Source organism: Accipiter gentilis, chromosome 32, assembly GCF_929443795.1.
Source record: "Accipiter gentilis chromosome 32, bAccGen1.1, whole genome shotgun sequence".
Classification (NCBI taxonomy): Eukaryota; Metazoa; Chordata; class Aves; order Accipitriformes; family Accipitridae; genus Astur; species Astur gentilis.
Window position 1 is genome coordinate 10,969,759 of NC_064911.1, and position 72,089 is coordinate 11,041,847.

At 43.4% G+C, this 72,089-nt stretch overlaps 1 protein-coding gene across 1 annotated transcript; it reads right to left on the reverse strand.

Moving 5' to 3' along the window:
• Positions 1 to 855: 855 nt before the first annotated feature.
• Positions 856 to 40,616, reverse strand: LOC126053168 (amine oxidase [flavin-containing] A-like). Its single transcript, XM_049835002.1, has 15 exons — positions 40,507 to 40,616; positions 28,959 to 29,053; positions 26,262 to 26,399; positions 17,754 to 17,858; positions 16,394 to 16,485; positions 13,459 to 13,600; positions 11,550 to 11,699; positions 10,291 to 10,450; positions 8,896 to 8,992; positions 7,317 to 7,370; positions 6,326 to 6,383; positions 5,794 to 5,891; positions 4,246 to 4,357; positions 2,706 to 2,768; positions 856 to 2,218 (listed from the first exon to the last, which is right to left on the reverse strand). The coding sequence occupies exons 1-15, from the start codon at positions 40,583 to 40,585 to the stop codon at positions 2,063 to 2,065; spliced, it is 1,599 nt and encodes a 532-aa protein (XP_049690959.1). The 5' UTR covers positions 40,586 to 40,616; the 3' UTR covers positions 856 to 2,062.
• Between the last annotated feature and the right edge of the window lie 31,473 nt (positions 40,617 to 72,089).

Here is a 72,089-nt window from a genome sequence, read left to right on the forward strand (position 1 = left end):
TGTGCCAGGCTGCATGCACGGGGTAGTCCTAGCGCACAGGAATCCCTGCTCGGTAATGGCTGGAGCTGCGGAGAAGAGAGTCAGCAGCGAGCCCTCGAGCCAAACAGCAATTCACGTTAGTCACTTTTCCCCCCTGCGAAGGTTCCTAAGGTGGATGCTAAGCTGGCCTGTCAAATGACCTGTCAAAAATCCTTTAAACAAGCATTTAATACTATGGTTTATTGTGTTCAAAATCCAACATTGCTGCTTCCTACTGAGACTATTCTCTTGTTCCACTGATGGTAATTTGGAGTGCATGTGTAAGCTCAAGGTAGATGGGCAAGTTGAAGCTGAAAGCTGAAAATGTAGATAGTCGTCTTATAAATAATCTGTTCAGGCTTTTTTCCCCCAGAGAAACTGGTAGTGGCTGGCTGATCCTCACACAGAATGGCGGGGAACAATGAACAAAGTAACTCAGGAGACATGTACTGTCTGTACAGCCTTTTCTGTGCTGTGGTTAACACCGGCACCGTGAGCCCCTGCTCACATCTGATGACAAGGGACCGCCTGAAGCACCCCATCCCTCTGGAAATGGCTTCAGGTTTGGAGCCCACCAGCACCTAGGCTGAGATTGGCCTGCACTTACGGTGTCTGCAAGGCTTTTGTACAAAAATGCGAGAGGACATATGAATATGGTTGAAGCAGAGGCCAGAAGCGAAGTCATCTTGGGTAGGTAGGTATTTCTGTTGGCGTACACATAAGGATCATAGCGAGCAGAGTAAGGGTTTGGTGGTTGCTGCATGTGATGTGCCTTAGTGATTTAACACGCTAAAGAAACACCATCTTCCACAAACTCACAAAAAACGACACGAGAAAGAATCTGAAGAAAAGTTTATAGAAGAGCTCCTTTTATCAAGGTTCCAGGACTATTGGAAAGGCACATTTCACCCATGATGAATGACAGCTGAGTTCATGGACACATACAATGCTCACATTTCATGGCAAAAAGACCGCATAATGATGGTACGTTGTGAAACATATATTCCAGACTTCAGTTAAACACTAAAGTGATTATTTTAAGTGTATCATGTACATAATAAGAGTGGAACAGGCAGATGCATCCAATTACTGTAATTTACAAGGCAGTAATTCAAGCCCCAATTTATTTCTCCTTATTGGAGGAAGGCGGTACAGATTATGAGCAAAACGAGGGGCAGCGAGTTGACAGGGAGCCAGGAAGCTGCTGCCATTTGGAAAATAACAGCTAGCACCTGCTGCAAGTCAGAGGGGCTGTAACTTCGCTAATTCATTTCACCCTGCTTTAACAGCAAACGTCTGGGCTGGATGGGATGCTCTTGGGCCAGGAAGTAACCGAGAGCCGCGCCATGGCCGTGCCGCACCAACGCGGGCACCCTGCAGAACAGATAAGCGCAGATGTTTGCTCGGTAGCGGGCAGAATAAAGTCCACTCGCGCTTCCTCTCTCGCCGCTTAGTGAGCTGCTTCATGCTAATTACCTCTTTTCATCCAGCTCGTGGTTAAGTTTCATGTTGCGATGATTAATAATTAATCAAATGCATTTGAAAATTAATTTGGCAATTCTACATCTGATTGGCATGCTAATCTCTTCTGTGCAGTGGGGATGTTATGGGAATAACCTCAGATATTCTGAGCTGCTAACTGAGATGAATACATAAGGGCATTTATTATCTCCGGTGGTAAAAAATAAAGCAGCAAGTGGAAACGAATGCATTCTCCAAGGCCTCTTTGCCTTTTGGGAAAGGTGTGATCTGCATTTTGCCTCCCCTGTATTAGGAATATACCATCGATATTATCATGTCCAATCAAAACAAATGGACAAGGAAAAGGCAAATTTGAAAAACGACCCCCCAGTTGATTTATTTCTGTTTAGCTGGTAGCAGCTGCTATAGATTTGATGCGTGAATTATGGTACTAAAAAGAAAAATCACAAGAACAACTATTGACCTTTCCAGCTGTCCATGCCACTTCTCTCCAAAAGTAACACTCATCTGGTAAAAGGGAAGAAGAGGGAATATGCAGCTTCCACTGGACGTGTGGTCCCCACTACTTTCGAATTAGTAGTCCCTTTTTATAGGCAAACAGCCCCGCAGCAGCCACAGAGGTGAAACACACGGTAGAGCTAAGCAGGCACAGTAGTCCCGGCACGGACGGCAGGTTCCTCTCCCAGAAGCTGGTGGTGAATGGTTGGGCTGGGACATCCTGGGGGAGAGAGGAGATGGTACCACCACAAGGTAGTGGTACCGCGTGAGCGGGGAGGTGACAAACATCCCCCACTAGTCTGGGGAGATCACAGGTTTTTCCCGAGGACCAGACTGGGGAGGAAGGAGGGTCACGGCTGTGAAATGCATATTTGCTGTCATCCCAAACAGCCACAGGACAGTGAAGGTGGAGTTACTTGTGACTGGAAGGAGGTTATATTTGGCTTAAAATTATGGCCTTGGACTGGGCAGAACCAAGCTGATTTCCTGCATTTTGTAGTCCCCCACACTCTGAGGTCTTGGCCATTCACTCCTCAGACAGGGGTAACAGTATTCCTCGGACAGGTCAAAAAAATGAATACCATCAGCATGTCAGGTAACCAAAACCTTGCCCGGGGGCAGGTCCCACAGGAATTGCCAAAGCAGGGACCACAGCCTGACTGAGGGGTGCGCGCCTGACCAGGTGACAATGAGAAAGTCTGGCTTACCTTCGACTCTGGCTCTGGCATCCAAATTTCATTCTCTGAGATCTTCCCCATACTGTGCAATATCTGGAAGAAAAAATTGTTTGTACCATGTGAGAAAAATTAAAACCCACGCTACCTTCAGTTTTAGAAAAGCAGAGCAAGTCAGAGCAAGGTGACATTGATAAAAGGCTTTATGACTACCTGAAAGTGCTTTGAACCAGAAAACGTATAGTGATTTCTCTGCTTATGGCAGCAAAGAGAGAAGAAGGAGGCAGTTTTGGTAGTTTGTGTAAATATATGACAGCTGGTCATCAAATGGTCGTGTGCCTAACCAGTGTTTTAAGGATAAAAGAACAGTTTCACAGAGTCATTTGTAAAAAGTAGGACTTCACTCAGAAATCCACACAAACTACAGCTTCTCCAGATGTTTATTTTAATTTTTTTTCTGAGTACAAGTAAAAATGCTTTTTTACATGACAGTTTAAGAAACAGCAAGGTGAGGTTACCACCACACGCTCAGGACGCAAAGCCTCTTAGGAAAGATGCCGCTTGGATCACAAACTAGAAAGAGGAGAGATACAACTCTGGGGTTTTCAAAGCATAGAATTACAAAGTTATCTCTTGGCTAATCAGGCAGTACAAAGCTCATCAAGGATTTTTCTTGAGAATAAACTGATTATAACAATCAAGGTGGTTCTTGGGGCAAATGAATGTCTCCAGAAGAGACAACTAACCATCTTTGTAACTACTCCTCACAGGCATGGAGAAAGGAAAAGAGAACTTAGGTGACTTGAAACAAAACAAGTAATGAGGACTATAAGGCAAATATGATGTTCTGTCAAATGGAAGCAAAGGGCTGATCTTCCCTTAAATAACAGCTCCATGGCTCTGCCATACAGCTGTTGTAACTGTAATGTACACCCTTTAATGGTTTTTTTTCCCTCCCTCCAGACTGTTGTAAAGGGATTTCACTGTGACTGGGAATCCAGCCCAATGCGTGTCATTCTGAGGAGATTTAGACATTATCAGAGCTGCCCATTACAAATTCATAAAGCCAAGCTAACCGTACTTTCTCGTAAAAGGAGAAGCAGAAGGGATAGATCAAAAAAGAGAACAATGCTCAGATTTCCAGATTGCTGCATAGGAAATAGCTGTGAGCATTTGTAATGACTTAAATTACTTTTAAAACATACAGTGATTAATTTGTTAGAAATTGTGGTAGTATATCTAAGGGCAGCATCAGATTGGAGGTTATTTTCCTCTAGACATTAGGTATACAGCATGAGCTTCGTTTTAAGTCTCCAGTGCAGCAACACACCGCTTAATGTTCTGATTTGTGGGAGATTCTTGGCTTCACTTTATTCAATAATAAACTAAGCAAAGTTTGGGGTTTTTTTAAAAAAAGGCTTTGGTTGTCATCGTTTTCTGGGATTCTTCCCCACCAATTCTAGGAGCCTCTGTACGACTACAGGGTGTGATGCACGAAATCAGACCCTCCAAGCTGTACTTAATCCTTTTTAACCTTCTAATAGAGACATTGAAGCAAACCAACAGTCTGTACCTCTCTGGCTGCTCTCTCTCCTGCCTGTACAGCCCCCTCCATATATCCACTCCATTGGGTAGCTGTCTCTGTGCCAGCAAAGTAGATTCTGTCAATGGGCTGGCGAATGATCCTTCAAAACAAATGGAGAATGTCAGATGACAAGTAACAGGAAGGCGATGATCCTTCTAAAAGCAATTTATGGGCTTTGATGGAGCGCTCAACTTCAGTTCTCCAGAATTCCTGCAGACCTGGGCTGGGGAGCATGGTGCAATAAGCTGTCCCCGCAGGACCACCTACTTGCTTCTGTACACAAAAATGAAGATCCGAGAGAGAGAAAATGTAAGGCATAAATCAGCATGCCCAGCTTCTGTGCAAAATAATATGAACCTTATTTTAGTGCTGGAATAAGGGATAATCCTAACAGCCTCCAGCAGTACAGTGCAGCTGATAGATGTATGTTATCCTGCCATTACAATGGGATGTGAATGATGTTTTTGCAGTGGCGGGTCACTAATACCAGCTTCTGTTTGGAGGCTGGAGTTGCCAGCCTGCAAGTCCTGCCAAAAGGGGATGGCAGCTGAAGGCCTTAGCATTCAGGGAGTTGCATTCACCCCGCAGGGTCATATAAGCCAGCCCCTCCAGCTGTGCAAAGCTGCACAAGCATCCCGGTCAACCCAGCCATAGGTAATGAGCTCCCTACCCCATAGAGAGATGTGCTTGCTCTAAGGGCTCCCATCTAAACCCCATTTAAGTTTTCCCTGTCTGCCTGACACCATCTTCCCCAGGTCAGAGGCCTCACCCATCGCTACCCAAGAGTTCAGGTATATTACGACAGAAGAGTCTGTGCACAAGATGACTTCTTCTCACACGTATCTTGGCACAGAGGCAGGGTGTAACTCTGTGACGGACATGCTAAGGAGCTCATGCTGCGATGTACTATGTGGTTTGTCTGGTCTTTGAGTATGGATACAAGATTTGTCTGGCTGTTCCTATTACGTGCGGAACCATGCCTTCCACAAACTTTTCAGTGATATACCTAGTATTCATCAGTATTATCTAACGTGTTCCTGTAGGAATACAGCAGTTCTGCATGGGGAGGGCATGGGAGGTTTTGCTGGGTGGGAGAAGTGAATGAGTTTTCATGTAAGGGGTTTTTGTCTTCCCCTCATGATGTGACTTAATGGGCTTCACCAGAACCTGATGCTCCACCTACACAGTCAGTGGAGACTCTTCATCTGTCCAAGATGCGTGCCTTCAAGGTCTCAGAAAGCATTAAACGGATCTATTGCAAATACTGTGTAGCAGCAACTACTGTAAGTAACCTAGTGGGGGAAGGTTTCGTGGCTCTAGTGGGCCCCTTTATCACTGTGTTTGCAAAGTCACAAAAGAAACTCTGCTCTTACTGAAGTCAATAACGAGATCCTTCTTAGCTGGGGAGCAGGGGAATGGAAATAGGGTTGGAGTTCCCCTAATATGCTACATATGCCGTAAGTTTGTTCCATAAGGTATATCATTGTACACAAGCTAAGAAATGTAAATTAAATAGCAAAGCATTCTCTGGTTTACCTTCCATAAGAATACATTATGCCTGGTGGGAAGTAGGCTGTGTAACAACCCCCTGAATATTGCTCCATGCTCCAGTTCTTTTCTTCATAATGCACAGGCTGTAAGTATTAGCAAACATTAGAGAGTGAAACAGTGGCAGAGAAACTGGAAATAAAAAAAAACAAATTTCCTTTGAAGAAGGAAAAAACAGGCTAAGGATACCTGTCAAAGGAGTGCCATGTCATCTGGCTAACACTATCCATCTGCACAAAACAAATCTTTGCACTTTTACAGAAGCACTAGCCTCCCATGGGGAAATAACAGGACAAATAAAACCATGCGCTGCCTCCTCTTTTCTTCTAAAGAGTGAGACTGGCAGCTCTTCTCTTCCTGTACTAGATGCTGCTGCCCTCCCCCTGGGAGCACAGATTGCATGGCATGACATGCAATTTTAGGTACACATTTTAGGTACCAGGAATTTTGGCTTCATCCTCCAGAACAAAGGAGCAACATTACTGTACAAAAGGGGTGAAAACAGGCATTCATTTCTTACATGTAAAGCCTCTTCCATCCCCATTGCCTTGGCGTATGCCTCACAGATCTTCTTCTTCCTATATGAAAATAAAATCAGAGTCAGAAAAAAAAAAAAAGGTGGAAAAAAACCTCTCAGCTATTGCTCTTCTTATAAAACAATCACATTTATCGCAATACATTGGAAAGAAAGTTGGGTTTGGCTTTGTTTTTAAGTCTGATTTCAAGTTCTTATCTCAACATACATATTTCAAATGCTGAAGCCTAAATGTGACATCCAAAATGGACCCAGGGAACAGGAAATGAAGGTTGATTTTGGCAATGAGCTCTGAAAAAAATAAATCTTTGTACAGTTATTTTAGGATGCAGAGCCAATTCATTCTCATGTTCACTGGTGTAAGACCAGAAGAGAAGCAATATAAATCAATGAAATCCCTACAGATTTACTATAGCTGAGAACAAAATATGAGCTGGAGAATACTACTCACGTTCCTAAGCAGAACTCCTCTTTCACTTGCATGTGTACCAAAAATCACATTTAGAAAGTACTGTTTGTTCATTTCACAGACTAATGGAGAAACTATACTGTTGTAAACACAGGGGATTAAAAATTTTGTTACCCAGTCTAAATGTGAAGGACACCCAAAACTATGCATGTCAGCACTCCCGGTATCCCTGGGGTGAAGCATCATTCAGTGGGGATGCAGTCTGGCCATGTCTTTGGAAAAATCTTCTCAGTTCACATAGAGACACAGAGCTGATAAGTCATAACAAGGAAGAGTGGGCAAGACTTGGAAACTCAGAAATATCCATAACTGGATGGATATTATCATTAGTGTCTCGGCCTGTTTATGCTCAAAGCTCGATTTTTGTCCCAATTTCCAGTATTGGTAGTTGCACTGAGCATGTGTATCCGTGCATATGCACACACATAACCACACACATATTCTTGTGGGGAAGCATCCCAGAGAATCAATTTATTTCTGAAATAGTTGCAGTTCCTGAACTCTTACCTCTCTTCCTTACTGAGATGGGCCAGTTTAACAGCTTTTCTGGTAAGGATGAAACTGAAAAGAAAAATATAGCATGTAAGTATCACGCAGTGTCAGCACCCCAGCTGATTTGCAAGCTCTTGCCTGAAATTACTCTAAAAAAAGACAGGCAAAGCACTTTACCAGTATGTAATAGGCTTGGCATTTTTTCATCATACCTCATCACTTAATAATTACAGGTCACATGGGTGAAAAGGCCTGTGCCTGGTACCCTGGGGAGTGAAGTGAAAGGAAGAGCATGCATTCCCAGGGGAGGAGGTGCAGAGGACTGCCTGGCAGCTACCAGACGAGAAAGTTGTGGATTGCAAGCCTGTTTTCAAAGCTGCCAGCACTGGCCTCATTTTGCTCCGTGGGAACGAACTCTCTATCCCCACTGACTCAGGAGAGCAAAATTATACCCAAAGTGGGCAGAGAGATGACAGTGTCCACCAAACTAGTGTGCACTGCCTCCCCTCTTATACCTAGGTCTTACCCAAAAGGACTGAGACCCCAAGTTTTCTTGAGCTTTTGAAGTCTCACAGACAGCTGGCCATACCACTGCCCATGTCATTTGGTGTTAGTAAGTGAGGGGAGGCTGCTGCTCTGACAGGCACTGCCCAGTGTCACGGACCAGTCCTGTAAGAACTGGGACCAGTATTTATTCAGCTTGAAGGACATAGATTTGGTGATTAGTTCATCTGACCTTAGTGGAGATACTCGGGGGATGACATATGTTCCTGCACTCTTTTAGAAAGTTGCATAAACCCACATGGAGAAAGCAGAAAAATGTTTGCCACATGGGGTTTGGAGGAGGCTTATTGCTCTCAGGTCATGGAAGTTTTTAAGCCTTGAACATGACCATAAATATGTACAGTTCAGTAGAAGTGGCAAGCTTTCCTTGCCAGATACTTAAGGAGTAGCTGCCTGACATTTATATTGCCTTTTTTTTGGCAGTCTCACCTCAGATTACAGTGGAAACATTTGTAAAGATTGTTTGTTCATATTGGCTTAACCTATTTTAAAAGTCAGTCAATGCTGTTACATATTTTCCCATCTGTTTGTCCAAACTACAACTTTTCTACTTGGCAGTTTCCTCAGAATCCCGATTTCTTCACTGCACAGCTGCTGCCCCGCTGAACCACCAGCTGATGTTCATTGTTCTGCCTCAGCTCAACATGGAGAGGAGGCAAATAAGGATTTCTTGGACAACTACATTTTCATTTTGGCTGAGGCACTAAATGCAAGGCCCAACATAAGCCGAATACAGGCTCGCAAAGCTAGGTAAGAAAGTGATTTATTTCTAAATCTACTCTACAGCAAAAAAATATTAACTGAATGCTTAACATGAACTACAGCTAAATTCAGCAACTCCTTTCCAACCATCTCCTTTGTATTAGGCTATTTGTAGCAGGGGCTTGTCAGAAGTGCTTTCCTCTATCTGTGAAGACTGTAGGAGTGGGCACTACTGATGTAACCTGGCCATTTCCCCTCTTCCTCCTCCTTCCACTCCTTCATACAAAAAGAAATACACAGCTGTAAGTATGGGCTAGAAGCTCTTAACCCCATAATGGCAGGGAAAGATCCATCAGGTTTTGTGTCATCTATGGTTATTCCAATTGGAGACTCTTCATCCTCAATGATGAAGGAACCGCAATAACCTAAGGAGGGGGAAAGAAAACAAAACAGTTGTCAGAGAAACTTGTTCATGATCATTGGTTCTGATAGTAATGAGCAAGGAAAATTATCCATAAAAGGAATTGTACAGTAATTTCTTTGTCACCAATAATACCTACATGTCTGAAGTGTTTTTGTAATAGTCTCTCTCCTCTCTTCCCTCTGACTCCGGGAAATTTAGTACACAGACTTATAAAAGTCATATTTAAATTCCATTTTTACTTAGCAAGGAATTTCTGTGGATTGTTGCAAGTCCCTTTGGCTTTCTATATTGGGGGCAATAAAGATTAAAAATAAATGGATCTAGCAAGAACTATGATGGTTCATTCCATGAGTAACTTTGGCCAAAACAACAGCAGCAACAAAACCCAGTGTAATTGTATCTGGTCACTGCGGGCTCAACTTTACACTCTGTGTTGATTTTCCTGACGATAAGACTGTCAGGAATAGTGTCCCATAACAGTAATGCAGCAGAAACATGGGCCATCTAATCTAGTATCATATCAGTACATGTTTCAGATGAACACGCAAAAAAACCCATATAGATAACAATGTATAAACCTGCCAACATTTCTTTCTAAGCCCAATGGCCGGTTTATGCTCTGAAACATGCAAGATTATATTATTTTGATTAAGAAATATTCTTGGCCAGTGCAACTCTCAGCATCATTACATAGGAAGTGAAAACTAATCTGTTCATACAAATAGCTCTGGAAATTGTATCAATTAAAGCTGAGAAACACATGATGTTGCAGCACATGTTAAAAATATCTTGAGTTAAACAAAAGGCTAACCTACTTTTTCCAGTCCTCTGAGGTATCAGGTCTGTAGAACAGAGGATTAAAAACAGGGAAAGGTCTTGCTTACACCTTAAGCTCTCCTTGTCATCTGCTGTCAATTCTCTTTGGCTGCCCTAACGCTGTCCCTGGCAGGGAGAAGCCAGGACCTGCTGCTGCAGGGTCACTGTTTCTGTGCATTGCAGGTTTCAGCAATGCTTCCCAGGGAAACCTTCCTTGTTCTCTCAGTCATCCCTCCTCAGCTAGCAGCAATGAGATTCAGGATCCTATTTGGGTCTGGACTCATCTTTGGGACAAGGCATGCACTCAAGCTTGGAGGAAGAGCTCTCCTTTCTAAGGAGCTTTACCTTTCACTTTTCTGTGTGTTTGGTTTTGGAGTTTTGCATATTTACCACCCCCTGCCTTGGATTTATTCCCTGATAGACAGCAGAGCTTCAAAATTCACGTAGCGTGGGAGTCCCGAGTCCTTCACTTTCCCCACATACCCTTTCTCTCCCAGAAGGCTTCCCTGTAGTACACCATGCATTTTATGACACACCCCATAGGCAAACGCTGAATTAACTGGTTTCTCTTTGGCGGCAGTTCTGGTTTGTAATGAATCTTTGTTGTCAGGATCGGAGGGATAGCACTGATCACATACTTGGCCTGAAACGTAAAACGCAGTCAGTACAGACAAGGTGCTGCCTCTCACTGAGCTCGCCCCGCAGAACACGTTTCAAAGACGCACTTACTAGTTGTTAACAGCTTTCCCACACCTGACTCTGCTACTTGGCTTTCCCACACAGATATTTCCAGGTGACCAAAAAAATTCTGCCATTTCAGAAAAAGGAGCTGGGAAAAACATGTTGTTTTGTGGTTAAATAAGCAACACCGATGGTGATTTCAGCATTCCTGAACACGCTGCATGTGTCTCGCAGGTCCTGTGTCTGACTGGAGCGGTGAAGGACGCTCTGCTTCGGGGCTCAGGGTGACAATATATCACAATGGACGCTGCTGCTCTCAGGCACTCTCATGCTGGTGGGGCTGCTGAGTGCAGGAAGCCCATCTCCTCCGACTGGCCTGTCACTCAGCCAGCATGGAGGGAGAAGCCAGTAGTTTAATTCCAGGGTTTAAAAATCCCTAGGGAGGGAGAGAGTCTCTCCTCCAGGACATCCTTAGACCGGCTTCAGTGCCAAACAGTCCCTTCCCTTTCTGCTAGCTTTCCCTAAATATCCTCCAAACACTGTCACTGGTGAGAAAGGGGTCTTGCAGACCCCCACAGTCCTGCACAAACCCCCGTGGCAGGCAAGGCTCTGCACGCAGAAGGGAGCTGCCACCCCATGGGTGCCACTGAGGGTGATCACATACTGATGGAGCATTTCACAGTACCACTGCAGAGAGGCTAAATCTCACTAAAGGCATTTGAAATGTCTTTTTTTTTTGGGCTGCAAACCACAAACTTAGATAGGAAAAAGAACGTTATTTTTCCTTTCTTTGAAATGGTCTCAATGCAGAACTAAAATGTAAAAATATATAATCACAGAAGAAGTTGAGGCAGAAAAGGCAGAGTGATGACACAAACCAACTAGCAGAACACCAAGAGACCCAGTCATAAATAAATCTGTAAAGCTGGTTTCACAGAGTGTCAGCGTAGTCCGAGAAATAGACACACAAATGAGTACTTCCTGATTACATCTGGCTAAGAGCTACAGCAGATGTATTCCCCCACTAAATGCATACTCCACTTTTATTCTGATCAAATTACCTCATATATCTCATGGTTTAGAGTCTCCACAATGACATTATCACCTGTCTGATCAATACGGACCACAGTTCTCTCCAGTTTAACTCTGCCTTTGAGGCGTTCCATTATTTTCTCTGATATCTGACCAGAACCCCCTTTAAACTTCCTCTCCTAAAAAACAAACAGAAAAGAAACACAAACAAAAAAGCACCAGCATTAATCACAATGACATTGAATATGACTTCTGCTCATAATCAAGAAACTCCAGGCCAAATCTGAAAGTCCTAATGGTCCAGACCTTCAGAATAACGAAGGCATAAACCTGAGGCTCAGTGGGGATTGCTGCCTAACCCACTTTTGCAATGGCTTCCTCAATTAGCTGGCTTAAAAACTCCTGAAGCCTAGAGAACAAACACATATAATGCAGGTATTCTAGCTAGTATAAACACATCACTTCATTAAAAAGAGGTTTTGAGTATTTTACCCATCACTGCGCTACCAAAACCCTTGTGTGACAAAGACACCAACTCATGTCTGTACAGCGAAAACCTGCACCAGCCCAGAAGCAAAACAGATCTTTAACTGGGTCTGGCCTCAAATGCAGCAGGCAATGAGCTTTATCTGTCGCTGGGAAGACACAAAGACATTGCTGTCTGGAAAAAAGCACAATCTGTGGCACGTATTTCCTTGCGATGTCTGTGCAGAGGCTCAGGGGAAGCACTAACCCTCCTTTATCTACCAGCCACCAGTGTTATATCAAGCAGCTCACTTTTACATATAAGATGCTGGTACTAGCAGGGGGGAAAGGATCCACAATGTCTTGTGTTGAAAGACTGAAGTAGCTGCCTGAAGAAGTTTTGTAAGACTCGTCATGGCTGCTAAGTCAGAAACCCTTAGTGTTTTTGCTCAACTGATTTTGACTGGGGTGAGGGGAGAGGGAAGGATGCTAGAAACCAAGACACCTTCCCCCATCTGGGCACAAAGAAAAGGACGTGCTCCTCCCAGACTAGCTTTCCCCTCTCCACATGTCTTGTTTAGCTACAAGTATCCCGGGATTAATTTTAATTCTTGCTGCAATGCCTAGCAGTTGCTGACATGGGACAGCAAAAGTGGCTGAGGGGCTCCTAAGGAAGAAGGCTCTTAGGTCTTGCCCCTACCTTGGGGCAGCATTAGCTCTACTTAGATCCTTCCTGACACATCTCTCCCAGCAACTTCTCTTAATGTCTCCCTATCCCGGCACACTTGGGAGGGTGTGGTGCTCTCTCCACTTTTGCTGTTGGTAGCTTAAGTCTGAAATGCTTCACATGCTTTCTGATGCTGAGTGAACTGAGGTAGAAGGCCAGTAAAGGGTGCTGACATACCACATCCAAATTACTTTGACAGCTCCCTCTCCCCTTTTTTTGAAACTTCATCCAGAACAATCACAAGAAAACCATGCTGTTCTGCAGGCAGCCAGGCACCTGCCATGACCAAGGCGAGAAACAATCTGAAGTAGCTCACGAAACATGCTGCCATGTGAGCTGTCCCAAGAAGGAAGGGCCTTTTGCTATCTACTTCCAACTCTTGTCATCAGAGGCTTCAACATCAAAACCCCCTTATTTCACTCTGAAGTACACCTGAAGTACAAAAAAGTACTTCAAGTGGCCAAAAAGCAACAAAACAGCAACAAAAGGACTATGCTGAAGTGAATGCAGGAAAAAGAAATTATTAAATTGTCCCAATTTATCCCAAAGCCTAGCTAATAAAATTCCTTATTGTACAGAGTTAGCCAAGAGGGCTTTTCCACCCCATGAGAAGCTGATTGTCTCCAGTGCTACCTGCACTTGGTGTTTTGTCCTCTTTTTGTTAATTGCAGGGCTTTGATGGGTACCACACTCCACTTGCTCTTTATGGTTTCAAGAGAGGAGGAAGAATATGAGACATTTTGTACCTGGCCCCCATTGGTGATAGAGAAAATCCTGGCTGTGCCTCCGCACTGCCTCACGTACCACAGGAACCAGAGAGCGGAGACTTCATGAGGCTCAGATGTAACGTTGACATTCACAAAGAAGGTGGCAAATTCTTTAGCAGCTCTGCGTGAGACACAGAAGCAGAAACAGGCAGTGAGTAAATGTGACTTCCTGACTGCTTTCAGGATTTTCTTTGTTATTCTCAATAAGGGCTGCTTTCCCAAAGTCAGAAAAGCCAAGATGATTTATATCTGTCTCATTTTTTAGTCTGTAGTGAGATTGTTTCAATGGGTTTATATCAGCACCTCTCTCCCTCCCAAAGCATTTACCCGTTCAGTTTGAAATCCCACTGATTTCACCTTAGTTATTTCTTTAAATAGTTTCCCAGCTGCTATTCCTTTCATCAGAACAAATATTTTTCTCGACAGGAGAATGCATTTGGTAACCAGCTAGTGAAACTCTTCTGCATTTTTCATCCATGGGGTGCTCATTGGGCACATAATTTCCAAGGTCTGATGGGTCCCAAAGGACTCAACTAGCCACACAGCCAAGACATTCCCCATCTCCCATGTAACACTGCTGCACAGACCTTTTGTGAAACCAAGAATCAGACATGGTAAACAACCCTGAGAAACCAAATTGGCAATCATTGCCATAAATATAAGGAGATGGTCAGCCGTCTACCACTCTAGGTCCTCTGAACATAAACAGAGTTACAGCAGAAGGAAATGGGGACATAGCTATTGACATTTCTTTCATTTGTGGCTACAAATTGCGAAGAGAATTGAGATAATTTTGCAAAGAAGGTGAAAGGTCTTTGACTTGCATGAAGTTTCATGAAGCAGCATGAATTTATAATCATCTGCTACAGGAAGGAACTTTGCAAGTTATCTGGGCTAAAATATGTAACTTATAAACTTTTATAACCTCATTTCCCTGGGTATGAAGTCCAGTCACCTCTATTTCATTAGCCAGGATATGAAAATATCCTGCATGCAAGAACCCTCTGCCACAATCCTGAAAGCACCACTTCACTAAACAGTTGTAGCAGGTTCAGTCCTGAGAAATGTGAAGACAGTCTCCAGGATCAGTAGATGCTGATCTGTGACACATGACAAACAAATCTTTTATAATCTTGACCCAAGTCATACAGAAAATGCTGCAAAAGAGCTTTTCTGTTTAGGGCACTATGTTTTTAACTATGTGTAGTAAAATCTGGCTTGGCTTGAAGATCTAAAATGGCTTTTTACTGAGTTTTTGAATGTGTTTCAGCTGAGCACATCCATTAAAACTGGAATGCCACAAAACCATTGGCAGTAGAAGCAGTCTTGCAGAGAAGCATGTTACAGGAGAGATCACTATAAATCCAATTCTGCTTATACTCCACCAGCTCCCTGACTAAGAGGAACAGTAAAAACTAGATGAGGAAGAGCCAGTGCACTTGCAACAGAAAGGGTAGTTCAAAGTAACCGAGTTTGCAGGCATATGGCTCATAAAACTAACCGTGAAGAAAACTACAATGCCACAGAGAGCAAGAGAAAGTCCAAACAGCCATACCTTGTATCACATGGAGCTGGAGTAAGATTTAAGCCAGCAAAATAAATTTCAAACAGAAAGTTCTGGTCAGGAAGCTGCAGGCACAGTGCTAAACCACATTCAGAATGAAAGGGCAAACAGAGCACAGACAAATAAAAGACACTGAATACAAGGGAGGAAAGTGCTACAGAATAGCACAGGGGCTGGCACTGCAAGCAGGGACACAAATGCTCATACAAGCACAGTTTTCTTTTCCTTATAAAGAGAATTAATTGAAAAAGGAAAGGAAAAAAAGAGTATTTCCAGCTGTTGTCACCTTGTAAACATTCTTCCTTTTTTTATTTGTACAGTGTGGTCCCTCACAGACATAAAACACACTGGCCATTTTCTAGGTAATACAACACCTTGGGCCCTCTTCCTACCAACTAGGGTTGATGCTCTGTTGGACCTGCTACTCACAAACAAGGAAGACCTGTTGGACGATGCAAAGGTGAAGGGCAGTCTTGGCTTGCAATGGCCAAGAGACTGTGTAATTTAAGATCCCGAGAGGGGTAAGACAAACAGCAGAATTGCAACCCTGGCTTTTGGAAGAGCAGATTTTATCCTCCTCAAGGACCTGCTTGGCAGCATCTCATGGGAAGCTACCCTGTAGGGCAAAGAGGCCCAGAAGAGCTGGCCGGCATTCAAGGACAGCTTGCCAGGAGCAGAGGGAGGGTGCACTGCAAGGGGCAGAGCTGAGCGAACTCAGCAACAGGCTTGCTGGGACGAACGCAGAGCTCCCAACGGGGCTCAGGCACAAACCAGCCAGGGAGGTGAAAGGCAAGGAGAAAGGTTGCCTCAGCTGCCTTGTTTCCCTCCAAGGGTTTCGGAGGCCCAGCAGGCACTACTGCTGAAACAAGGAGCAGCATTTCAACTTCTCCAGAGTTTCCAGAGCCAACAGCTGCTCACTCCCCGCTCCCTGGGTCTTGCACTCATCCATTAGGTGACCACTGGAAAGCAGCTGCCCTCTGGCACGGTGTGCTGCTCTCCAGCGTGCCAGAGGCACCTGCCTGCTCCGTGGTACGCGCGGCGCAGCCTACGCAGTAAAAGCAGATGCGTTGATAACTGCAGAAGGCATCGCCAAGAGTCAGAGGACATCACTCCTCAGCTCCTAGGTTTCCCCAGCACCTTTAATCCCACCTGCCAACCAGCCCAGGCTCTGTGTACCACCTTAACCTCCGCAGACCTTCACCCACCGCCTGACAACAGCCCATCACAAAGGCTCATCTCAAACACCTCCTGCTCTCTCACCGCCTGTACCCCAGCTGTACTCAGCTGTACCCCAGAATTTGCCAGGAAGCCACTATCATTCTGCAGCAAAGTGAATAAAGAGTTATGTACTTGGTCCAGCATATCTTATTTATCAGCTCTTGCATGGTCATTTTGTCCCATTCTTCAGCATGCGGAGCGTCCCATGGTGCTTCGAGAGGAATCTGGAGACAGAGGTAAAACATTCTAGAAATTATTCAGTACTACATCATTGCCTGTCATAGCTAGTTAGTAGCACAGAGTTGATTGATATGTTGGCCAGGAGTTTCTTTTGTCCCCTGCATTTGGCTGTAAACTTGGAATAAATTCACTAAATGGAATAGTTTCCATTCGCACCTTTGGGCATGAATTGTACCATGATCACCAAATCTGGCTTTGTTTGACCAATGAACTATATCCATATGTTGGGACTCATCTGGCTTTTAGTTGTCCAGAATTAAAGTGTCTATTCTAATTCAGTTGTCTTGGTGTCTTCTAACAGCTGAGGGAAAAATTCTTTCTCCAGTCAGAGATTCAGTCAGTTACAGATAGATATCTGAAGGTCCCTATGTCTCTCTCTTAACTACAGAGGGAGCAAAAATGTCTAGATACTATTAAATTATTTTTAGACAGTTAAATTCTTAATAATAATCCATTGCATGCAAGTACCATGACATGTGAGAACATTGTCGTATATTTGAATCTTCAAAAAATTTGTATTATTTGACAAAAAAAAAAAGTGTGGTATCATACACAAATTTGCTTCTGCAAAACCACATAAACTCAATGAGCTTTGCAGGAATACAGTTAGTTATGCCTGAAGGTTATCGTAAGGTAGGGCCCCTGGTTTGTAGCCAGATTATAAAGCAACTGATAAATATCTGAAAGACAGCATGACACTCCAGGGGCTACTTTTTGCACACAGGAAGATCTGCAGTTGTACTGCTTGAATTTCGCAGGTATTTTCTGTTTAAGAATTTTAGAAATAAAATTTTAGAATAAAATTACTATGATGCCAAACTGGACCCCATCTTAGGCAGCTACAAAAAAGAATCATCCTTACTGAAAAAGGCTGTCACAGGGAAAGGGGAAAAACCCTTCTCATCTCCCAGCTCATGGAATGGTTTTCCCTGGCATGAGAAAGTACATATACTGAGGTTCACCTCATTTTTTTCAGGTATCTTAGACACCTCCAGATCTTTTTGTACTTTCTCATAGAATCATGATTTAGGATGGAAGGGACCTTTAAAGGTCATCTAGTCTAATGTCCTCTCAGTGAGGAAGCCCTGTTATTCCTGATAGTTCCTGGGCAACACAGATATCTTTCCTGATGGATGTTTCTTTTTTTTTATATTTAAAGAAGCAATAAAAAAGCCTGCCAGAAACAAAACAAAACTAGATTTACTCGTGGTGACATGAGCATTGTAGGAAACGTGCAATTTACACAGCCTACCTCTTTTCCCAGCTTGTCCATGGTCCTCCAGAAGTTATTGTAATCCAGATAAACTAAGGGATTCCATGTTGAAGGGGAAATACCCGTGAAAAAGTGTGACTTTCCCTAAAATACACATAAGAATATAAGCAACTGAAACACAACAGACCACATCTTCATTACTCAGGAACACAAAATTCTCAAAGTCATAGAATCATAGAATGGTTTGGGTTGAAGGGACCTTAAAGATCATCCAGTTCCAACCCCCCTGCCAGGGGCAGGGACACCTTCCACTAGACCAGGTTGCTCCAAGCCCCATCCAACCTGGCCTTGAACACTGCCAGGGATGGGGCATCTACAACTTCTCCGGGCAACCTGTTCCAGTGCCTCACCACCCTCACAGTGAAGAACTTCTTCCGTACATCTAATCTAAATCTACCCTCTTTCAGTTTAAAACCATTACCCCTCATCCTATCACTACATGCCCTTGTAAAAAGTCCCTCTCCAGCTTTCTTGTAGGCCCCCTTTAGGTACTGGAAGGCTGCTCTAAGGTCTCCCCAGAGCCTTCTCTTCTCCAGGCTGAACAACCCCAACTCTCTCAGCCTGTCCTCACAGGAGAGGTGCTCCAGCCCTCTGATCATCTTCGTGGCCCTCCTCTGGACTCGCTCCAACAGGTCCATGTCCTTCTTATGTTGGTGTCCCCAGAGCTGAACGCAGTACTCCAGGTGGGGTCTCATGAGAGCGGGGTAGAGGGGGAGAATCACCTCCCTCGACCTGCTGGACACGCTTTTGACGCAGCCCAGGACACGGTCGGCTTTCTGGGCTGCCAGCGCACATTGCTGGGTTATGTTGAGCGTCTCGTCAACCAACACCCCCAAGACCTTCTCCGCAGGGCTGCTCTCAATCCATTCATCACCCAGCCTGTCCTTGTGCTTGCGATTGCCCAAGCAAGTCATCACATGGCTGACCTTTTGCCCCAAAAGTCCTATTTTTCCTTTTTTAAATTTTTTTTTCCTGCATATGCATGTAAGCAATAGAAATGCATGAAGCTAAGTATGAGGGGAAAAAACAGTTGGGCTGACATTAAAAAGGACAATAACATATTTTTTTTTATTCAGAGGGGATGGGGAGGGGTACACTTGTTCTGAGCAGGTTGTCAAATTCTGGGCTAAGGACACTCAAGCAATGGTCAAGGAGGTAATATTCCTTGTTCCTAAGCATTCTTCATTATTACATATGAATGAATCTAATGTTTTCCCACCTGCTGAAATGTGCATCCTAAAATTTGCATGAGTCTAAAATTGCATGCATTTTAATCTTTTAAGCTATCTAAGCACCTTTATGGTACACCTCATCTATAGAAAGCAAACATACCTCTTTATTATGCCAAGTACCTTGGGAGAAACCTAGCCTAAAAAAAAAAAAAAAATGCCCAAAAGAAAGGTTGTGGCTGCAGGAAGAAAAATTTTGTACACTTGCAAAAATGGTATCAATACTTACCATGTGTATGACACATAGCCACACCAGGAATACAGACTGTTTCAGATAATCCTGTGATATAATGGTAAGTGAAACCATCTAACAGCAGCTGGTTGTTTATGATAACCAATCTGAAAGATGACTGGATGAGCAAGCAACATTTTCTCTTATTAAATTCTTTTGAGTGTTCCCCTATGTAAGTCAACGGCAAATTTCTCATCAGACCTCTTAAACGTTTGCCCTTCCAGGTGCGTTAGAAGTTTGCATGAGGTCACGTGGCAGGATGCAGCGAACATGCTGGACCATGACAGGTACGAGCTGTAACACCAAGCTGCGTGCCACGTGCTTTTCAGTGCGATGTGTAGCATGCCAGCCCATCGCACCTGGCAGGTGAGACACACAGACCAAGCGAGAGGCTGCAGTGCTGCAATGCATGAGATGATAACCCACAGACAGGGGACACAAAGCAGGAGCCAAATGCCCCTTCCCCACACTCAGCGAGAGAGAATTTATCAGTCTTCCCCACTGATAATCGTCTCTGTGTGTGTAAATACATACAGATTTCTGATACTTTTCAAAACATTTTTCTGCAAAGACCATAACAAAAATACAAGGTGCAACATGAAACTTGGGAAACCATAGTGAGCTTTCAGACTTGGAAAAAAGCCGCATTTTGGTCAACTTTTGTCATCTCCAGGGCAGGTACAACGGAGGAGACAAGAGCACACACGTAAGGAACAGAAGTCTTGCTGTGACCAACACCGCTTGGTCCCTTTCTCCGCAGAGGATGGCTGCAGTGATGCCCCAGCTCCAGCAGCTGGCCAGGCTTGCAGCCCACCATGCTTTACCTCCTCCCCTTCTTCAGTGAGGGCAGCAGCAAAAATGCTCTTCTGTTTCATCTAGACAGAGTAATCTCTGCTCTGGGTCAAGCAAAGCTCAAGGTTGTGATCTCAGCACTTAGTTCAGCTTGAGATCCAAGCGCTTAAAGTTTTTTTTAAAAATTTCCAACAAATGCTTAGTTTTCTTTTCAAGACACCAGGATGACTCTGGAGGTGGTTGGTTACCTCTGGATTTCTGGGTATGTAATCTTAATCTTGTGTACCACATACGTTTTTTCTCTCTTTTATCCCCATTTCATTCTGGTTTAGAGAGTTATGTTGGAGGAAAGTGGGTGGAGGATGCTGCTCCAGTCTTCTCCAGGTGCATGTGTGCACGCAAAACACACTTCTGCCACGGCAAGAGCAGAGAAAATGCTCCTATGAACTACCAGCAAGGGAATCCTCTGCACAACACTGCCTCTTCCTTTTCCTTGAGCACGATTTCTCACTGCCAGTTTGGAGCAGTGTATTCACATGGAGTGTATTCAGCCATGGAAAAGAGGACCAAAAAACGCATGAAAAGTGATATACTGCATGCCACAGCTTTTACTGTCATAAACCAGTGTTTTATCAAACAAGGACATTCTGATACAAAGCAGCAATAAATTGCTAATAATTTTCTTCTTATTGCACAACATTTTGTTCTTCAAAACGGTCATCAAACATTGCTCCTTCAAAGTTCATTTACTGTTAGACTTTTTATTCTGGTCAGCAATGCAGGTGTTATCAATGTGCCTTCCTTGATGTGCTTTAACACCAATAATCCTGCCCTTAAGCAGAGATGAGATGCAATGCCGTCAGGCTACCCAACAACAGGTGCAGATAAGTTATTACTGAAGTTCTGTCATGCCAATATTGCAAGCAGACAAAGGTAAAAGATAAGCCTACTGTTGCAGGAGCAGCAGGGAAAACTTGCAAAGTTTTTCCACTGTTCAGTAAGACTTCTTTTCACACAGCCTTCTGATAAGTGACTGTGCTTGTACTGAGTGGTGTAACTTGCAAATACCTATCCTTGGCTTACTTACCCCCAGAGAAGCACTTATTTAAAAAGAAAGTAAAAAAAAGTAACTGCTTCTAAGGCTCCTCTCCTCCTCTTGTTTTCAGCCAAACCTATTCCTTACATTGCTGGAAACAACAGCCCAGGAAAAGTCTCTCTCAGTAACTCTGTGCTGAGGTTTGCACCAAAAAGGCTTTTCCAACTCCCAGTGTTAACCCTACCATGCTCAACAGCTACAGGTTCAGGAACTCCCAGACTATCCTGTTTGCTGCAGATGTGGCAATTAGTGAGAGAACTTGCCCACTGCCTGGCTACCTAATATTTTCCCTCAAATTTTCCACCTCTATACTAGCTTTAGACCACCATAACCACACACTGCTGAGGACTGATAAAGAAATCTGACAACCTCAGCCACTGGTATGACATGTATCACATTAGTATTCATTTATCTGCTATTTGAAAAAAGAACTATCCTTTCATTACTGATCTGAAAATATTATTATCCCCACATCTTTGGTCAATGGCCTAGCCCAGGAAGATCAATGGGAAAACCTATTTTATCCCCTGAGAACTATGAAATGCCAACTGATAATGAACAGTCTAAAGTTGCATTACTTGTTGCTCTGAAAAGAGCATGCAAAAAACCCGTAATTTCATTAAGACTGGACACCAAGGGCAGGAAAAGCTGGAAAAATACAACAGTGCTAACAGACCTGGAAGAGGCTGAGATTGAATTCAGTGAGCCTGAAATAGTTCACAGACACACTAACTCCTTGTGCAGTGGGGCTGGACCTATAAGAGGTGGGAGCTGATCCGAGGAAAGCCCAATTCTAACAAATTCCAGGAGAGAAATTCCCATTGCCCATCAGAGAGCGCAAGCCAAACAGCCTTAGCCACATCAGGGTTTTTTTCACTCTTTCGCTTGCACAAGATTCTCCACAGCAGGGAATAAATCTAGCCCAAATGACCTGGAGCTGGTAAGTTATTAATTTGTTTTTAATACTGTTTCCCTACTAGGCAGAAGAGCTCTAGCTGCATGTTTCACAGAGGAGCTCACTGCAAGCAGGCAAGGTCTTGCAATATTCCATTTTTAAACACATTTATAGTGCTCTGGGTGTATTAAATTTTGAGAACTACTGTTTTCTTAACTGAAAGGCAAATAACCTACTGGCTTTGTTCCCATGATAACACAAGGCTGCTTGACTGACCCACAGAGTTTATCTAACTTTTTTTTCCTTTCCTAGTGTGCGGAATGCTTTCCTGCAGATCTCAGATTTGAGTCCTGCTGCCTGCCTGGATTAGTTACCCCACACCAATCCAAAGGAAACAATATCCCCAAGCACCATACTTCAGCGGTTAGAAAGAAGCCAGCAGAGAGAGATATGCTCTGCAAGATCTGTTTTTTCCCGGCTGAGGGCTATGCTGTGGCTTGTAGTCATAACTACAGGAATTAAGCCCAAGCCGATCCAGCTGTGACACCACCCCAAGTTTCAATTTGTGCAAGAGGAGCAGACAAATTTGCCAGTATTGAGAAAGGCAAGTCTGGCTCCCGCCCACTGTGCTGAGGACGAGCTACATGTCAAGAAGCACAGGAGGAGCATCCCTTGTGCCCCAGAGCAGGGATTTCTATCGCCCTTGGGCCACGCATAGCACACACAGCTAGAGCAGCGGCTCCCTATGGTGCGAGCCCTCGAGTGGGCATCCTTCACTGCTCAGTATCTCCAGCAGGTCCAGCCTTGTGAGCATTGCAGTGCCTTGGACTGTCTGTGATTCCCGTGTCCGAACTGCAGATTTACAGCGATCTGCACAGACTTAGTCACAGACTTACCTGCTGCCTCCCAATCTCTTAATCTTAAGGCTAGATGAAGAAAAGACTAGATGGCCAGTGTGAAGCATTGCATAGAAATGCTAATCTTTTGTCAAGTGTTACCTTGCTCTGAAAATCAAAGCAAACAAATAAGAAAAATCAGTCCTTATTTACTAATGTTATGTATATTGGAGCTGGGTGCTGCTGCTAGATATTAGAGGACTGCAGTTACATGAGAAGGTTAATACCACACCAAGGCCCTAATGCCTTTACCTTTTGGGGTCTTCTAGTAAAGAGAAGGTGAAAACAGAGCACAGAGTGACTTTCAAGGACCTCTGTAAAAATTAAAAGCTATCTGTCTCTTCTGGGAAGGGAGAACTCTAGCACATCTGCCTTTTCTCAGTCCTAAAGCATTCTTGATGAATTACAGAACAGTAGCCACAGAGCAATTTGGCTGGAAAGAAAGTCCGGAGCTCGTAACAAAATCTACAGTTTAAAGTTACAGATTTACAACAACAGGACACAGACAAATTCCTGATTGACATAAAAGCAGTCCACATTACCATGCTAACTGATGGGAAAGAATAAACAAACAGAAGAAGAGATAAACATTAGTTACATATTTTGATTTTTCAAATAAACTGTAACTACAAAGGAAACATGCCTACACAAAGCGACGTAGTTTTTAAAGCTTGCAGTACATGGAATTTTTCCACACACATACAGGAAAAATTCCTTTCAGAGCAAAGAAGCTCATGAAATGCCTCTGGGGATTTCTTCTTTCCCTTGGCTGCTTCCGCTGCTAGGATAAACCATTTTCCCACTTTCCCCTAACTCAGTCCAAGCAGTACCCTGGAAATCTTCAGAAAGAGCCAAACTGAACCAATTAGTATGGTAAACAAAAGACCAAAAATCTCTTAATCTGAGGATGATGGAGATTATATACAGCTGAATGACTGTCACAACAAAATCTAAAGCCATGTTTAATCATTCCTCAAGACATTCCCCTTCTCGCCTCTGTCAAAACCACACAGCATTGCAGATTTTGGAGAAATGCCCTTGGGAAGAGACCTTCCTGTCTGACCCCGGCTATACGCTCCCCAACAGCCATCAGCCAACAGAAACAGCAGATGAGACACAAGGAGAAAAGTTTTAGTCATACTTTTCAAACCTAAAAGGCAGCAGCTGGCCCACGGCTGATAGCGTATTAGCCTAAGAAGCTGAACACATCCATCTTTCAGATTAATATTTAATTTCTGGGGCAATGATCCTTTAATATCAAATCACCTCTTTGCTAACACATTTTTCTATCATCTAGGAAATACCACAGGTGTTTGGGCTCCTGGAGCATCTTTAGTGAACATGAGGGGCACATCTATAGCCAGAAGAGCACAAATCCCTACCTGGTCGACTCATCATCACAGCATGATAACAGTGTGCAGCGGGTAGGTAAAACGTACAAGCCCTAAGGGCCCTGAGCACTCACCAACCCAGCCAATAGCCAGGACTGCACAGATTGTTTTCGATAGGCTTCTTGTAGAAGTGGGATCTAAGAGAGGGTTCAACAACAGATCACTAAAACAAAGGGCATAGTGACTACACGATGTCTCAAGGAAAGAGTAAGGAGAAGCAGCAGTGGAAAACCTTAGGAAAAGTAAAGAAAACAAGAAGCCTGCAATTCACGGGAAGAGGATGTGGGAAGAAAAGCATCGTTATTATTTATCCAGTGCTTAACTGACCATGCTGGGAGACCTTAAAGCCCCTTTGCTGTCACCCTGGTCCAACAACTATACCTCCCTTGGGGACCCTGGTTAGCTCAGCAGGACCACGATGCCAAATCTAGAACTGATCCACAGCCTGTGATCCAGCTGAATAGCTTATAATGCTGCCTCTTGCTTAGAAACATGCTTTCACTTCAAAGAAAATTTACGAAATTACATGGTCATTAGCAAGGACATGCATAATGTAATGTGGGACAACAAAAAGCTGCAGCTTCAGTGTCAAAATGGATTAAGAGCTCAAATTCATGTAACCCATTAAAGCCTTTTATTTAACATAGAGAAGATAAGTGCCTTTTAGGATGCTAAGAGATCCATGTCTGAGCTTAAAGCAAATAGAGTGGGCCAAACATTCAGCTGGTACAAATCAGTGCAGCCATCTTGCTGTAGAATTACACCAATTTTACACCAGGTGGTGTAAAATAACCTTTTTTAGTATTATGGAGTGACTATGCAATTCTTTAAGATGCAACTATGTTATGAGCATGGTATGAATCTGTCCAGTAAGGAGAGGTTACAGAACCAGATGATAAAACTTTACAGCATGAATGTATTGCTCTAATTCTTGGAAGAAAAAGTGGGAAGATAATAGAAATGAAACCAGTTAAGGATCCATCACATAGCCTTGCCTCTTTCAAGTATGTCAACTCCGACTCATATAGGCTTCAAGCCTTGGTCTGCCAGAGTCTGGGAAGTACCAAAACTAAAGGACATTAAAAAAAATAAAAGGTGATGGTCTTTGGAAAGTAAAGTAGTTTGTGAGTTACGGAGTTTGTACCTCATACCTATGAATCTTAGACCTCTCTTTGTCCCTCTCCCTGCCGCTCTCCCTCTGCATTGGTTTTGGCAGCAGGTCCTGACTAGGAACTGAGCAAAAATCTGGTGGGCTAAAGATCTAACACAAGGGCTAGAAATCTGGTCTGAAGGCAGGTTTCATTCCAGTTCACTTTAGCTACATAAGTACCTACTCAAGAGTGGCCATCTGGACCCCCATGCCCCACATCTCAGATATGGAGCTTACAGCAAGCCTTGGGAGGGGCTTGTTTCTCACCATTAGCTAGAGGGGGAATCTCAGTGAGTCTCAAATTAGATACCAAGCTTCCAGACATCCATTTGTAAGTAAGACGAAACCCACGCTACGGGACTGGGAGGCATCTCATGTGAATCTAGTTATGTAACTATACATTATACTATTCCCAGACTCCCATAACACTGTTGTCTAGTACTGTTATTCAATAGTATCCAACAGTATTATACTTTTTTTTCTTATTTCAATTTGGCTTTTATTTCAGAACAAGTGTTTTCTGAGTTTCAGGCAACAATTTTTTACAGGATATGTTTAAAGATAATCAGGTGCTGAATATATCCCAAATTTTTTAACTGCTGTCAGTCCCATTTTCTGAACACTTTTCAAAAGAAAACAAGAACCATTTATCCCACTCCCAATAGGTTAAAAAAGGATAACTATGCTTCAAACAGGTGCTTACTGGATTACTAAAAGCAAGCGTTAAATGAAACCCTCTTAATGTCTCAGTAATTTCCAAAGCTCAATATCTTTAAGTATCTCAAAATGAAAGATGCAGTACTTACCGCCTTATAATGGATTATATGGCCCTCAACATTCACTTTATAGGTCTCAATACCGAGCTCTTTTGCCAGTCGGAGAATCCGGTTTTGGGTAGGTCCCACATATGATCCACCAACATCTACGTAATTAACTTGATTGTTCTGTTGAAAGAAAGAATACAGGAATCAGAAGCTGTACAGAAAGCTCCTCAATACAAACATCTAGAAGTAGAAAGAATTATTCCATACTGACTAGCACTGCAACTATATGCACAGGAGAAAATGAGTACTGACTGACTTAAAAGCAGGCAGTATTGAGCTCTGTAATGACAGACACACAGAAATCACAGTGTCTTCACTCTGCCATGCACATGTGCACAAATGGGTTTAACTCTTGTTTAAATTTCCCTATAGTTTTCAGTATTGGCCTTTTAGTCTCACAAAATACGTGAGAATATGAAGAAACATCCAACCAAATCATTACTTTGGTTAAGTCTAACCCTACTTTTTCAGAATTCATGTTAGTTTTCTTGTCATTGCAAAACATTTCTCAAGTTGAAACCATCTCCAGCACCAAGGCTTGTTTTCTCCCTGTAGATATCTGCTTAGACTTAATGCTGTAGATGCTGAGTACTGCACTGCAGTATTCAGGGAGAGTAATCTCCCCTCCAGCATGGCACACCTTGGCTCTAGCCCGGTGCACTCTGGCTAGCAGGCCCCAGCCATGCCTGCCACCGAAGGTGCTCCACACACTGCTCAGACCAGCATCACACTCACTTGGGAAGCAGGAAGAAAGCAAGAAGTTTCAGGGATGCGTAGTATTACAAGCCCGCTGATTTCCCAAGATAGTAACTCCTTTTAACACTGTTCACAGTGAGCATTTTAAGCTAGGCATTCTCAGTGTCACAGAAGGATGGTGTTTATGCTTCGTGTTTCACGGACAATGATTTCTAATGAAACACCACTGTTTATCTCTGGTTCCCCGGCAATGGCATCTGACATAATTTAAATCTCCCTTACTTCCCAGGTGGAAAGCAGAGGTAATGTCTGTATTACGTTACCCTGTGCCACAGGTGACTTGTCATTTCTTTCATTTTCTTTTTAATGGCAATCAAAATGTGGTCCATATTTAGAAGTAGGAGTGTTACTTCAGATAATTTTAAGCCGTGTTAAAATGTATGTCTGAGCTGTAACGATGTTTGGCCCTGCTCAGGCTGCTTCATATAGGGCTCTTAGTTACCATGCCTGTTACAGTATGCAAAGTGAGATGGGAATGAGAAGAGCAATGCTTTGATACTCACAGTCTCAGGTGATAGTTTCCCTCTGTAATGTTAAAGTCAGAGGAGACTCTGCCATGGACAAAGGGTATGGACTATGTAGGTGGAATTCAATTACCTTAATACGGATGTTTATTTAACACCATTTTAGACAGCCCAAGGTGTCCAAGACTTCTGTGCAAGGCTGACAAATTTGACTCATGATCCATGGAAGACCTGCAGCTGGAGGCCAGGCAAGGTATCCTAGGGCAGCTAAAATGGCACTACACACTTCTTGTTAGGCACCCAATCCCACTTGATGGCTCTCAGAGTTGCTTCTAGACCAATTTTAAAGCACCTCCTGTCAAGAGAAGCCCACTGACATATATTGCAATGCTACCTGTCCAAACAGAGCTCTATTACTTGACAAAAGTGATGGCAACTTGAGACACCCATCTTCTTTGGGAACTCTACTCCCCCTCTACTCTCTGGCTAACAATGCCAAACCAAACAGAATCACAGAATGGTTGAGGTCGGAAGGGACCTGCAGAGGTCATCTAGTCCAACCGCTCCTGTTCCAGTAAGGTCACCTAGAGCCAATTGCCCAGGACTGCATCCAGACAGCTTTTGAATATCTCAAGGAGGGAGACACCACAACCTCCCTGGGCAAGCTGTGGCAGTGCTCAGTCACCTTCACAGTGCAAAAGCGTTTCCTAATGTCCAGATGGTTCAAACCTCCTGTGTTTCAGTTTTTGCCCATTGCCTCTTGTCCTGCCGCTGGGCACCACTGGGAACAGCCTGCCTCCATCCTCTTTGCACCCTTCCTTCCCTCCCTTCAATACACTGATGAAATCTCCCCTCAGCCTTCTCTTCTCTGGGCTATCTCTCTCAGCCTTTCCTCATAGGAGACATGCTCCAGTCCCTTCATCATCCAGATCATTAATGAAGATGTTGAACAGGATCGGACACAGTATTGACCCCTGGGGTACACCACAAGTTACTGGCTTCTGACTAGACTTCATAGCACTGATCCCCATCCTCGGGCCCAGGCTGTTCAGCCAGTTTTCAGTCAATCTCACCATCTGCTCAACCAGCCCATACTTCATCAGCTTGTCTATGAGGATCTTATGGGAGACAGTGTTGAATTACTGAAGTCCAGGTAGACAATATCCACTGTTCTTCCCTCATCCACCAAGTCAGTCATTTCATCATAGAAGGTTATTAGGTTGGTCAAGCATGACTTCCTCGTGGTGAATTCATGCTGACTGATTACTTTCTTGTCCTTCATGTGCCTGGAAATGGTATCCAGGATTAGTAACTCTATTGCCTTCCCAGGGATTGAGTTGAGGCTGACTGGCCTGTAGCTCCCTGCATCCTCCTCCTTGCCCTTCTTGAAGATAGGAGTGACATTTGCCACGTCGTAGATGAGCACAAGTGAGAGTCCAGCATCTCATGAAGCACTTACCCTGATAGTGAACGTCCTTCCTCCAACTCTGTTCCGGGCCTCAAGAACCACCACACTGACCCCAGACTCAGACAGCAATTTGGCGGCCGACAAACCTGCCAGAAAAAGAGAAAGTGCTTTAAAGCAAGTGGCAATAATCAGCCACATTAATGGTCAAAAACTGAACCAAAGCTTCAAGGTCAGAGATTTCCATACCGTTTTCAAAAATTCCTGAGAGAAGTCAGAAGCTTTTCATGGCGTCTTACCACAGAAATCATATGGCTGCTGCTTAGTTGCATGTTATAATCATCTCCATAAGTAGCATTCACAGACTGATGTTTTCTCCTTCAGGTTAGCATTTTGGCATTTTAAACCCAGTAAAATCTCAATTATTAAGGGACAAGCATCTTACTCTTCATTTGTGCAGTGCATAGAAAGGTAGAACCCAGGTTGTGGGGCTTGCAGAGCTGAGGTGATAGAAATAATAATATGCTAAATAGGTATGTTCCAGCAAGGTAGACTTCCAACTTCTTCTCTCACTCATCAACCCTCCACTCTATTGCTATCTGTTGTCCTCAATCACATGCAGAAGGAAAGTCTGCTTCACTCTCAAGATTCATTTTAAGCAATGGAGTTTGACCATGGCAATCAAGCAGGCTGTATGTAGATACTTTATAAAAGGAATTATGGTCTCAGCAAAAATCATCTAATTATGGGACTTTGTGATGGAGGCACTAGAGACAACTGAAAATTCAATAGGACAGGAGTCCTCTTTGCTTTTGACAAATGTGATCTGAAATTGTAAAAAGCAATTATGAGTTTGTGAAATCAGATTATCCTATTGCCCTGCAGGCCAATTTGGCACTGAAGCATTGTTTCTTTGGAGTTGTTTCCCCTCCTTAAGTACACGAAAGCCAGCCTTATTGATCAGAACTTCCAAGATGCCCTGCAGTAAGGAATAACAGTATTATTTTCATGTTTATTACACTACCTTGAAATGTGATTAAAAGCAACTGTTTGTGAGCCTACAAAGAACGCACATCTGAAAAGACCAGAGGAGAGGAATTGTTCTGGGCAGCGTTAAGTGTACTCATTTATTCTGAGGACAATACAGAATAGCCCCCAAACTTCTGTGCACATCATCTTTTAATGGGGAAGTGGAACACCATTCAGTGGAAACCAGAACTGAGGAAGTTCAAATGTCTTACATTGACAAAAATTATATATACAATTTCCATTCTCATCTAAAAATAACTTTACATCCTTGCACAATATTCTTTAGAGTGCTGCTAGAGCAGGAGTATACTTAATTCTTCCATCTATTTACTATTCTAATTTTTAAAAATGCAAGCCATTTGTCAGTGGAGTGAACATCTTACAAATTGATCTAATTTCTTTCAGTAGTTTTTGATCACTTTTTTCCTGCATGGAAGTCTATAGAGAACATTTCATAATTTTTTTTATAGTTAATTCTTTAATCCTTTTGGTGATGGTGTTCTCTTCTTTGTCAAGATAAACATAGAAGACACAAGTCTATAATGTTGGAAACACAAACTGCAGTATTTTCTTACAAATATTTATATTTTTTATGTGAGGAAAACCAATTTTTCAAAATATACAGTAGTTTTTGTCACAAAAAAAAGCGTGGATTTCCTACATATATAAAATAATTGTTGGATTTCTCTATTCTGTGTAAATACCACTGGACACTCAGGCATGAGCGGGTAATTCTTTTGTAAGAAAGTTTACTGTAGATATACAAGTCTTGAAAAAATGCAGAGCGCATTCACATGTCACCCTATGGAACATGAAGCAGCAAAAATCTGGCCTAGGTATGAAAAAAAAAAAGTATGCAAATCCTCAGCACCTAAGTTCATCATTTCATGCTGTATATGATAGCTGTATTCACACCACAGCTATGTAGGATGAATAATGGTTGCACTGGACTGGGTTGGAAGTTAAGCTTATTACTGGTTTATAGCTTAATTATATGATATATCCAAATAAAGAAGGACAGCTAAAGGATGAGGAACATGATAATGTGACTGAGGTTCTCCAGTCTGTTTGCTTGTTAAACTGTACTTGCATTCCAGCCTTACAGGTTTTTTGTTTCATTATTGTTAACCCAAGTGTCACCTTAGACACTGATCAAAAACAAACAAACAAACAAACAAAAGGCTTCCAAGCTACACCAGCTGGGAAAGGGCACAAGATACATTGGGACAGCGATGGCTTACTGGCAGCTAGGAGAGGGGCCTGACTCAGAAACAAAAACAATGCAAAATATGTTGATTAGAGATTGTTACTACACACTTATTTGTTCAAAGCATGGAAACAATTTTCTTTCAAAATGGAGGACTACCAACAACACCCCCACACGGCGTATCTCTGTGTAGCTGTCTGTTGAACCCACTCTTTAGCTCCATTCTGGTGCGATCAGACACAAGTATGCCTTAAGCGGCCCACAGGTCGTGCAGCCTACGTGCTTTTGATATACAATTAACCTCTAAATAGATGGCATATTTTCCCTTTATCTTCTCCATAACTTTAATTTTCAAGACTTTTGTCGCTGTTGCAGTACCCTCTACAGACCTGGACACCAGAGAGTGACTATTTTTTTTCTGTTTGATCGACGGGCTGAGAACGAGAGGGAGGCATGAGATCTTCTCCTTTCCAGCTCCTTGCTCCATCTCTGCCTGCTCAGCTCCCCTCAGGCCCCATGGAGCTGGCCTCCCACCTCCTCGCCAGCATTTCCACTGCTTCCCCAGAGGACATGGTGCACCTTCGAGGCGCTGCCGAGGAGGACGGCAGGACCTTCCTAACACAAGGGCCTCCTGCGACGCCAGCACCGCTCTAACGCCACGGCCCTCCACCACACGTGGGCTCGGACACCAGCCACGGCATCCTGGGTTATGGTGGACACCCACAGCGTCCTGGGTTATGGTGGACACCCACAGCGTCCTGTGAGCACGCCGTATGGGGTGAAACCGAGGATTGGGCTGCGACCTCTCAGGCCTAGGCCAAGACTCAGGCAAGGTATTTTAAAACGCGCCTGCGTACGCCTGTACGAGCGCAGCACAGACATGGCCGCCACAGCCGAGGCCGCTGCTGTGCCCCATTGCTGCCTCCACCTCCTCTGAGTGCAGCCTAGAGACAAAGCCCCAAATCAGCCCAAATCACTGGCCACACTATCACTCAAATTCTATGAGTTAGAAAGATACTGCTTGCCTCAGAAAGATGAAAGGAGCCTGCCAAAAGCATGCCTCATTTGAAGTATCTGGCTGTAGAAAATTCACTTGTTATTAGATGAGAATAAACGAGGCAAGATGACTTATACATCCTCCACAAGGGTTTCTATGGCAATCTCGCAACAAGCTCCCCCCGTCTGAAGACGCCGTGCACGAAAGCTCTATTCCTATTGATTCGGCAGTGCTATTAAGGACTCAGAATTGCTGCTGCCACAGATCATACTGCTGCTGCTTTCATTTCAGAAAATTGTCATAATCCTATCAAGCAAAACAGTTTCAAGTGCATCAAAACACTGGATATACAGTTAAAAAAAAAAAAGAAAAAAAAAAAGAAGATGAATTTATGCCAATCTGCAGACTAAAAGACACACACCATGGCTGAAACATACTGATGTTGAACAACAGTGAATTTTGTATGTAGCCTGATGGAAAATACAACAAAGTATGTCTCTATCTCATGGGAGAGAAAGGTTCAACTCTACAGGTAGTGCACAAGACTGGGACTTAAGACACCCGAGCTGGATTCCCAGCCGAGCCCATAATGTAGGAAATATTTTCCTTTTTGTAGGGAAGTGTTTATAAGGGTAGCGTTTATGAGAATCATTTCAAGTTGCCTCAATACTAGGATTGATACAGGGCATATGAGCAGATACGAGTTCTGTAGCGCAAATGGTGGGAGTTTTTAAAAAGTTACTTTATTAGAAATATGATAGTAATTCTATAGTAATAGTACAGTAATTCTACTTTTCAAAATCTAGGCTCTGTGAATCCACAACATCAAACGGATTCACTGATACACCATGATCAGAAGCAAAAATCACCAGCATTCTTTCCCAGAGACAGCACTTCTTACGTGATGTATGCTGAACATCTCCAAAACATGCAAGGGCAGTGAAGGGGAGTGATGACAGTCTGATACCATTAAGCTTTTAACCTTTCAGACTGAGGCCACTATGTATGTGCCATATTGAGCACAGCAAAACAAAGGCAGAGAAAGTTACCTGATACTATTTAAAAGGTAACTGTCTGCTGGTTTTCTAGATCCATTGCTTTGATTCAGTGCATTTGTCATTTATGGATCCACTATCGGGCTGAAAGTTTACCAAAACCAACCTAATACAACATTCCTTCATAAAATCCTTGTTAATCTGCCCTACTGTATATGGAGTGGGATAAATACATTGTGTGAAAGACAACTAACCCATTACCGTAGTGTTCCAGCAGGCTTTAATTGAGTAACATATGGAAAAAATCTAACTGGAAAATCTCTACATTCTTCTGATCTTAAGCAGGGGAATAATTTTAAAACTTTTTCGCTCATTATTCTAATATACATCGGTAAAGTAAGACAATTGTCAATATATCCTCATTAAAGTTCCACTGTAACGGCATGTTAATGCTGTAATTATTTTTACTGTTTCACTGATGGAAAACATAACTTTTTCCAAACACAACTGAGTAATTAAATCTGACAATGGCCACCTTAGAATCAGCTCTCATTATTTATCTAGTAGTCTCTTTGCCAAGTAAACATGAACCTGTCAATAAGAGACACAAAACATTTCTGCCATGACCATAGGGTAAAATCTCTCTTCCTCACCTCTTTCTTCTCCTTCTCCCCACTCCCTGATTTTCTTTTCATTGGAATTTTTGTGCACACCATGGTATTTAAGTAAGTTTTTAAATATAGTTAAATTGTACTCAGTTACATCAGACTGACCAGAGAAATCACTAACGGGCAACAACATATAGAAGGCTGAGAATGAAAAAACTGTTTTTTTTCACAGACTAAGGATTTGAAGATTTAAAGTTGCCACAAAAAAGAGAAAAAAAAATTAATTACAGCCCCTTAAATTTGCACAAACCAGCAAGAATACACAGTGCAGATCACAAGTCTACATTCATTTATTCTTATAACATCACTTTCTATTTGTCAGAAACTGTATTTTATCTTTCCATATGCTTTTTCACAATCCTTGTTGTAGAATACTTGATATTGTGGATGAGGTTGCTTTTATTTATTTTGTCACTTTCAGGTAAATGTTTTTCATTTCTTTTCATCAATTCTTTTTTTCCCCTTTAGCAAAAATAATCCAGCTGATTCAGCAAAGATTTCAGCCAAAAGAGAATAAATATTTTCTATTACAGAGTACATTGTCCAACTGAGCCCAAGCCACTCTGACTGGTTTCAATGGCGCTACTGTCTAAATGCTTTCAACAGATGCAAGCCTTGTTCTGAAGGGTACAAAGACAGTTTCTCATGGACAGTGTTAAGAGAAGCACAGTGGGCAGGAAGACCGAATTGTATCCCCATGATGAATCCACTCCTCTGTACACGCCCACCGGGATTTTCAAGTCCAAAGCCCATTGCAGTAAACACCACCCCCCCCCCCACCCCCCCCCCCCAAAAAAAAAGGGCAGAAAAAGTTAACTGGTATAAGCACAGGGTTAGAAATGCAGCATCCTTCTTCCCCTTATATATTAAAATGAGTAGCATCAGTTAAGAGGACGATGGTTTGATACCACCTAGTTAATGGAAACACCTAAGGTAATTATGCACATTTTCTAACTATTGATAATTGTTTTGGTCAGTATGCAGAATAAATTCCTGTTAGCTAAACAGTGATCTTCAACTAAGTAATTATGTGAAAAAGTGTTGCTGCTAAACTATGATCGATGTCATTGCCACAAATATCAAGAACATCAGCATTGGTATTCCCAGGACAGACATAATGCCTGTCCCATGCCTGTTTTTGTTATGCTAGGATATTTAGAGATCTGTCCTAACTACTTGGCTATTTCTTTTGCCTGCTGGAGTAAATGACACTCTTACCTAGCTAACAAGACTACTCTTTCCTACCTTTCAACACCTTTCACCTAAGCCTGAGGCATGGTGCAAAATCAAGGACAAACCACAGGTTTACAGCGCTCTCTTAGGAGCTCTGAATTTGCTGACCTGTGAATCATGCTGGTGTACAGCTGGTTTTTGCCAGAAACAAACCTGACACGTTCTTCATTCAGGAGCAGAACCAGCTGTGACTACTTAGGTTGCCCCTGGGTTAGACAATGTTTATAAATGATGCCTTTACCATAGAAAAGCACATGAAGAATATGATGAAAGATGAAAATAATACAATGTTTACATCTGGTTATATAACGAACACATCACAACCATATTTTGGCCAAAACTAAATATCTAGCACTGAGCATAACACAAAGGAGAGTCTTAACCAAAACCCATGCCCCACATCATAAGGTTTTGCATCTTTAGTAGCAAAACATTAGAACGCATTATGAAGGAGGCAAATGGAAACTAGCATTTCTACTTATTTGCAAGTATTGTATAAAACATCCATTACACTTTACATGGGGATCTGATAGTTTTGTTCCTGCTGTAAATTTTTCTCATAATGACAGTCAGCTTGCTAGCAGTACCTGGGGAACCAAGAGCTCTGTGGAACATTGCTGTCTATTTCTACATCCCCCAAAATGGCCTCTAGGAATTTCTGGTACCAAGGGACAATATTATCACCAATTATCATCTTTCCTGTTGGATCCAGAAAGAAAGTGGGAAGTAACTGGGTAGCCATAGCCCAGCACAGGGCAGATGTAAGGAGATAAAAGCAAGGTTATGTTTTAGGAACCAGCTATTGCATTCCTACAGATCAAATTCTGGGTAAATTTAGAAGTAACACTAGAAAAAAAAAAAATCTACTGAAAACTACTCCAGATTTACACAGGTGGGACTGATTCTATCTTCTACCAGTAACTGTGTATTTGACAGTTTATCTGACACTACCACCCACCAGCAGCTTGGCATGCTGTCAAAACAAACAGAGCAGTATACAACATAAGTTGTGCTGCCATCATAGCAAGCGAGGAAAATCTGCATTTCCTCATTATTCAGTCTTTCACTCAGAGACCACAGCCAACGCGTAGGTAGCTCAAGTGGTAAGGTTGTCGATCACACACCGTGGAGCAGGAGATGCCAACACATAATGCTCTTCCATGGAGAGAGAAAAAAAAGCCTTAATAGTGTATCATATGTTTTATTTCAATATAAAGACTAATTAATATTATTTTTACATCCCAGCTTTTCCTACAATTTGTAGCTGTTCGACTCTCCATAAATGCAATAGAAAACAGTGCTGTTTTCTTCATGCGGCTGGCAAATCTAAGCATCCATTTTGTTGACCCATGAGATCTCCTTGTTTCTAGCTAAGAACAAACATATTTTTACGTGGAATAAGAACTATCCATGTCAAAGAATGATAATCTTCAGTGTAAATTTCAATTACAGCTGTGTTTCCCTTGTGCTTTGTGCTTGTAACACGATGTGCTGAAATTTCTTCCAAAAGATATTTGCATACAAGTTTTCTTGGACTTGCCTGCTTCTGGACATACTTCTCCATATCTGATGCATCTCTGGTTTCCATTATGTAAACAAACATTCTTAATTCTCCATGCCTTCTTTTGATAAACTTGGCTTCCAGTGTCCAAAATTCACATGTAAGGTCAGGCTGGCACAAAAATATACCCCAAACTTCCCACTGAAAAAAGTTAGGGTATTTTGCTTACTCTTTTTTTGCCAAATTTTGAACTATTTAAGCTTGAATTTTCAGGGTGTGTTTTTCAGGCTGATTCTTTTTTTGCTGGAAAATCTTGGTCAAAATTGTCTGGCTATTTCCAAACCTCCAGGAAACAAACATTATCTGATTTTGAAAACTCATGGCTTTTTTTTATTCCTATTTTGGTAGTTCTAGCAGCAACTTTAAATTTGGCAAGGAGGTAGCCTTTGAGTCACCAGCGCATTTTGTTATCCATGTAAAAATATGCCCCAATAAGGTCAGTTGGAAAATTTTGAGGAATTACAGGTCACATGTAAGCAGCAGCTATCTTCTATCTGACAAGCTGAAATATCTGCAGTTTCTGTCAAAAATCTCCAAGCACTGAATGCTGTCCAGTCGTTAACGCTCAGTCCCCAAAGAGTGATTGAGCATCCCAGACCTCCCCACAACCCATCTCATACCTCAGAGCACCCATGCACTCTGCATCCTAGAGCTATGGCACCAAAATCTGAATTACCCTGTAACTGCAGCCTTAGCTTGTGGAACGGGTAATGGAGCTGGGATGGGGACAACGTATCAAGAGAGGTATGGCAGTGACTTGCTGCGTAAAAGGGACAACTTCCAGAAGCCGTCAATACAGCTGTTAGTCCACACAGATGATGACAATCTCCTAGTCCTCAACTAGTGGTAGCCCCTTAACTCAAGCAGCAGAGGACTGTCTGATGGGATGTCAGGGTTATGACCCTGCCGATTAATCAGACATGCATCCATGGCACGTCATGTGCTGTCAGCTTGCTGTGTTTAACAAATGAGGGAATTGCATAGCCTAAACCAAAAGGCACAAGCAAAAGGTCAAAATCAATTCAAACCAGAACACCTTCTTCAGTTCAGTAGAAAACCCTATAAATAGAAAATGGGAGCAATACTCAAGGCATATAAATAAGAACTCCCTGAGGGTATAGGGAAAGTCTTTAACTTCAGGCATCATTTTATTTAATATGCTTGAGTATAAAATCTTATAATTAATATTAACTGTATTACAGGGGACATTACCCATTAAGAATGATACAAACATGTGCCTGGGGCCTTTCCTGGCCATGATCCACATTTTTAACATGCACGACGCCCATGTGAAAAAAGCTCTGCAGCTCCCTCTCTGTAGGGGTCCAAATGTACTTGCTGATGCAGTCTGGGCAGTTTGAACATGATTCCACAGGGTACAGCAGGAAAAGCTCAGCGGTAGAGGCCACCAGAGCTGACTTCTTCTTCCAAGAGCTTCCCCACTGTGAAGCACTCTTTGCAGAAGCTCTCTCCATCCCTAGATTGCAGCTTCCTACAGGCAGAGTCGATTCTGTGTCGCTGCGAACGACCACGTACAGATGTGTCCATACGGAGAGACCAGGAGCACGGATGAGAGACGTGTGTTAGGTTGTACAGAAACTGGCTCTCAAATCCATGCTTCACTTTGAGGAACAGATAAATCCAGAAGTGCCAGTCAGGATTTGAGCTTCATTTTGCAAATACTGCACAAATATTTTAAAAAGCCACGGTCTCACTGCTGGGAAGCTCCCACTTAATATAACAAGCAGCTTGCTTGTATCTGATATACATTTCATGTATTTCTAGTAAAGAACTAGTTTATCCCAAAGTTTCCCATCCTTTCTTGCAAGCATCAGGTAATGAGTATTTAAAATACAGTAGAAGGAGAGAAGACAGTAATCTTACCAGATGAGGCAACTGCACCTATATCTTCCGACAAATAAGGAGCAGCAAGTCAAGACTGGAGTCAGAGAGATGTTGAGGGGAAACCCTGTCCATCCTAGAGCATGTTTTACTATTCATCTCACCAGAACCAAAATTCAGATACAGATGACCTTTTTTAAGACCGGAAAGCAGCACTGTCTAACCTCTTACAGAACTGAGGTGTAGGTATATTGCTACAGGATTGGCAGCGACAGAGAAGCTGTGTGAAAAGCAAAACAAACCAGGAGCTGAAGGAATTATTGTGCCCAGCTATGAATGGTATTGTATATTAAAAATGGATTCATTATGAAATAAAGTATTTATTGTCCATTTTTCTAAGGCTGCTTTCTCAAAACGATGCCTGTTCTAATATGTAACAGGCAAACACTGATTTCTACGCCATTGGGTTACATAAGGGTTACAGCTGGCCAAAAAATGTTCATGTACCCCAAGAGCGCTGTGACATTTATTTGTCTTTCTAATGCCACTGACAAATTTTCAGGGACTGTAACGCCTTGAAATTTCCTGCTTGGCTCCATTTCAGACTCCACACCAGGCTTTAATCCAAGGCGTAAGTGTTCCGAAGTAACTTACTGATTCTTGCACTAGTGAGACAAGATACCACTTAGAAATGCTCGATGCATTTTCCAAAAACTGCTACAGGTTGGAAAGCCGGAGGAGCAAGGTACCCTCAAGGGAAGAAATGCTTCTCAGAGCCCTAAAAACCATATTAAGATCACGTCACCATCAGCTGTAGGGGTGGTAATTCCCTAAAGGCACTCTGTGCATTACAGCAACCTTAAAGGACGAAGACCAAATGACTCCTGCTAGCAGGAGAATACCCAGGCATCTGGTAAAACTAAAAAGCAAGCACAACTAGGTCCAAACTCTTTCTGTTCAGTGATACTACAGATTATTTATATAACTACATTGCCACAAATAATTGTTTAAACAATTACTGTTGTTTTAGCAAATGAAATAAGGTAATTAAGTAAACAGTTTGCTGTTTTGTGCATTAATTCACTGCAGATTAAAGAAATGAAAGCCTCTGACTCCTCCTCAATTCTAATGAAAATTAATTTTACCTATAGCAATAATGGCTGTAGTATCACTGAAGTCACTCAGTCACATAACTCACCTTTTCTGAATCACTAGTGAAGTAAAGACTCCCTGAAAACTGAAACGGGGCCAAAGCTGCTAAAACAGTATTTATCTGATGGACACGACAAACACAGATTTTCTCCAACGTGGCAACGTTCTCATCTTAGGTACCGTCAGGTTCCATAAGAGCAATTACTTCTGTTTTTTTTAAGCATGAGGATCAGGGGCCACAATGCACTTGCTAGTGTTAAAGTAGATCTGAAGAGTATTTTGGGAAGTATCTCCTAGTAAAGTGTGAAGAGTCCATCGCACGAGTGGAATTTGGCTGTCTGTAGCACGGCACTTCTAGTAACAAAACCCAACCTGTTTTTACAGATATTCCCACCTGTCTTTCTGCAGTATTTATCAAAAGAATACAACTGCCAGCACTGCAAGAGCACCCTAAAAACCCGCAACTTCCAAACCCCGTCTTTCCCAGGATGTGAAAGTCCCAGCCTCTCCCCCTGCATTCTCCTGCACCTGTGCACACGATAAAAGTCAGTTTTCCTACAGACTCTCTTCTGACGAGCACGAAGTACAAACCAAGGCAAGAAGCAACAAATACGTCCTAAAACATCGACCCGGATCATTTTTCCCTTTTTTTTTTTTCCCCTCCCAGGTGCATCCGAAGCCCCTGCAGACCTGACACTCCCGTTAACCACCGCCCAAGCCTTAAGCCCAGCCGCGGGGCCGAGCCACCCCCGACCCCGCCGCTCCCAGGCCCCACGCTGCCCAGCCGGCAGCACCCCGGCCCCGAGCACCGGTGCCGTCCCCGCCGCACGACGGGCTCCGTCTGGGACCGTTCCCGGGCTGATGCCCCGGGCAAAGGCCGGCGGACGTTCTCTGGCCGCGCCGCCCCACCGGACCCACCTGAGATGCCTCCCCCGACCACGACCACGTCGTAGTTCCCGGCCATGGCGCTGCTGCCCGTCCCGGCCGCTCTCTCCATCCCGCCCTCCCGCGGCGGCGGCAACGGCGGCGACGGCTCCGACCCGGCTCTGGCGCCGTCCCGCCCGCCCCGGACCCGCCCCTGGGCGGTCCCCGCGCCGCCTCCACCAATGGGCGCTGCTCAGGGGCGGGGTCTCGCCTGGCCACGCCTCCCCGGTGCTCGCCCGGCCCGGCCCGGCCCGGCCCGACGGGGCGGTGCGAGGCCCCGGCGGAGCGGGAGGGCGGCGGGGGTCGGTGGGGGAAAAGCGGCGCCGAAGGGGTGGCTCCCGGTGCACGTTTTGCCTGGGTCCGGGTCGGTAGAGGCTCGGTTTCGCACCAGCCCGTCCCGGGTCCAGCAGAAGGGCTGGAGGCAGAGAAGCGACAGCGTGGCGGTTGCAGCTCGAGCGAGCTGCAGTCGCGAACCGCTTTTTATTCCCTAAAATTGAGCAAGTACGCGAGCAGGGAGCGTGGGAGAGGAGGAGATCCATGGAGCTAGAGTGTCACGGGGTAGAGCAGTGTACAAGCCTCACCTTGTACTAGGATCAAATCGCACTCGCTCCGTGAGCCAGGGAATGAAGGGTTAATCTTTCCAGGAAAGTAGCTTCCCAGAGACAATGCCTGAAATAATAACTGGTTGCCGAAATACCAGTTTTGTTTGTACTTGGCTACTATTACTGCTCTGATGCTCTGATGGTTGTGATTTTTTTCGTGCATTTTACAGCTCGTACAATTTTTATTGCCAAAGTGTAAATGTCATCTCTGCGAAGCTAAGTTGAAAAAATAGAGACCCTGTCCATCCCTTCCCAAGTAAGCACAGAAGACCTTTACAGTTCACACAATTACAGAAAATCCTAATGCCGCTTCACGTTAAATATTGATATAAGTTCTGAGAGTTGCCCAATTCCGCAATCATATCCCATACCTGGGTATGACCAAAGAACTGAATGAGAGTGCAATACTACACAGTCGGTGTCCTCGGAAATGCCTTGGCTTTCTTACAGTGGGAAAAATTAGGACTTTTGGTTTGTGCTAACTGTGCCAAAGGAGTGAGACATGGACCTGTTGGACTGGGTCAGGAGGAGGACCACAAAAATGATCAGGGGGCTGGAGCACCTCTTCTCTGAAGACAGGCTGGGAGAGTTGGGGTTGTTCAGCCTGGAGAAGAGAAGGCTCTGGGGAGACCTTAGAGAAGCCTTCCAGTACCTAAAGGGGGCCTACAAGAAAGCTGGAGAGGGTCTTTTTGGAAGGGCATGTAGTGATAGGACAAGGGGTAATGGCTTTAAACTGAAAGAGGGTAGATGTAGGTTAGCTATACAGAAGAAGTTCTTCACTGTGAGGGTGGTGAGGCACTGGAACAGGTTGCCCGGAGAAGTTGTGGCTGCCCCATCCCTGGCAGTGTTCAAGACCAGGTTGGATGGGGCTTGGAGCAACCTGGTCTAGTGGAAGGTGTCCCTGCCCATGGCAGGGGAGTTGGAACTGGATGATCTTTAAAGGTCCCTTCCAACCCAAACCATTCTATGATTCTGTGACAGCAGTGACTGAATGCAGAAACATCTATGAAATCACTAAGCAACAATCCGAGAGACAGAATAATGGATGTTCTTCAAAAATAAAACCAGGTACTTTAAAAAGTAAAGTATATGTGCAGTGCTAATTGTGTTGTACTAGCTGCAGACACACAAGGTGCTGTAGCAAATCAGAACAAGATCCCTACCGCTCTGAGAGATCGTCTACCGACACAGCAGCTCATTATCACTGAGATTGCTGCTGCTTGCATGCCAGAGTAAAGTGAGCAGAACAGGTGACAATCCAAGACTGTGAGAGTGCTGTGTATTCTGAAATAGAAAATGCAATGTACCAACAGATATTTGTGCTTATTGGGGAAAAAAGCCTTTGCTTCTTGAGGGTGGTAAGGATACCTGCTCCCCCAGCTCTGCTGGCCCCAGTGAGCAGGTCACAGGGAATCTGGCAAAGTTAAATCTTCACCAAGCGGCACTTCCCTCGTAATCCAGAAGCCAAGTCTGGAGGAAAAACAACAAACACATCCTCTGTGATATCTACAGGAAACTTGTGTGTATCTAGATAACTTGCTGATAGATAAGCTTGCCAAAAAATCTGTAGTACTGAAGGGAGCTGCAACAGGCTTGTTAAAGAGCAATGGAGACTGAAGTGGTTTTACCCAGAGCAGCTCTAATGGTGAGACATGACATCAAAGTGTGAACTGTACACATTGTGGTTGCCTCCACCCTTGGACTAAAGACCGAAAAAATGTCTAAGGGGCTGTCAAGGATTATCTCAGGCATTGGCAGCCTCCAGGGTAGCAATGGCTGTCAGAACCATGTAACTGCTAAGACCTTAGCATCTGTATGATACAAATAAGAGACCTCAGAATGATTCTACCTCAGCTCATATAGAAGTGCAGACATCTAGGATTTGGAAAAAAAACCCAAGCAGGTGCTGAAGCCTTGCTTGAGAACAATGCGATGAACCCAATGGGATATTATCAAGGAGATCCTGTCAACCTCTCAGCTGGATCCATCAGGGTTTGCCGAGGGCTTGCTGAAAATGCAAGAAGCAGGGAAGGAAGGAGGTGATGTGTCATATTGAGAGTGATCCTCCTTTCCTAAATGTTATGACCATGTTTTCAAAGCGAAATTTGAAATGTGCTCAGAAATCAACAGGAAACAAAGGGATGGCAAACTTTGCAGTAAAGGAAATTTTATTCCAAGCAAGTAAAATTTCATTTGGCAAGAAGTTAATTGTTGCTCAGAACAGAGAGTTGAATAATAAACAAATGCTCACCAATGGGCCCTAGTCCTTATGCACTATAAAAAAACGGGGCAATGCTGAAGGGTGAACATAGGAAATTACTGTTGCTGAAACCATTTCCTAGCAATCTGTCTAGTTGATTTATGTCTGCTTCAGTGAATGAGTTGTAGTAATAATTTGCTGAGCTTGCAGAATGTGTGTGATCATTAATGTGAAGGTATAGAAAGTCACAGGACTGACATAGACTTTTGCATATACCAGGAAAAAACCACTGAAAGTTGCTGAGAAATGCAGTGGAACATCCAGAGCAATGCTTTCACTTAAGATCACAGCTATGTCACAACAATAAAAATTGTCAGGTAGCCCCAGTGGGCAAAAATGCATCAATTTCTTGATCAAAGAACATGAAGAAAAATATCCAAGGGTGTCATCACTAAGTTCTTTATTGTACTGCAAGTGTTTCGCTTTCGGTTTTGCCAACTACTGATGTGAGGAAGTTGAACTTCTCAGGTCATGTCATCAGTAGTCACAGTTACATGTTATTTTATGTCTGCTCAGTATCCCAAATGATGAGTGAAATCAGTCATAATCATTGTAGAAGACACAGATGTTTTGCATTCCTTCCTGATTTCACTGTTACATATTTTACCAATGCATCTGAAAACTGCAACACAAGCATAGGGAAAGTCCCTGGCATTAAAATAAAATGTTTTTGTCAAAATAAAAAAAGCATTATCTATTGTACATTCATGTATACAGTATAATTTTTTAGTTCTTTATTTGTTTTATGAATGTCTTTTGACAGGTTAATAGAACCTACGGGCTGTAAGGCAAGAATGCGTTATCACTAGAAGACTGACTGTCATTATTAAGGTCATAATTACCACCACTTAGCCACCTCTAAAGTCACGTAATTCTTGTATCTTAATGATATCAACAGAGCTTATCTGAAATACCCTAGAACTTGCCATCTTAAGTGACAGCTGAAATTTTTGCCATTAACTCGTCATCTGTGTTGATTAACTCTCTACTCTGCAGGCACAAAGATGAGCTTTCCAGAGTCTCAGAGCCTTTTGCAAAGCTTCATTCACATAAATTTACATTCATACACATTTTAATTCTGGTAATTATATGGTTAGTAGTCTGGGTTACATCAAGCTGAAATATGAAAGACTGCAAAAAATAACGCAAACTCTTCCAAATGTCAGACTCAGTAGTTCTGTTGGGAGTCCATTTGTTGGGCAAAAGTGTGCACAGTATGGAGTAACTTCAGACCTCAGCTGTAGGTGATATTGTATTTTCTAAGGATAGTTTTCTATTTTGGGACAGTGTCTTGGACTACCTTATGCTAAATTTGGGGTCATCAGTTAATTTACAACGCTAATGATGTTTACAGAGTTGTTTGTTTTGGTTTGGGTTTTTTTCCCAAGGACTTTATCAGTAACGGAAATGCTAAACGACCATGTAGGACATGGAAACAGACAATGTTGTACACCATGAGTAGAAAAAAAAGGAAATGTTCTATAAAATGTTTCAGGCTTTAGAGCCCTTTCCTCTGAAACAAGTGAATTCCAAACAAACAACCCCAGATCAAAGTGTCTCCAAGGGTTTTATGACAGAGGAAAGAGAGAAAACAGGTATTCCCAAACAGCAAGGAAGGGGTAGCCTGGCCTCCTGCCCAAAGCAGATCCAGTTTGAATGCATTCAAGGATGGAGATTCCATAACCTCTGCGGGCTTCGGGGTCTGACCGCACTTGCAGTGGACCTTTTTTCCCTCATATGGAGTTGGAATTTCCCACGTCTCCAGGTTGTGCTGGTTGCCCCTGTCCCATTGCAGGGCACCCTGGGTGCTTTCCTATTTTGGAACAAATCTTTCTCACCCTCTTCTGCTGGAGAGATTTCAAGAAGCATTAAAAACATGAGACTATACAGTAGGTCTTGAACATAAACCGTCATGATCCCATGTCCTCAGTGAGTCCCCTAAGGGATGTTCATATGATCTCTCTGCCTCTCTCTGGTCCATTGAATCAGTAGTTATCTAGACCAACTGGGCATTCGTAAAGAGGTTGAGCAACATGTTGGTAAAAATTGGTAAGAATAAAATTGGTAAGCTGTGAATGGTATTATAGAGTATTAATGGACATTTTTATTGATTAGAATGTATATTCTTAACTTTTCAAGTCCACTTTCTTACTTAGGTGTGTATTCAAAACCATCAGAAAACAATCACCAGTCTGATATTGTAAAACAATCTTTGCTGGTGTGAAAAATGCTTTTGTACACAAAGATGGCTGTGACATGTTTATGCATCACTGTTCATTTTTACTGGCGTCTTTTCAACAGCTATAGCATTTTCATGCTTCCTGGCTAGCTCTATTTCAAGCACCGTGCTAAATTCTAATCAATGAATAAGCACCTTGAAGCAAATTATCATCGCTTGTGGCTATTAACATTGATTAGTTCATTTTACCTTATAACCACAACCAGGAATCTTCTGAAATACAAACACAGGCAATAAAAATGCAGTGCTCACGCTGTCCTTGACCCATGTTTCCCACTCCCTCAATTACCGAGCATCCACCAGACCTTCTGGTACAGTGCCTGTCCTGAGTGCAAGACGGTGGCAATGGGACGTGGAGGGGCACGGGGGGAGTGGGGTGCTCTGAGCCAGCCCCCCTCACTGGCAGAGTTTCTTCTCTTTAGGGACCGATCAGCACTACACCTACTTATTCACTTCCCATCCCCTGCACCACTCCAGAGACCTTGGTCCCCTCCGCAGTGGCGGATGCAGAAGGCATCGTTCATGTGACTGCGCTGCATTTGGGGGCCTGGAAACTTTTGGGGAAATAGGGGAAATGGGGAAAATAGTTAATAGGGAAATGGGGAAAATAGGCAACTGCATTTAAGGAGTTTTCTTAAAGCCATGAGGAAAAGGTCAACTACTCTGACTTCAGTGTCCCTAGGTAAATCTACTAGAATATATTTAAAACGTTCATCCAAATTTCAAAGTGCTTCTCTACACCTGGGAACAGAAAACCAAAAGGCAAGCAGTGACTTACTTGCTAAAGGGGAATGCCCTCAGCTACACACAGTGAAGTTTTCTGTTCTGCCAGAGAAACCTGTTACATACTCATTACCTCAGGCCACCAAAAGATATTTTGACTCTACAGAAATGTGGAATAAAATTTTAACTATTTTTAGCCACCAAATATTTAGGTAAATGTTTTCTTTCTGTGCTAGGATACCATCAGTAATTTCATTTGGTAAAATACTTCCAACTCTTTATTTCATTTTATAATACAACATACTTAGGCATCTGGAGTACAAAAATTCAGAAGACAGTTTGGGAAGGAAACTGAGTTACCTTATTAAAAATTTTTAAAGTAACTTCCTTGCATGATTGTGCAGTCTGACTAAAATTGTTATTGATCTTTTAACAGCATCAAACTCTCTTCTTTGTATAAGTCTCAAAATTGTCAAATATTTTTAAATTAAGTCGATCTTGAAAATTTGAGCATCATATTAATGAGCATTGGGAGGCTTCATCAGTGGGTGAAATAAAGCACAAATCTCCGTGTACCAGAAGTCAGATACGCCCAGGCAGGTCTCACACAAAGAAGTGGGTTTTTGGTGTGGCCGAGTGAGGAAAGTTTGCTTCCTGGTATTAAAAGACACGTACACAGTGCTTCAGGAAGAGGTAGGTGAAGTGCAATAAGCCCATTTTTTCTCAGGACTCAGCCTTCTCCTGTACACAGCTTTTCTGAAAGCAAGCAATGATTTTTAGATATCTTTATCATTTCATAGGTAGTTAAGTTCTGCTACAGTAGCACCAGCAGATTCCAGACAACCTCTTGATAAACTTCTTCTGGGGGCTGTACTAGGCGATCACAAAAATTTATGACCCCTCTGTGTGTGCAGGTTTTTTACATAAGATGTGAAAGAAACATAGCTTCAGATATATGACTCATGGTAACAAAGCAAATAGAGGCAATTCAAGTTAAAGTTAGCATGTGTGACTAAAAAGATTATGCTGGTAACTCATTTTTAATCTCTTTAGCTCACTAGCCTTTGTCTTTAATTATGTGCATTAGTTCAACCACCAGGGTTAAAAAAGACATGAAGTGTTTCCCTTTCTTCATAACTCATTTGCCTATAAAGGGAGTTTATTTTAATAACTGTGAGATAAAATATATTCACTGACTGCAGTACTAAGGATTTCAAAAATATGTATATGTCTTTGTTTGCTTTCAAATAAAAGAAGCCTTGAAATGATTTCAACAAGCTTAAATTAAATAAATCCTTCAGGATGCTTAGTTCTACTAACACTTTCAGCTCCAATATAAATGCCAATATGAAGTCAGTAGGTGGGAGACACTGCGAGGAAGGTCTAGAAGAAGGGCTCCAGGTACTCCTCAAACCTCTGGAGCTCCTTGCTCCCACCTTCATGGGGGAAGACCTTGCTAGGCAGCACACGTGGTGCTTTCATTGCACGACAGAAGGAGCAAGCTGGAGCCAAAGTGGCCATGCATGCAGTTCAGAGCATGGGGTCACGATCGAAAGGAGCTGCCCAAATAGCTGCCAGCAGGAGATGTCTGCAAGAGTTTTGACCAAAAGACACGCAAAGACCCCGAGCAGGCGTGTAGATGACGACAAGGAGCAGCGGTGGCAGAGCAGCCTTTGCCTCTGGAAATGGGGAGAAATTTCTGAGTTTTCCCTCCTGGACTCAGCAGGCAGGGGTTTAACATTCAACCTGGACATTTCAGGTCTCTGACTCTGTCACTGCGTACCAGACTTACACTATTGTATTTCTGAGGGCGTATTAAATTGACTTAATTCCATTCTTAGTTTAGCAGCTCCTGCTGATTTGCCCCGGCTTTCTTTTCAGGCTTTAGATACTGTGTGGATGCAAGTGCCTCCTGAACTTTGGAGGGGAGAGTGTTGATATTGCACAACATATGCTCCAGCTGCTGGATAGGACTTTATGTGAAGACCTGAACTTTGCTCATGTTCTTTAAAGCACATGAAACAGATTTATACAATGCAGTGTCACTGCTGCTGTCAAGTTTTCTATGTGCCCTTCACCACCATCACACTATCAGATAATTTTTCTGCATTGGGTTTTACAATGCACTTTCAGTGATATTAACAAAATGTTCCTTTGATTACCAGCTCCATAAAAAAGTGGTTTGTATATAGCTTATGGATTGCTGGTATCATTTGAGATTAGATCAAAGCTTGTGTAAGAGGTAACAACAATCTGGACATGATAGCATGTTCGGAGAACAAGTATTGGTTATAGATTACAAACCCCGGCTGCAGTTTGTACAGGATTTTAGAAGTAAAGCAGTCATTATAAGAATATGGGGAGATCAGTGGAGATCATTAGTGGAGACAGTTAGATACCAAAGAAGTACAATAAGGTTTGATCTGAGCGCAAGAAAAAGCCTGGTGGAAACGCCAGTCGGAATAAAGAATCCAGTTAGAGCCATTGAACTCCAGCCTTTGATACAATAACAAAAAAATCAAGAAGCTTTGCTAAAAGTAGGTCAGAGAAATTTGTCATGCCCCTCACTGTCTATCAGGTAAAACAGCGTTGGAAACCTGTAGAAAGCATCCAAAAGGAAATAAAGGCTGTTCTTCTCTGCAAATTATGTACGGGATGCAGTCAGCTGAAGCCATGTGGACAGCTTCATCTCGCTTCTAGATTAATGACTACTTCACTGAATACCTAAAACCCTCAACACCCCTCCTGAGAAGCAAATTTACTGCAGGGGTTTAGGAGATGAACAACCCTTTCTGCCAGCCCTTCTCTCCCTGTGCAGCGACCCCCGGCACTTTGCAATTGGACCCGGCCCGAAGTACCACCAGGTAGAAATCAGTCACGCAGACACCTTTCCCCATCTCTGTCCGGTAGATGAAGTGAGGAGGACAGAAAAGCTCATTCCTAAGGTGCCATTTCTTCTCTTCTTGAAAGTCCTTGACTGGAAGTTACCGTGTAGATTCAGCACACTTTCTAGTGTGACCCAAGGAATCACATTCTTGTATTGAGTCAATAACGTTAATGACCTGTTTTCCTTTTTGCAAACCCAAATAGAAAATCTGAGATCCCGACATCATGCTCATTCCTAAGACTGACTTAGAGTGAAGTTGCAAATTACCCAAATTTAGATAATAAATTATTAGAAATTGGCCAAAGCAATGAATTAGCATATTTTGTAATTAAGAGCTGGGAATAAATTGGTTAAACTAAAATCATGAGAATTGTTAGTAATTTTTATTGACCTCTGTCATAACTATATTATCTCAACAGTATTTATGATAGTCACTATTGCTTTTCTGGTGATATCAAAATATGCTTTAGAATACTATTGGTTACTTCTGCTTCATGCAGCTTAGTAACACGTTAAGGTTTTTGACTGCTCCAGAGAAAAAATGTCTTAATCTGGTTCTAGATTAAAAAAAAACCCAAACCGAAATCAATCTCTGCTCAAGATAAGTCTTGCAATGTGCTTCCAGTAAAAGAACAAAAACCTGACTGTACCCTGTGATGATATCCATCGGCACCACCTTATGCAGTTTCTCAGAGCTCTGTTTAGCCATAGTCACTGCCAACTTCAAAAAAAATAGTCCCAGAAAGCAAATAGAAGTGCCCGGTTATGCGTACCTTCTTCATTAATAAATAGGTATGCAGCCCTGCTGCGTTCAGCTGTACACGGCAATATGAGTCTGCCGGGTCTCCCTGCGTTGTATACGATACAAGCAGAGCAAAGCAATCAAAGTTCAATGTGTAACGTCAGGGAAACAGAGAGGAAGGACAGGAAAACCGTTCTCAAATCTGAGCTGCTTGCTGCTTGCCTCAGTGGTGCTGATTTACCTAGAGCCAAAACGCCAAGCACAGATGTAAGTATAATTTACAGCAGTGGGAGGTAGCTGTATTTATATTCTGCTTGTGCCCGTGGCACACGCTACGGGTACCGTGCGGCACTTGTAGTGCCAGTGCAGGTGCCTGGTCAGGGTGGCAAAGTCCTTGTTGTCACCGTATGACCAGACCATGAAGCTGCGCATCCATCTATAGGGTTGGAAATGAGGAGTGAAGCAGCAGGCAGCTTTGCAGGTACCTCGTGCTCCTGAGTCATTACAAAAATGCATTGCCTGTTGTCTCTTTTCTTGATGAGTCGTTTAAGAGATAGGGCAATTGGTGCAATTTTCTAAATGCTTTTGGGTATTCCTTAAAGAACCATAAAAGTGGTTTTCATTCTTGTGAGCAGTGTTATGAGCTACAGGCATCGTTATGAGTTCAATCTTCAGCTTACAGCTGTGAGAAGAGTACTGAGGGAAAGCCGCACAAGGGAGTGTATGTTTACTTTTTGTTCACAGCAGGAGAGAAAAAGTCACGCGATGCTAGTCTGGACAGGCATGGGCATGGCTCCATCAGCAGTGGCTGCTCCTCACGGTGAAACCCTCTGCCCACCAGCCTGGGGAGCCAGTGCCAGGGGAGGCAGCAGGGACAGGGGTCTGCACCATCAGTCCGGGGTGACACGACGCCTACACCAGGGTTTGGAAGTGGAGGCATCTGGGCCAGGAGGATTGATTCGCAGCACCTTTGCTCGTGTGTTTGCAATGCATTAAAAAGGCACTGGAAGAAAGGCGGTGCCTCCAAAGACTGGTTTCTGCCCCTCTGAGGAAGGTTGTCAATCCTCCACAGGTTGCAGAGTCTGAGGATGACAGCGCCAAGCCAGAAGGTGCAAGCACCATTAGCGAGCAGTCTGGCTATGGCTCTCGCTTCATGTTTTTCTATACCCTAATTTCCCTTTCCGGACTTTTTCTCTTGTCTACATGACAGAGCCACCTGAGACCAGTTCCTGCAGCTTTGCCGGCCTCTAGTAATCTGGGGTGCACACAGTGGAGCCGCTTGCCTTACCTAGTGCAATGCCTCAGCGTAAAGACTATTTCTGCGTATCAACTGTACAGTGCTTAAGTAAGCATGTATCTTATTTGGTGCTCTTTGGATTTTGCCTTTTGGCAGGTTTTAGTTTTACTGTCTGCAATGTCATAGAGCTATTAAAAGGACCCTACAGCAATAAATAAACAATTTGGTGTGTTTGCTTTTTAGTGTGAAAGTACACTTTCTGTACTGTGGGGAACCTCCTGTATGTGAAGTTTTATATTTGCCTGAACTTTTTACCTGCAGGACATTTTGTGTTCACAGGTATTGAAGGTTACGCAGTGGTGAATCACTGAGTCTTTTGAAAGGAGAATTTTACCTCCTCTGCAATTTGACAGGCTTTAAAATATATTTCTAAGGAGATAATACCCAGTTATAATTTTTCTCCTGAGAAAACACTTATGTGATGAGGGATGACTATTGACAAGAGATTCCTGGAAAGAAAAGGAATAAACAAAATTACAATAAAGTATTAGGTGTACAGTTCTGGTGTACTTATGGGCTAGGACACGGGTATTAGAGTGAGCAACTCCCAGAACACTTTGTTATATGTTTTTCTGTGCCTATTTGAACCACAACCATGTGAAAGAGCTATGGTTGTTTTCATTTCAATAGCTACCCTTTTCTAGTTCGTGCTTGCCACCTCCTTAGACTCCTTGTTTGTCTGAGGTGTGCTGATCACATTCAGATCCCTTGGTGACTAATCTGATTGGAAATAATCCCATTTATTAAATATTCTTCTATCAGGACTATGCTAGATCTTTTTTCTTATTTTCCACAGAAGAAAAATATCTGTTTATGTATTATGCTGTGTAATTCAGATACTTACGGAGTAAAACATATTGATTATCTGTATGTGGCTTGGTTTTTTTCCTATATTGTTCCATGCTATGCAATAAAGTAGAAAATCCTTCTTGATACAAAAGCTTTGGTTATCCTGCCTGCTGCAGTTAGCGGTCAGTGCACATGCGGAGCTGACAGGTTAATACTGTCCGAGAACAATGACCATTTGGGTGGAGCAGCCCCGACCTGGTAATTTGGGAAACACATTGCAACGATCATCATTGCCAGGGAACAGGAGGGAGCATTCTGGCCATCCACAGGGAGACCCGAGCAGAGGAGCAACTTCCAGTTGCAAGGATTGATGCAGTTTTCCTTCTTGCTTTGCCCTCCATCCATCGCTCCGGGCAGGGTATGGTGTTTCTGGTCCTCCTGGCTGCATGGCTGGGCAGCAGAACTGCTTGCTCCCCATCAAGTGGCTGCAGACTTGGACCCATTCAGTGACAGAATTCGTGGAACCGCCACGGCGTGGGGGTGACAATCTGGTTGCCCATGTGTCTAGCACCTTGCAGCGGCTGTGTCCCCTGCCACAGCCACGTTAACCCTCCCACAGGGAGGTCCCAGGCCTTCAGCCCATGCTTAGCATGGGGCTTTCCCTCCAAATGGGAAAAAAGCCACAGTCTAGTAGCCCAGGGCAAGCAAAAGAGGTTGCAGGCAAGGGCGACGGAGCCATTGCCAACTAACAGACCAGCTGCTGACCTGCAGGGAGTGCTGGCTGCTGGGCTCCTCCTGCCCAAGCCTGGAGAAGAAGTTGGATCTCCTGCTTGCATGTCTTCTGCTTAAGCACCCAGCTGGACCAGTTTCAAGACACCTGTATGTGAAAAGATGTTACTAATTTATTTCCAGGACACCCATAACCAAAAGCATCCCTTATTGTCAGGCCAAATAAGGAGAGAGTGAGTCTGAGTACAATTCATCTCTCCCGATTTCATCCAACAAGAAGACATCTAAGTTGTCTGTACAGTTCAGAGAGAGGGGTGTATTTCACAATTTATCCCATCTAAATTGTATTTACGGGTAAGTGTATGACATTGGTAGGCAATATAAATATGTTCTTGCAAGGAAAATAAAGATCCTTTTGAAAAAGAAAAACTTTCCTTCCAGCATTAACTAGAACTGGAAAAGAAATGGCATGGACCAGATGAGTCCCTGCACAGCAGGTAGGGATGCTGCCTCCAGGTTCACTGTCACTTTGGGCATGTACAGTGATGAGATGCACGAGCTCGAGAGACAGGATCAGGGCTTCTGCTTATATTTTTGCGCACTTCAGTGCTTCTTTGGCATGGTTGAGACTGGAAAGGGAAGTGCTGAGATCCCAAGAGAAATATTTTCCGTTCTACCATCCCCAAGGCAGATGTGCTGACTTTATTCTGCTCCCCCTGGGAAATTTCTTACTGAGCCCATCACCAAGTTTGTCCAAATGAAAAAAGACAGACTGGTTTTTAGTTTGAGATATGTGGACAGCTCAGACAACTATCCAGCTTTCATGCTTCTAGTTTTACCTGCATTTTGATAGTTGCCAGCCATCAACCTGCTAATACTGCAGCACGAAACCTGTCAGACAAGAGTATGTCTAGCAAACATTTGGTAGTGATGACTGTAGCCAAAATCTCATTCTTGTTCCCCGTTCCTTGTAACGGAGGACTTGTGTGCATATAAAAATTTTATTCATGCATACATGTGTACATACATAAGCATGCAAAATCCCTAAGGTTCAAGCACACATTAGCCTCTGCTCAGCACTAGTCTGAAGGAATTTAGAATAAATAAAGTCCATGGGCTAAGATTACTTCCACAGTCCATTACACCAGAAGCTGACAAAGCCTTTAAAAATGAAAATGCTAATTCAGAAAAGGAAAAGCCTATTATAAATAAACCAATGCGTTAACAAACAGCACATTTAGGTAGTTGACAAATGTGTTTTCTGGCTATCTAGCAGAAATCCATTCCAGAAGGCAGCAGGTATTTTTAGGCAGCTGTAAAAGAAAAAAAAAGGAGTGAGGACGCTTTTCTCTTTGTTAGGATTGCTGCTGTGGTGGTATGAATGTAGAAAACATCAAAATCTTGGAGTACCTATTAAACATTTTATTAACTGATAATTTAATTTCCTAAAAGTAATTGATTTCTGAATTTTTGTTAGCAGCTGCTGAACTTTTTTTAGTACAGAAAATGTAGTAGTTAGCTGAGTCAGCATCCTCTTTTCCTTCCAGAGGCTTAGCAGCTCCAAGCAACAGGTTTGGTCCCACTGTGTGGCTGGGGAGGAGGAAGGGGGTGACTGTCAGAGACACCCTGCATCCTCTTATACCTCGTTCTCATCATGCTCTGGAAGTGTTATTGGGAGCATTTTTTAAGCCCAATGACCCGTGGACGTGACGTACTCCTTGCCCAACTATTCTAGCCCATCAGACAATTGGTAAGCTGTGAGAAATGAGCTCTCCGTGGCTAAGCAGTCCCTCTCCCACTATCCATGAAGGCAAGGCTGAAGCCATCTATTGATGTATAAAGCCTGATGACAAGAGATGTAGGCAGGTGACAGAGAGGAGCCACATGGGCAGCGGTGGCCCCCAAATCATGGGGTATGCATGGTCTTATTCTCACAAAGTTTCCAGGATTGTGGGTGGCATATGTCCGAGCTCCATCATGCACGCCATGCTGAATCAAAAAAATGGGCTTAAAAATGTTGAGATTTAGAAAAAAGGAAAATCTCAAGAAGAAAAGAGGTATTTCTACTATTTCTTTTGGATTGTTAGCTTATACCACAGTTATAGCTGCAGCTTCTTCTCTGCAGCTATAGACAGTAGAAGCTCGCTTCTTTAAAAACAGCACAGTCCAAGATTTTCTTATAATCATAAGAATCTGGAATCCAAAGCTTTAAAGACAAAGTCTCATAATCACAAGATTTTTGGTGGAGTCAGAAGAATTGGCAGTATTTGTTTTGCAGCTCAGTTGTATGGAGAATCCAACAGTGGTAGTAACTTTGAAAAAACACCCAAATTTTTGGCATGGCTCTTAGAAAAGAAATCCTGAGCTTCCAAGGGTTGTTTTCTTTATTCTTGTTTCTCTACAGTCAGGCCCAAGGCAGCTGGGCATTTCTATGCATGCAGCATTTCCAGTAGTGCAATTATGATTTCTGTCCAAGCATAATGATTTTTATAAAAATGTATGGCACCCTCAGGAGAAAGCTTCTGGAGACAAGATGTTTTATGACAATTAGAAACACAGATCTCTTTCCACACTTATCTACAGTGCTTATACTAATATTCAGCTGTAATAAATGCTTTCCTTTCTTTCCAGACCAAAACACAGGCTGGACGACATATGAAATATTTATACAATATTTGCAAATGCATTATGCAAAATCCACTTAATGCACGGTGTTGGCACTATAAGACAGGCAGTGTAAACCAGGAGTTGCATTCCAGGCAGGGACAGACACAGCTGGCACAACAAACAGCAGGTTATCTCCCAGGGGCCGAAGCAAGAGCAGGCTCCCAGGCTGCCCAGACACCGAATACATCGCTGCGTCCACTTATCTCCTTGTCCCTTATCTGCTCCTCGCACAGCGCTGGTGGACAGAAGCCTGCCTGTGCCACCACTGCCAGGTTCCACACTCCTCTCCCAGGGCACGGTGATGGAGGCCAAGACGTGACGTGTTCCTGGCCAGAGGCCATGGGGACACGATAGAGGACATGCTCGCCTACGCTGATATTACCCCCAGAATTGCTGTCGCCAGGGGTTGGACCCCACTCTGCCGCAGGAATCCCCCTCATGAGCTTTGCACAGACCCGAGGAGGAAAGTCCCACAGCCACCAGGGTCCCTTCCTCGGGGTGCTCCAGCCTTCAGGACAGGGACGGTGGCCCAGGCGTAGGAGAAGTGCTGCTGAGGAAAGTGAGCCAGAGGTGGGGTTTCACATCTGTTTCTGTTTAAATTCGTCGAACGCTAAGAGCCACAGAAGTGGAACAAGTTTTCGGAGGCTGCTGATCTCACTGGCGACAGAGCATATCGCTGGTCTTTCCCATAACTTGTTAATTGCAATAATGATGTTCATCTCCTTTGCTTCAGTGGCATTTAACCGAGACATTCTGAAAAAATGACAATAAGCAGGAATGTGACAGGCTTCATATTTTTAAACATACTGGAAAGGGTGGTCGTTACAAAGATTTAGCCAGCATCCTGATGTTTCCCAAGGGAGTTTACAACCTCAGTTGTATCTGAAGAGAGAAAGACAACAAGGTATGTGCTTGTGTGACAGCCTCTGTCGCCGCTGAGACACCAGTGGCTTATATGTAGATATTCAGAGATAAAACCTTAAGCTGGCTAAGCTTAACCTAAAGAATTAACATCAGGGGCTATAGGTGCTCCTTGTAACAGACCTTGAACAGTGAACTACAGATATCTCACAGACTAAGAAAAATAACATTCCGGTGGTCCAATATAACTGGCTTGAATCCATTCTCTTGCTTCCAGAACACGAATAAAAATCTCAGCGATAAACCCTTGACACTAATTAACAGTAAGGAAGATATCTAAGCCAAAACAGTGACAGAACCTGCACCTCAGCAGCCTCCCCTTCCTGCTCTGCCACTTGCTCTTCCCAGAGACACCCGCAACATGCTCCCAGTGACTCCTCTGGTACCAGTGCCTTTGGATATCTCTCCTTCCCTCTTCCCCTCCCCTCCTCACACACCTTATGTCAGACTGATTTGGGGGGCTTTTTCCGATTGGAGGGTTTTGGTAGTGTGTATCTTCACAAACTGGATCAGGGATGGATTAGACCATCCCTACTCCTGCTGAGTAGGCTCCTTGAATGGCCTTAAGGATGCAATTTGTCGAGGGGTGAGTAAACTGTGAGCAAGGAGGGCACTGTCCCAAATGGGAGGGCAGCCCATGGGATGCCCTGGGTGCTCTGCCTTCAAACCATGTGGGAAAGCCTCTCCAAGGAAAGCAGCTGAGTTGGGTTTCGGGGAGCCACCTCCTGTAGTACCCAGCTGCTGAGCAGGCTGCTGCCAGACCTCGTGCTACCTCTGATGGCCAAGGCATTTGCTTTTCTGATGGGTCACTTCTCAGCAGTGAAAGACGTGTGCTGGCATAGGAGAACGCAGCACCTTGGCTGATGGATAAGGAACAGGGCTTTATAATGAGGCTTTTAAAAAGCCTGCCACACTCTGCTGCTGCAATACCCCTTGCTACCTAACATCTTGTATTTCAAGTTTTCAGGAGATAAAGTGTGATTCTCTGAAAGCTTCAGAAATAATTCAGTAAAGGCGTCGGCATCTTCCTTCACGCTTGGCTGCCTGCCAAAAAAAGCGAAACTCCAGAGCTGTACTGGATCTTTAACAACACTCCTGGTCTTGAAACTCAAATTAAGATTTTAGACATTAACAGACATGATATGATGTTTTTTCTTTGTTGGTTTGGTGGTTTTTTTTCCCCCAGTTATACTGTTAACAAACTCCTTTCCCAACTGAGCTCTTGCACAGAACCAAATCAGACAAACAATAATGAAACACAAAATGTCATCGTCTCTTTCAAAAGATGTCATAATTTCTGACGCCTCAAGAACTTTGGAAGTGTTTGTGTCTTTTGAAAGATCCAATGATCTTTCCTCTTTTGGACAGTCTCTAGGAACCTGTGTTTTCAAGGGTCCTACTGGACAACCCTCTACACAGACAGCGAAAGCCACTCTGGTGGCCTTTCTTAGTCCTGAATCCCACCTAGACCTGCAGCACCCTGAAGCATAATATTCTCTCAAAGGTTGGGTCTGACCAGCCTCCACTGTCATTGACTCAGCCCTGCTCTATCTTAATTGAATAGTTAATTCCCACAGATTTAAAAAAAAAAAAAGTTGTTTCTGAATTGAACATTATTTTACCACTTTGATGTACTCTAAAAAAACCAAACACCATGCAATGTGTTTAATATTGATAGAGATTGGGGATATTTTAGGCCGATGCCGTGATATATGTACACTCGCACTAATTGATACTCCAGGACTGTGAATGCAGCAGACAAGAAGCAATTAGCTGGGTTCAGCTGGAGCTGGGCTCTGGCCCTGAGCCACGGCACTCTCGTACGCCAGGAGAAACGTGTGGGTCCAGGCAGGGTGACCAAGCATGGCCAAGGTCTGGCTGCTGCAACGCTGCAGAGCCCAGGACAGGGTGCGAGAAGTGAGTGGAGGGAGACAAGGGAAAGGAGAGAGGTCTGGAGGAAGGGTTGTGGGCAAGCACTGCGAGCTGCCTGGTCATTTCTGCCCGTTTAGCTTTCAGTGCTGAGAGAAATTAGTGGCTCCCCCAGGGAAGGAACAAAGAACTACTTTTTACTCCCAGATTTCTGTATTTCATGCATGGTCTAATCAATATTGTTTAATCTCATGTTTTAAGGTTCTTTGTAATGTTTTCTTTGTGTGAAGAGCTCTGGGATTTTCAGGCGTAAGCATTAAAAATGGGAATTTTTCTAAAATAGACGTCGTGGTCTGACCTGCATACTGCTGCAGAGTGGCCGGCTAAGTATGCTAAGCTATGCTAAACCAAGCTGCTAGCTAACTGAGAATAAGTGTGCTGTGAAACAGAATTCAGTTCTGTATTTCCAACAGAGCAAGTTGTTCATGCAAGAGGACTGCAAGATGCATAGAGCTTGGTTAAAGAAAAGGAGCCTGCTGGGAAAGAGTTTAGAAAAAGCACTAGCCCATTAGCTGGTACGCACACCTCAAATGCTTCAGCGCTGTTGAAACAGTTCGGCAAATAGTTGCTCTCATATCTGTTGAACGGAAGAAAAGCCTGAGTCCTCTCATCTTCTTAGCTTTGGCACTCATGAAAATTGGGCTGTGCTGACCTGTGAGCCTGCAGGGACACCTCTGCTGATGACCAAAGCACAGCTGGGCACCCACACTGAGTCCCCACAGCAAACCTCAGGATGTCTGTGGGGTTACTTACTAGCTCATGAGAGCCCAAGGTAAAGAACAGGACAAGGAAAGCCATGCCCAGGATTAGGTGTAGTCCTCATCAATGAGTAAAGTGATGGTTGTGTAGCAATGCTCTCATTAATGCAGGATCACGTTCTTGTGCATGCCCTCTCCTCCTCAGCTCTTCAGGTTTGTGCTCACACGTCGCACCCTGAGACGACTTGTTTGGCAGGCTGCACAGAAAGTCAACTGATTGCTGTAGCGAAGAATGTGTGATGTCCCACATGCTGTATGCTAATTGTTGCTAATGAATTGCTGAACTAAAAAGGCTTAAACTCCATGATTTGGATTAATGTCCACTATTAATTCATCAGTGGACACCACCGATAATTTCAAGCTTCGTTAGGCACAAAATTACACTGCTAACCCCTATTTCTCATGCGTGACTTGGATTACCAAGAAAAGGGAGCAATGTAGAAAAAACCAAAACCTCTGACTGACTTTGCCCACAGCTCAAATGTCTGGGTGGTAAATGAATGCAAAGATCAATAAAATATTCCACTTCTGATAATAGCTTTCACTTTGGTGCATCTTATTTAAGTCTACCTGACAGGACTGTCTGGAAGGAATGGATATCAAAAAGAGTCTGAAAAACATCTGAGATGAGGAGCCCACACTGTCCCTTCTCATATACTGATAAGAAGAAAGCTGTATGGGCTTTTAGAGGGATAGAGAGTCAGTGGGAAGAAATTAAGCGCCCGTCTGAGAAGAGCCACTGGACCAGATCTAGGTGACATTGCCTGGGCCTGGCTGTAGAGAAGTGATGCTCACTGGTACCAGCTGAGAACACGGCCCCGAACCTGCAAGCTGCTGACAGAGCAAGAATGTGAGTAACTTCCATTGCAGTCTGCACGCAGGGTTGGAAACTATGCCTCTGAAGAAGTCATTTTAGGCTTACATCCTTACAAAGAAGAGCCAACTTTATCATTCGGGCTTTGGTTTCTTTCAGACTGATAAATACGCTATGGGCTTTCTATTGTTCTATGGTGTTTTTCTTCCCATTTATAACAAATGCTCTGTTTCAGTGGGGTATGTCTCACGTGGATGGTTCCAGTCAGAGACCGTAGCCAAGGTGGGGCTCAAAATACCAGCAGAAGTACTAACAATCAAGATTTCTTGTTTAATCAGTTGAGTGAAATGTAATGACCAGAAGCCCTGACAAGAATTACATCAGCATCAGTAAGCGTAGAGGTGCCTTGTATTGGCCAGATGAACACCAGTATGTTTGTTGCAGATGGTCTGCTCCTGTAAGGACATGGACTGAAGTTAGTCAGTCTTGTTTGGTGATTTGCCCCTATTGGAAGGAGTTGCGAGGGGAGGAATTAAGACAGGTTAGAATGAAAGAGTGGCAGGAGCTCTAGAGACATGTCTAGCTTATGTAAAATTCGATTGGCATTACTTCCTGAATTTTTTGTGTTGGAATTAATAAGCTGGACTGACAGAAAGGCTCGGCCTTCCTTAAACCAGCAGCAGACTACATCTGGCGGGTACATGGGTGGAAATAGAGGAAAAATAAGCTGCGTCAAGAGAAGTCATAGTCTGACAGGGTTGCTAGTGGAGTCCTTTTCTCTTCTAAAATAAGAAGGAACAGGGTGAGATATTTTATCTGTGTCAGCAGAAGACATGCTAAGCAGTTAAAACAAGATCAGAGCCGTACCTCTCCAGAGCCATATGGTGTGCTGGCAAAGAGGCCTAAAGCAATCTGTAAAGCAAATGGCTGGCCTCGGAGAGGTTCGTCAGGAAGGCGTGATGTGGTGAAGCAGAGAAGCTGACTTGAGACCTTCTTTGGCTTTTGCCAATGATTGGCCAAATGCTTGGTTTGGTATTTTAACTATTACAACCTCTGCAGAGGTCTAGTGTGTGCTATTAATGTCTCCTGCGTTGGGGAGGGTGGGAGGGTAAGAGCTCACACCTCTGTTACGGGGGGTCAGAAAATCATTGCTGTCTTCTGGTGTTTTGCTATGGGTGTCACACAGGTCCGAGGCAGTACCTGCCCAGAGCCGTCCAGAAAAACTTGCTGAAAGTAAATTATTTAGGGAATCTTAGAGATAACAGCTTGTTGGTAAATATCTCTTACTGAGATCTTCAGCTGGATAAAAGAATGAAATTTCCTTCAATACACTGGAGGCTCAGCACACAAACATGCCTTTACTATGGACCAGGCAATACCACAATCCCCCTCACTTACTTTAACCTTGGATTTGAAGCTCTGCAGGGCTTTTGTGGCTGGTGGCTCTGAGGGCTTCCAGGCACTGGAGCAGCTGAACCAACAGGCACAGATCAGAGGAGTAGAGGATCTGAAAAGCCCATTTCTAAGCTGGTGAGGCACATTGAGCCTTTTGTAGGACCATACTGTGTCCACAGAAACAGAATAACTTAAAATTAGATGTCTTTTTAATGCCAGATTTCATTATTTCAGATAATTAATTAGCAACTTATGTTTAATGTTGTTAACAATATGGAAAAATAAGCCACCTGTGCAGCATGCACACAAATACCTAAACAGACCCATGATGATGAGATTTTTTTTTTTTAAAAAAAAGGATTCAGATTTGCCAAGTCTTTCATCCCTTTGTCATTTTGTCATATTATCTTTCTCATGGTGACCTCCCAAGCCTCCCTTTCTCTCGTGCTGTTTTGTGTTTTCACTTAAAGTGCAGATCATGGCACTGAGCGTATGAAAGAAGATGGGGAAAACAGCCACGTGCTTCACTCTTTGTAGATGCAAATTGTGGCAACGGGCCATTTTTAAGGTGAGGAGATAGTTACAGGCCTACATTAAATGCGAGTAAATGAACTCTTACAAGGATTTGGAGCAAAACTGGAAGGACTGAGTCAGCAAAGTCACTAGTGCAGATGCCCTTAACTTTGCTTTTCCTTCCCTGAAGTCAAGAGAAGCACGCATGAGCTGAAAGCAGTTTGCTGCACTGAGCCTATTAAAGGAACCACAAAGCATCCAAGTCTACTTCAGTGTATCAATGAACACCAAAGAGACTGAGATGGAGCAAACATAATGTAAAAGTTCACATAGATGTGATTAGTAGCCTGCTGCTCCCTCCGTTCATCCAGAAAATATGAAATCTATGGATAATCATCAAATTCTGCATGCATTTGCTGTCTTTTGTTTCCCAAAGATACCAAAGTGTGCTACAAATGAGAATATATAGCAATAATTACTGCCACAGTGGGCCGAAAAGCAGGAGCTTTTTAACCACATATAACAGTAAAGCTGTGGGAGAAATTGTGGTTCAGAGGCAGGATTGGGCAGGGCCCAGAACAGCGAGGTGAGTCCTCCTACCTTTGTAAAGGAGAGTAATTGATTATTTCATGACCACAGATGTCCAGGACATCTCTTCTATTTTTCATCCAAAATCCTTCCCCTTCTGTATGGTTTGGATCCCTATCTCTAAAATGGATGCAGCCCAAATGCACCCGAATGTTCTCTGGACTCAGCAAAGCAAGACCTCGGTGCTTTTCAGTCTGGTGAAAAGCTGACAATCCTGATGTCACTGAAGATTTGGGAGCTTGAGAAGCAATACTCAGAAGCCCCCAAAAGTGTCTTAGAGAAACTACATTATGCAATGGGAAAGCTGAATGCACAAGACTACCTGTTTATTTATTTATGCAAATACACAATTTATAGCCACAGTGGTGATTTGTTGTTTAGCCGTGACTGGTTATACAATGATTAGGCAGAGCAATAGATTTCAACCAGAGTGTCAGCTTGGGTCTTTTGTACCTCTGTTTGGCTATTACACCCAACAGTGAAGACACCGAAATAAATTGTTATTGCCTATGATAAGCAATAAAGTCCTTCGGAAGAGCCTCCACACTTGTGGAGGGTTTTCAACACTGGCAAGTGAGTGTTTGTACTGGAGCTGTTTCTGTTGTGCCTTCTTACCCTTTATATTTGGGGAAAAAATAACTCAGTGTAAAATGCTTACAGGTCCCTCTAGTGCCATGGCTATATCCTTCAGACCTTCAGCTCTGAGGTACAGCCGCATGGATGTGCTGAGACCTGGAAACCTGGGTGCTACTGATCCAAGGGGATTGTGAATAACAGCAAATAAATAGGATTTGCTCTTGAGATGAAGCCTTGGGAGCTCCTGCACTCTATTTCCATGGAAAGATTAATTTAGTGGAAAAAATGTTATCCACTCCCCTAGCTGATCCATGGTCCTTGATCTCCTGCAGCCTGGGGCCAGGTGGGGTGCAAGCATGAATTTCCTTGTTGCTGCTGGTTTGCAGCCTTTCTTGTTGCTGTAGCCCTGAAGCCTGCTGCCAGCCAAGAAACAGAGCACAACAGCCTGAAAAGATCTCAGACCATCCAGTGTTACAGCTGTTGGAACACGTACATCCAACTTACAACTAGTCTCCGAGTGGACTTGACGTTTAACTTAGATTCTCAGATAATCGGAATGGATCATCCTTGCCCAGGTGAGTCAGGAAGATGTAAACCTTCCTTTCTAGCGCAAACTCACCTGCTGTGGTTCCAGAGTGACACAGTGCAGCCAGGGCTCAGGTAGGCAGCAGGTTTGCTTCTGGAGATGCTTCAGTCTGTGATGCTTAAGGTTTTGTCCCAGTAGTTTTCATAGCTCCCGTCTCACTCTTTCCTGTACGTGCAAGCAGAGCAGAGAGGCACAATCCTACCTATTTTCCAGGTGAGAACCTGAGGCCCTCAGCTCAGCGTCTCAGAAGCGTCTGGGCACCCAGGTCAAGTCCCAGCAACATGGACCTTGCCTAAGGCAACAGGAAAAATCTTTGGCAGGGCAGGGACACCATCGGCCTTTGCAGCTTTGACCAGGTGAGGTCACATCATTTAGACGAGTATCTGAAATCTCAGACTCGCTCCAGATTGCCTTCCTTCTTGGAGCCTTGCTACCAAAGGGAGAATTGCTTTTTCGTAAAAAATGCTAAAGAACACATGCAATTTGGGTCTGCAGGGCGGTTTTTATGGGGCTTTTTGGTGTCTGAAAGCAGTGACAGTGTACTCATGGGAAAGCTCACACACCCGGTGCTTTCTCCAGCAAGCTGTCTGGGAGACCCAGTGCCTGGAGAGCGTTAGATTTGAAGGGAAAGCGTGTTGGCTTTGGCAGAACTCTAATTAAACACTACAACAGACCCACATTTGGTTCGCCCGTGCTGGGTGTTGCTGACAGGAGCTTTCTCTCTATGCTAGCAGTTGTTATGACACCCGTGTATCCCAGCGGTGGGAGGCGCATACAAATAGATCTGTAAATAGATAAATGAATGTGTATCGGGGAAAGAAAAAGAAAAAGAAAGACGAAAAAAAAAAAAAAAAAAAAGCGCTGCTTCTGCGTGCGCTCTGCGTTTGGAAAGGTCCGGATTTGCCCGGAGAGCAGGGGTTAGCCGGGATTTAATTTAATTTTTTTGTCTTCCTCCATAGGAATAAGGTTGCCCGAAGCTCCCCAGCGCCGGCCACCGGCCAGGCAGCCCGCCAGAGGGCGGCATCGGCTCGGGAAAGCCGCCGGCAGCTCCGCACCGGGGACCGGCACCGGGAGACGGACCGGGAGAGGGACCGGGAGACGGACCGGGAAGCGGACCGGGAGACGGACCGGGCTGCCCCCGGCAGCTCCGCGCCTTCCCCCCCCCCCTGCATCTCCGTGCATCCCTGCCTGGCACCGGGAGCCTGGCTGTTAACAGAACCCTTCTCATGCAGCCTAGGCTCAAACGCTAAAGAGGGGCAGAAAATAATTTCAGGGCCGAATGGTCGACCCTCCTTTCGACAAACGCAGAGAACTGCCAAAGTCTGCCAGGGCAGCCGTATTTGCGGAGAAAAAGGTGCACAAGGTGGTAAGGGCAGAGCAGCGGAGCACAGCTTCTGTGCCGATGCAATTGGGAAGCATCCGTGCTGCCATGGCAACCTCGGCTCCTGCCGGGAGGATGCTCCTGACATCAGGACCCCTGACATCTTCTGGTTTGCACATCCTTTGGGTTCTTCGGTTTACAGCAGGGTTTGCTTAGAGCTGGCCTCCCCCCTGCCCCCAGCAGGCGTGGCAATTTAGTTTCATCCCGCTGCACCGTGAGCTAATTGCAAATTCAAATATGGAAAATTTGCCATAAAATGTAAGAAAGTCAGCTGGTGTTTTCTCTATACCTTGTACACTTAGGAATCCCTACTGTTGGGTTTCATTTTATTATTTTTTTTTACCCTTCTCCTGTGGTAAAGAAATAGAAGCAGAACCATTCCCATGTTGTTATTCCTTAAGGAAAGACAATGGGAACCATTTGCTTTTCCACAGACATCTGCCCCTTGATGGTTCTGTCTTACAAGGAAAGAGCTCCAGTCTCAGCTGATTCCACCCAGAAACCCACTAAATAAACGACAATTCACATTTTTCTCCTGATTTAGAAGGGCAAACTAAAGACAAAATCCCGCAGAACTTTTTCATCACTTCTGATTGTTCTGTGTACTAGGACAATAGCTTGGTCTAGCTGACTCAAGGCTGGGACCACACTGCTTCAGGGTTTGTTTTTTTAAATGACAGTAGAATCCCTCCTTCTTTCTCACAAAGGGGTTACCTGAATCTATATGCTGTGGGCCTGACACAGGGACCCATTTATTTTTCTTTTCTCCCCGTGGCAGTGCCAGGTCTCCAATTTCCATAAACTTATAGCATTTCCAGAACACCCCTTGGAAGTACAGCCCTTCTGCATCAATTCAGAGGCATGTAATTTTATTTTATTTGCCTGACTTTCTATATTTCTATAATTCATATATTCGAAAACTCTGACATTGTTTCCTTCCTTTTTCTTCTGGCCTCATCCCTGTCCAAATCAGGCATAAAAAAAGCTTGACATTCTAGTTTAGGTAGTGAACTGTGTGATCCTACTGCAAAGAATCACTTGGCAATCTGTAGTGCACCTCTGTGTACACACACACACATCCATGCACACCCCCCAGGTCATTTTTACATGCTCTACTTTGCATATGTTGGGAGGCAAATGGTGCACTGACCTAAGCTATATAGTCTTTTATGTCTATGGAAAATCAGCGATATATTCATCAAAAATCTAGATAGGTCAACACCAAGGAAAACCCTGAATTGGAAACAATGTCCAAAGGGTAGAAAAATATCCACAGATTTTTACTACACTTTCCATTTTTGTTGTAAACTACGTGAGTTTTATTATGGGTCATCTGATATTCTCACATGATCCCTGTGTCCGGCATTGGTGCACAAGGCTTGAGGAAGTTTTTGGGTTAGTATGACACCATTATACTTAGACAAATGGTTTACAAGATTTTGTTTGCTGCACCCAGCTGCATTACACCAGAGGACTACGAGTCTCCTTCAAGGACAAAAGAAGGTCAATTGTTCCTTTAATTGCAATTGCTCTTTAGAAACAGTACAAATAACCAGGGAGTGAACACTAAAATGTTCAGTTTCTGATACACAGAAGACAAAAAGGCACTGCTTTTCCCAAATGTTATAACTAACACTTTTAAATGCTATATCCCTCTCTCGTCCAGTTTACAGGAGAGTGTTCTAGCACAGCAGGTCTATGATCTAAGGTCAATCAGTTTTTTGACAGAGATTTATGACTTTGGTATGTTTTAATTTATAATGTTAATATCTGTTCTCTTGGAAGAAATTTCTTTTTCCATGGAAAGGCTCCGGCATTAGGGTTTCATACCATTAAAGGCTGTGGTTGATTTCAAGGAACTGTGGGTATTTTTAGGCTTCGTTAATTTAGACATTCATTGTAGATACGTGGTAGTAGCACCTGTCTGCCTCATTGTAGGCATTCACGAGGAGGCATTCGTGGTGCTGTTGAGGCATCCCTGACGAAAAGCATCCAAAAAGTGGATAGCAGGGCCCATCAGGGCTCAGCACGAAGAAATGTCCTGTAAGGGTACAAGAACTGCTCTTCCATTACTACAATCTCCCAATCCCCAGTCATCTTTATGCATAAAATAGTTGAAAACTGAAAAGAAGGTAAAAAGCTAAACCAGTTCTTGGGCAGATCAGATCTGTGGAGCAGAGGACTGGCCATCATCAGTCTTGAGATTGTGAAGTTGAGAAAAGTAAGCAATTGACCTAGCTGATAAAAACACGTAGGCAGTGCAGTTTTTCTTACAGACTTACAGTAGGTCACTTCAGTTGTGCCATGCAATACAGAACAGGGAAGAGGGAATACAACACAGCTGGCTGGTTGAAAGAGTTCTATATCAGCCTCCTCTGAACTGTCTCTTAATGGAAATGGCAGACTGTAGAGCTTGGGACTTCAAGATCCAGTGATGTGACGTGAAAATCCTGGGGGTCCAGACCCCAGGCTCTTGGACTCGCCGCAACATTCAGGCAAAGCCTCATTGCAAAATGCACGGAGGAAGAAAGGCTCCTACCAAACAACTACTGAAAAACAATGTTTGGTTTGGGCACTGTCTAGACAGTCCTACTGTCTATTAGAGATCTACAAAATTGGGAAGTCCTTTCCCAGGCTAGCAAAGCACGTAAGCCCATGGTTAATAACACACAACGTAATAGTCCCAGGGACTCCAATCAAATTAAGCTATGTGCTTACAAGCTCTGCTGAACTGGAACCAGATTGCATTAGCTTGCTTTAACCTCTCTACAGATCACAAACACTAAGCTGGAAACACCTGCCTTAGAGAGCTGAAGGTAATAGGGAGACACAGGAGGAAGCGGTGCTCCGACAGGCGCCTGCTGGGATGGTGTGGGCTGATACCGAGCCCGGTGTGTGACTCTGGGTTTCAGCAGACCAAAGGGTTAATTATGATGCTGTGCTGTGATTCGGGGAAATGAAGTCAAACTAACCAGAGAACTTGGCCAGTCTCTGTTGGCTTCGATAAGGATGTTCCTGCATATGGAAGGAGGGGATCTGCTGCATGTAGAAAGACAGAGGCATAAAAGGATTCGTCAGCAGTACCTAGTCTTCTTACGAGAGATGAGCTGAGCCAAATGTAGGCTGGCTTAGAGCCTGCAGTCAATGGAGTGGCACCTGCTTCTGATGTGGGTGAATTCAGTCCTGTTTTGTCACTAGGGCGTTGCTTACACTAGCAAGGAGCATTATCGATACTGCCCAAGCTACCTTCCCAGACTAAAATAACCTGCCATTGCCACTGCATTTCCCCACATGGACAATGTGCTGGCTTTACAGGGATTTTACTGTTTAATCTCATTCTTTTTAATTGCAGTAGGATTTTTTTATCTGAAACACTAATGAGTGGTGTTGCTGGAACTCTGCTTCCTCAACACCATAGCAGAGCTCACGTGAAACATGCTGGTTTTGTCCTGTGTGGGAGTCCATCAGAAAATGGCATGAGCTCCTTGAGTGGTATACTTTTATGTGAGTAAAATTAAACATACTCAGTACTGGAAACCTGTCGGGGATTGTTGATGGCATCCATTTTGGAAGCCATTATCGCTGTATCTAGGGACTTCACTTTCTGGCAAATGGCAGTTATCTGTGGACCATGTCAAAATAGTCAGGTTCAGTTTTTCATGCTCAAAGCCTTTAGCTGTGTAAGGACCTGATTACTCTTCAGATCATCTTCATCAGACCACATCCCAATAGGGGTGTGTGTGTGCTAAAGATGAGGAGTGTTATCTGTATCCATTTTTTTTTGAGAGAGACCCTTAATCGTGTACTGCCTTCACTAGGAGACTGAACATTTGCTTTGGGAAACCTTGGGATGTGAAATTAATGTCTCGTGGGCACCTGATTCAAACCAAAGCTCTCCATGTAATGAATAAATATCTCTGAACATTTACTTTTCCACATTGAAACACCGTCAGTCTCAATACGAGCTGCTAGCATTTCTGTAGCGTTTCTCACCATTCTGTATTTATCAAGGCTTGTAAGAGGGTTCCCGGTGCGTGACCAATGGACACTCACAGCTGATAAAACCCATCTCCATGGTCTACAGAGGGACTTTTTAATAGTGACCAGAGTCAGCCAACTGCTGACACTTAGCTTTTCTTCCACAGTGTCTGAGCACTGTGGAGGTCGGGGCTGCTGGAGCTGTGCAGAGCCCAGGGAAACTCTCTGCTGAAGCACTGTCAGGCAGACAGTGCCTGGGGGAGCCTGAGCCGATGCTCTGCTCGCTCCTCCAGCCCTTCCCGTACTCTGTGCCATAGCAAGGACCTATTGCAAGGTCTGGTCTATGGCACTGTGTCACCGTGACAAGTCTCCTTTTTTTATGCACGACAGGAGCCCTTGAAATGCAATTTAGTGCAAAGCAGAGATTTGTGGTTTTAATATATTGTCACAAATGCTGGCAGCAGTAAACAGGTGCTTGTTCAGCTTACCCATAACACTCTAATAGATATAGCACCAGGAACCAGAACTTAATATAATACAACATAACATAACATAACATAACAAAACATAACGTAACTTAACATAATATAATAAATATAATACAAACCTTAGTGACAGAAAGGAATAAAAGAATGATCTCTGAAGACAAAGCAATATCCTGGCTCATTTTGCATAGTCTGCTGACTGGCTTCTCAGTCCATCTCCCCAGAAATTGGCAGAACAGAATCAGATGACAAAAGGGACTGGCACATCTGAAATGATAGGAAGCATCCTATTTTACAGTTACTATTCAATCTATGTTAAAAGATGAATATTTCCTCTTTAAAATCTGCATATCATATCAAAGTGACAACTAAAAACTACATTCTGACGAGGAATGTATAGAAACTCTCAGTGATATTTATTGCTTTTTCTTGGTCAGGGAAGGAGGGAGGGATGAGGTTGGTCAGACCTTTTGCATTTCCACATTTTCCTGAAAACTGTCAGGGAATGTTTAACCAGTTTGCCTCCCATATTCTTAAAGTGTCTAGTGTGTTACCAGCACAAATAACCTCTTCTTCAATAAAAATTAATGTATTTTTAAAGATTAGGTTTGCTTGCTACTTGTTGCTACTGTCGCCTGCTACTTGCAGGCTGCTCTTTAGAGCCTTCAATTTTATACAGTCCACATCTTCTAAGTCTATATCAGCACTGGCCCATTTCATTTCTGTTAGGATATTAGAAGAATAAAATGTAATATCAAAAGTGCTTTAAATTTTGTTTCATATGAACATTTTCCGAGACAAAACATCAGATGCCCTGACAAATCAGCGATAAAATTCACATCAACTTTCCTGGAGCAGAATCAGGCCCATAGAAAATCTTGAATGATTTGATCTGCAGACTTCAGCCTATGAACATCTCACAAAATTCATCTCACAGATAATAAGGATTATGTGAGCTGGCACAGGCAGGCTGCAAGAACAACCACAAAACCATGGAAGAAATGCAAAGAGTAAATTTATTTTCATTACCGTGCCAACCAGGGGATCCCCAAAGCAGCACCCGGGCAGAGGCACACAAGCGGGAGCGGAGGCACTGCTGAGCTCGGTCCATGCTGGAGGATCACTGAACCTGCTGTGCTCACCTGTATTTCAGGGATTCACGCAGGCGCAGTCTACCACTGTGCTTTGATCTTCCCTGCAGAAGGGCAGGAATCTCAAGCATGTTCCATAGGGTGCCTCTAAGTCTATCACAGGCCTACGTTATCGAAACACAGATGTTCGACTTGTCCAACACACAAGGCAAAACAACAATTAGTATGATATATGCGTTTTTCTACACCTCAGCTGCAGGTCACTTGAGCATGTTTATAATCCTCCTCGCCAATCTTCCGTTATTTTCCCACAAGGATGAAGTGCTATTTCATCAAAGTATGAAAGCTTGCTGTGAAGCTTGAAGGAAAGCTGTTATGCAGTGAAAGCGCTTATAACGTGAATATGTCCAAAACCTTTTGGCATAGCTCCCCACTCCTTTTTTTTGTCCTTGGGAGTGTACGTCATTTTTGTGATACTTACAAAACAGTAGCTCTGCTGCCATCATTAACACACAGTTAGTGTGGGCTGTCAGTTATTCTCGCTTACATTGATATGGAGACTGCAGTCCCTTAAGAAAAGTCCATGAAATTAGTACAGATTTGGATTGAGTTGTGGAGAGCAGCATTTAGCAGAAAGCAAAACAATTTAAGTAAAGCTTAAAAAGCCTCAAAAGTTTCTCGGTGAAATTACACTGATATATATTGTGTTCATGATGGTAGCATCCCTGTGATAAAATAGAGACATATTTGATAATTTGAAATAGCTTTGATACCTCCAGGTATCTGCTGTAGTATTATATCTTGCATTTCAACTCCCTAAGAAAAAAATCTTATCTTCATTTCCCATCCATGAGGATATATTCTACTAAAATTACACAGCCATTAGGCCTGATACTGCTAGTACTCTTCAAATGTTAGGTTTAAACTCCAGTATCTCCCCAGTCATCCAGAGTCTCCTACCAATAAAAACCTAAGGCATTTTTGTGGAAAAAAATATCAAAAACCATTGATGTCAATTACAGGGCTTCTAAAATGAAACAGTTATTATTTTTCTTTCTGACTATGGTCATACTCCAAAGAAAGGTGAGCTATAGAAGGGATGAGATAGAAAGGCAGTATACATGTCATTTAATTGCTTTTTACACTTACTTTTAAAATGAAATGTGATAGAAGACTTCTAGCGCTCACATGGGACAACCTATATGATTGACCTAGATTCAGGTGGATCCACCTACTTTTCCAGCCCATGCAGCCATTTTGAGCCTGTGCTGGTAAAACCTTGCTTTCCCTGTCTGACTCTGATATGTTTCTTCAGTTTCCACTTTTTATGCCTAATAAAATGTCAAGAACTGACAGAGAAAATGGACTGTTTCATGGAAAAGTATTATAATGAATCAGCCCCTGTAGCAGGATTTTTAAAATTGTATTTGATTTCAATAACATGAATCCAGCCCGTTGCTTTGCACTCTGATGTTGTGCCTGGCAGCCCCTGGCCAGAAGCTAGGCTGATTGACTAACCTGAATTACAGCAACATCTGACACGAGCCCTGGTTTGAAATAAAGTCCTTTGCAATACTCGGGTGAACCAGTTCACTGCTGTGCTGAGAGCGTCCAGCTCTTCATTTGC

Excerpts from the sequence above, each read along its gene's own strand:
- LOC126053168 (XM_049835002.1), bottom strand. The coding sequence starts at position 40,585 with ATGGAGAGAGCGGCCGGGACGGGCAGCAGCGCCATGGCCGGGAACTAC. Across the intron at positions 13,601-16,393 it reads AATAAGATATGCTGGACCAA|AGCTGCTAAAGAATTTGCCA; the intron begins GTACATAACTCT and ends TGTCTCACGCAG. Across the intron at positions 11,700-13,458 it reads CTATCACCAATGGGGGCCAG|GAGAGGAAGTTTAAAGGGGG; the intron begins GTACAAAATGTC and ends TTTGTTTTTTAG.